At 39.3% G+C, this 60,948-nt stretch overlaps 2 protein-coding genes across 2 annotated transcripts; one reads left to right on the plus strand and one right to left on the minus strand.

Annotated features, from left to right (window-relative positions):
- Positions 1-13,757: 13,757 nt before the first annotated feature.
- Positions 13,758-23,960, plus strand: LOC137842013 (sulfotransferase 6B1-like). The gene is made up of 6 exons (XM_068655603.1): positions 13,758-14,015; positions 14,871-15,055; positions 16,020-16,146; positions 19,005-19,099; positions 20,152-20,338; positions 22,308-23,960. Exons 1-6 carry the CDS (start codon positions 13,871-13,873, stop codon positions 22,424-22,426), a joined length of 858 nt encoding a protein of 285 aa, XP_068511704.1. The 5' UTR covers positions 13,758-13,870; the 3' UTR covers positions 22,427-23,960.
- An 11,604-nt stretch (positions 23,961-35,564) lies between these two features.
- CMAS (cytidine monophosphate N-acetylneuraminic acid synthetase) lies at positions 35,565-47,485 on the minus strand. Its single transcript, XM_068655175.1, has 8 exons — positions 47,252-47,485; positions 45,037-45,179; positions 44,678-44,833; positions 42,007-42,140; positions 40,633-40,727; positions 39,683-39,854; positions 37,724-37,874; positions 35,565-37,002 (listed from the first exon to the last, which is right to left on the minus strand). Exons 1-8 carry the CDS (start codon positions 47,410-47,412, stop codon positions 36,770-36,772), a joined length of 1,245 nt encoding a protein of 414 aa, XP_068511276.1. The 5' UTR covers positions 47,413-47,485; the 3' UTR covers positions 35,565-36,769.
- Between the last annotated feature and the right edge of the window lie 13,463 nt (positions 47,486-60,948).

Below are 60,948 nucleotides of genomic sequence, written 5' to 3' on the forward strand. Positions count from 1 at the left end.
GCAGAAGTAGTCAGGCTAATTCCAGTGTAAATGTTCTCAGACTGTACAAGAGTACCTGATCTAATTTATGTACAGACCTGGACCACTTTGTATGTCATTGAAGGAAGTTCACTTTTCTTTTTCACTTTTCTATGTGAATATAATGCCTGCCCCAGATACTTGTTACCAACTGGAGTTGGCTTTTTTTTTTTTTTTTTTTTTTTTTTTTAGAAAAATCTGTAATGCTTTACTCTTTGGAAAAGATATTGAGAAAAAAAAAAAAAAGACCAAATGATTTTTTTTTGTCATATTCATTAAATATACTGTTTATTTTTCTCTGCAGCCTTAATTATTTATTTTAAATAAATTGCTAGACTCTTTTCTGAAAGACAGTTTAGAGGTGTTGAAATTCTAGGATACTTCTAGTGGAAATAAGATCACCTACAATCAATGTCTGGTCAGTAAACCATGCATTCCTTTATCACTGTCATGCATTTCAAAAGGAATGCCACACAGCAGAGTATTGCAGAGAATAGTTTGTAATGATGACATTTCAAGCTGCCTTAGTTGCACATCTAGGGAGCTTTGTGCTCTTTTCAATGGTTTCCAATGTAATATATGTTATTCTATGGAAAAAAAAATCTTAGCTCATTTAGGCTTAACACCCAAGGGACTGGACTGCCTGAATTGGCTAATTATATGGGATTGTCTCCAAATAAAAGAACAGATCTATATTTATGTTGGACCAGATGAATACATGAGGGCCTTTCTTTTGATTTTAATAGGCTTTGGGAAGATGTCTTTGCATTGGAAATCTGCCTGGTACAGTTGATCAGTAGGCTTTTGGAAACGTTTTATATTTCAGAGAAACAAGAAAACAAACTGTGCTACCATAAACAAACAAACAGCTCAAACACAAATTAATAGTAGAATAATTTCCCGGAGCCAAGAATCAGGATTTCCGAGTCTGATCTCACTGTGCTGCCTTTTGTTGTATTATGCCAGAACTCAGTAACTCAGATACTTGTATTTTTATTTTCCAACTTTAACATTATTTTCTTGATTTCTTTATTTTTTCTCTTCTCTTCTCTTCTCTTCTCTTCTCTTCTCTTCTCTTCTCTTCTCTTCTCTTCTCTTCTCTTCTCTTCTCTTCTCTTCTCTTCTCTTCTCTTCTCTTCTCTTCTCTTCTCTTCTCTTCTCTTCTCTTCTCTTCTCTTCTCTTCTCTTCTCTTCTCTTCTCTTCTCTTCTCTTCTCTTCTCTTCTCTTCTCTTCTCTTATTTTTTTCCAAACGCAGCCACTTATCCAAATAATAATAATAAAAATTCTCTTAGCCCTCTGTAAATCTTGACTGGGGCAATTATCCTAAGCTCACATTGATGTGTGATGTTTCACTTGTTAAGGAGACTAATCTAAGCCTGACAGACTCTGCATCAAGAAGCATTTATAGCTGTCAAATCTAATGAAAATCAAGTGATTGATCTTCTAGGTAGCAGCTGCAGCATCCTCCAGAAACTAATTTAATATGAGACCTGTGGCAAATACAAAGAAATAGTGTTGCTTGGATGCTCATTTTCCTTCCCATTTTTTTCTTTGGTTTGTTTAGACACAATGGGTGAAGAGAGGATAATAAGGTTGTTGAAGCAGACGTGAGAGGAGAATTTATCCCATTAGGTATAGTAGTATTCAGAAGAAGCTGTAATGGATTAGCCATTTACAGAATCTCATCTACTTCAGGGATTTTGTGTCCACACTACCCATAAGTTGCAAATATTTTCCTGACAGTGTTTTGGCTGTTTCTCTCTTGCATTTTTGATGCTGAAAACAATTATATTGTTAGCAGATGGTGGATTTGGTGCTCCTGTAAATCCTGAAGAGATTGCTAGCAAAAATATTCTGTTATTTGTCTTGCCACATGGCAGATTTGGTTTATTAATATATTCAATATAGCAAATAATTTGTCAGATTGCAGATGTTTTAAAGACTTTCTTGTGATTTGGTCTCCTGGGTATGTCAGGAAAGATGTGACACAATTCAAATAATCAACCTAGATCAACAGATTAGGTTCTGTATGAGAAAGAGATCCTAAAAGTATCTTGCTTCTTTCAAGGAAAAAATCATCTTGACTGTGACCCTGTATCACAGTGGAGCATTATTTTTTATCAGTATGTGATTTAAAGGTCAATTCTAAGTGATTTAATTCCTTCATTCTCTTGAAAATTGCTTACATAAATTAGGGGTTTAAATTATTCTTGCTGTTTTTTGTGTTTTTTGTTGTTGTTGTTTGTTTGTTTGTTTTGTTTTGTTTTCTTTTGTTTTCTTTTGTTTTTAGTAGTTCCCAAATCTTAGACATTCATAATTTTCATAGTTCCCATGTGGTTCTATGTACCAATACAGTAACATGCAAAAAGACTGAACCTGTCTGGATGTGCCTGTGTGCAATGCTCACATACCAAAGCACCATACTCCATATGTGTAACAAGACTTTTTAAGATGGTTTCTGGAAAGCTGTTTTCCATATTGGCTGACTAGTTCAAGGGGTTATGTCGGGTTATCAAATCCAAACTACACTTGGACAATATTAACCTGAGCATGATAGGTAGAAACAGAAAAGGAGACACAAGCAGTTTCTGTCAGTACTGTGAAAGAGAGTAAGAAATGCTGACACGTACAGATGCCTTCAAATGTGTAAAGTTTGAAGAACTTTTTAAAGAATAAAAATTGCACCTGTGCACATTAATTGGCAAAGGCTTTGGGTGAAGAATAGAAGAAGTTTATGAGGACTGCAGGTAACTAGAGACAGAAGGTAGAAGAGGTAGGAATGAGATTAATGTGGAGATGAGAGTGAGGGAAAGATACTGGTGGACATGGAAAGGGAGCTGCATGAGCTGGTGGGGTCTCAGGTGGAAGAAAGTGACTAGAAGCATCTTTCCAAGGCAGAGGCATGGCTGAATAATTCTTCTGTCCTCTTCTGCTATTCATAATTCTCTCATAGCTACTCATTCTGCTACTGTTCAACTCTGGACATCTCCTTGTTAGGAGGGGGAAAGACTGATCTTCTTTCATTGTTGACAGCATGCATGCTGATGTCAAGAGAAGCCCACAGCCTGCATGTGGGAAATTGGCCTTGAGTCTGGGAGTCTTCACCTACCTTGAACCTGTTTATAGATAAGAGTTTATAGATAGGAACACGGAGGACTTAGCCTCAGGGTTCTGAACACCTCTCCAAGACCTCCATCCAAGCTATCGTTGCCTTGTATAACTTTGTGTCTTGCACTTCTCATTACCTCCCTCACAAAAGAACACAGGCTCTTTTATCTTTCAGAGGTGTGGAGCGGAGTGAGAGAGATGAAGTCAGCAGGAGATGAAGTAGCAGTTATGGGTTTGATTTGATGTCCTGTGATAAACTGCCAGTAGTGATATGCCTACAGAGCAGTGAGAAGTGTCAGCCAGCAAGGATCAGCTTTTTCTCTGTCTTTATGTTACAACAGCACATAATCACAAGGGAGTGGTGGAAGTACTGGAAGGGGAATGAGGGGAAGTACATATTGAGGGGAAATTAGAGAAGAAGAGAGAAATGCCAGTTTCCCCCTGTTAGCTACCAGAATGCTAGCTGATGTGCTGTCAAGATCTGGGAGCATTGACCAAGGCTGTACCTGCAGCGATATATGAATCTAGACTCAAACTCAGCCTGTCCCTGCTGTAAGCTACACCAGTGCAGACCAGATCTGAGTCAGACGCACGTGCACTGCAGCGCTCAGGTCTCTGCACAGACTCTTTTCCTGAGAGTGGACAAGGTTTGAGAGAGGAGGACCTGAGATTCCCCACCCTGTCTGGGTGCTGCATGGATTGGGGCAAGCCAGTTTGCTGCTCCTTTTGCTCCTCCATGCATAATACTGAGACTGGGATGCAAAGCTCAGGTCTGCCTGTGTACTGCAATAGAATTGCCAGCATCAGGTGGCCATAATGAGTCTTCATATTGACAGCTAGCAAGAAGGTCATAGACTTAGGAAATGTTTCCGTTAAGAATAATAGGAAGTAAAAGAAACCATCTCAGAAGTTCACTAATGGAAAATCCCACCACTGTGGAGTCAGGGTTTCTCAGTACTGCCCAGCAACTTTCAAAATGTAAAATTCCAGCCTTCAGTAGCAGAAAATGACAAACTGTGATGAATAACACGAACTGTGCCCTCTTTGAGGAATGATAAGATAGGTGCACAACATACATATTTGCTTCCTGTTAATGTGCAGATTCATGTAATATTGCATCTTACTTCTGCAGTAAAGATAGAGCATGGAAATAAATTGCTATACCCATCCTAGTAGCACCTTCAGATTGAGGAAGGATTTTGCTCAGATTCGGGAAACATTAGCACACTTTACTATCATTCTATGAATCTGAGAATGAACAGATTTAATATTTATATTGTTATCTAAAATCAGGATCTTCAAATTGTAAAGGTCAAAACTGATTAGGAAGATTAGGAAATGCATTCAAGCACTACTGTTTACTACACCTTAATTTATGTATTTATAAATGAAGGAATATCTATTAGGCTGAGCTCTGTTTGTTGCTGGTCAGTAGAAATATGCCCTAATGGTAGAACTGACTGTTCACTAAGTGAATACATAAATGCCATAAATCTAATTTTGTGCTTAATTAGAAATTAATTCAAAACAATCAAAATATTATCTACTTGCTTAAAACTAACCACTGGCATACTGCCCAGCACAAAAAGTACACTTCTAGACTTAAGTCTTAAAAATAAATAAGCATTACATCTACATTACAGTGCTTGCTCTTGGCTGGCTGCATTGTTTTTCTGATGCATTTCTCTTTCACATTTTACCAAAAAAGCAGCAAAAGTAATGGAAAAATCACCTGAAGATTTGAATATATCTACATCAAATGAGAGTGATGCAGTCATTGCTTATTATGCTGTCTGACAACAAGGGCAGAAATCTGATAAAATTTCACTATAAGCAGGATAAATAGCTTTACAAGCCAAAAGAAAAGGAAAAGACCTAGTAACTTTGTAAGATGTTTGCACAAATCATAAATATGCATTTGAAGATCTATCTGATATTAAGAATAAAAGAAAATCGAGATTACACTTACATGTAGACATTTTATATATTCATATATTCATTTCCATATTCTAAAGCCATATCTTCCATACATATGCAACTTCTGCACACACATTTAATGAGGCCATACATATAACTATTTCATTTTTGTATTCAGCAATCAAGAACTGTTGCAGTGATATTCTGGCAGCTTGTAACATTTAGTATTTTTATTTCCACTCTGAAAAAAATATCTCATTAGTCAGACCTCATAATGAAAAATTCTTCATTCACGCATAAACATACTGTTCCCACTAAACTCAGTACTATTTCCCAGTTTCTGAATTTCCCATTTTTTTGAATAAGAAACAATGTACTATACACTTGCAATCATGTAGGATAGTAAGAAACATTTTTAAAATAAATATATGGGTTTGAGCCAAAGTGTGGGATATGCCTGAAATCTTGGCGAAATGTGAGTCTGGGTTGTGATATTTGTACATGCTCTCTTTAGTTTAGTTATGTAAAGGATCATTTTAGGAATTTCACTGCAATTGATTGTGCAGAAATGAGAAATGAACAATGAATTCCTTCTCTTCCAATAACTTTTCTTTTTATCCCTCACCCAGCTACTTTTTTTTTTTTTTTTTTTTTTTTTTTTTTTTAGTAATAATAACAGAATGGCACAAGTATAAGAAATAATGATCCGAAAATGCAGGAAATTGATGGCAATTCTGCAAAAAGTAGCTGGAATTCTAGATCTGTAGTGCTAGCACTAATTTGCTCAATTTTGCGTTTAACCTGTTGGCCTTCAGGAACACTTGCTTTTCTTTAGAGAAAAATAAAATATCTCATGATGTTATTACTAACCTGCCAGGAAGAGAGACTTTTGAAAAAGTTGACTGATTAAAGCTCACCTGAAGAAATAATGCACTTAGTTAATACAAATGCTGTTGTGAATGGAAGTTATTGAAGCTGGTTGTGCCTTGATGTGGTATGGAACCTAATGACTCAAACAATTTTTTTAAAAAATGAGCTAATAAATCACTCCACATTACACTTTAATCACAGTAAACTTTGTATCTTGGCAAGGTAACGCTGAAAACAGAGAGCCAGCCAATGAAAAATATTAAGCCTAGAGACCTAGAAGACATTAAGGAGCTCTTAATGCGGATACACAAATTTAAAATTTGATGTGGATATTGGCCTAACAATCTCTAAAGGTTATCCGTCTAGTTAGTCTAGATCAGATTCTGATTCTCTAGCCATTTAAAACAAGGGTAACTATTTCAGTTCTGTTAGACCATGGATTTTTTAATGTGGATACAAATAATATATGATCCTTCAACTATATTCCAGAAGGTACAAAGATCTTGGAGGTCTTACCCTGCATTTTCAAGGCAGAAAATTATCATTCATGAATGGTGAATGGAAGACACTATCACTGGTCATCAGTTAACTTTTGGGATTATCTGGTACCCTCATAAAAAGCAGTAGACAATGAAGAAAAAAGACTGATCTAGGTAGAACACTAGTTGGATTTTGCTGGCTGTTCTTTTATTACTTATTTAGGTAGAAATTTTGCATTTAAGATATGATTCAGAAAGATATGATCTTGCACTGGCAGTTACCTCATCACTATCTTAGCTCCATTCTTTTAAATGAAGTTTTGCATCTACTTTTTCTTGCTGTTTACAGGACACCACGTATATAAAGACATCATTCATCAGATGAAACTATCAGCTTCAGATTTGCACAGTGGCCCTACTGTTCAGTTCTGAAACACAGAACCCCAGAACACTTCAAGTAGGAGAGGAACTCAGGAGAGCATCTATTCGCAGCCCTGCTCAGGGCTGCAAAGTGCCAAGTTGGATCAATTTGCTCAGAGCCTTGTCCGCTCTAGTGTTGGATCCATTGAAGGATGGCAACTTCACAACTTCTCTGGATGACCTGTTCCAATGTTTGACCACCCCTATGGTGAAAAAGATTTCCAAATATCTAACCTGAATCTCCTTTGTCACAGCCTGTGTTTGTTGCCACATATCATTTTGCTGTGCACTGCTAGAGAAGAGTTTGGCCTCATCTTCTCTACAAACACCCACTAGTTGCGTAACAGAAATTACGTCCCTCTTCAGCCTTCCTTTCTCTAGCCTGAACAAACTCAGTTCTCTCAGCCTCTCCTTGTCCATCATATGCTCCATCCCTGGTCATCTGGGAGGCCCTCTGCTGGCCTTAACCCAGTCTGCCAATACTCCATAAGCAGATAAGAAGAGGGAATATTTCTATTTTCTTTATTTTTGAGGGAAAAAAGTTGCTGCAACTTGAATTTAAAAAATAGCTAGTGTAATTTGTGTTACCTGTATGCAGTTACTCTATAAATATGGATTAATGAATATATATAGAAACAGAATCTAGTAGTGGTCCACCTTGTGACTGATTTTACTCAGCTAATGTCCCAGTTTTGAATGCCTCTTAGAGAAAAGAGCTCTTACAACTGTGTTCATGTCAGCTTGCAGAGAAAACAAGACTGGTCAAATTCAGCTTGCTTTCCACATCAATTTTGGTGTAGTCCCAGCATAGACTGTGAACACCTAGGAGCAGAGGCAGAGACTGCTGAAGTCCTAGTCTGTGCACTGTGTGAGCCCACAGGGACTGATCACATCTGGTATATCTGAGCATGACAGAGATTTAGCCCTTGCACCTGGGCAATTGGTAGCTCACTACCCATTGCACACCTCAGCAGATATCTCCCCCTTTCTCCCTGCGTTGTACAAGTGTTAAGCTCATGGTTAGACTATAGGATCTATGGAGCCATTTGTACCTTTAAATCTGTAAAAAAAAAAAAAAAAAAAATCTTGCGTGATGGAAGGAGAGAATTATGAGTTCTGCTCAGTGTCAGGAAAAGATCTATGCAGCTGTAAAGCTTCTGTTTCAAAAGCTTCCTTTAGAACCACAAAAAAGTTTTTTTGTTGTTTACCCCACAGCCAATAGTAAGACTTAAATGCAATGTGGCAGAGAATGACCAGTTCTTCTGCCGTTGTTCTTAACCACGTCCTGACTCTAACAGAGAGGACTGTAGTGCAATATGGATACTCTGCTTAAAGAAAAATAAAAGTCTTTCCTGTTTAAAATGTCTATGCTTTGTATGTTCATATAACACATGGCCATGTATGAAAATCTCATATATGAAAAACTCCTAAGAACAGAGGAGAAATATAAAAGTTTGCAGATTACTACGCAGATGCATGAAAAGCAAGAACAAGCACCAAACATTTTCACTTATCTGGTCTGGATCTGGCATGCATTCTCATTTGTATTCCTATCACAAATGATATAAATCTGTTAGAAAAAGTGGAGAGGTAACTTCTCTTTATGTTTCAAATAATGTGCCTGCCCAAGCACAGCTAACAGCTCTGTGCACTACCAGGCTATACTGGGTCTGGCTGGGAAGCACCCATCTTTCTTCAGAGCAGCTCCTGTGGTGCTCACCTTCCTTTTTACCACCCCCTGTTTTTCCTGCAGCATTTTATAGCTCCTGTCTAATAACTTGCAACTGAGTGTGTGCTGAAAGTGATACTTTGGCCATAACCTTAAAATAAGCTAGGCTGGGGGCACTGCAGAAGGGCTGTGGGGCTCAGCTCAGTTCTGTGAGGAGTCTGAAGCTGTGCAAGGGAGTGAGGAGTATGCTTGTATCTGCGTATGGGTGCTGCCAATCAAGTGGACATGAGGAAACAGTCCCAATCCTCCACCATGTCAAAAAATAACAAGTCCTTGATAACCTGTCACGCCGTGTTTGCGTTTATCACAGGCTCCTCTCAGCCGCTAGAGAGGTGCCCCTTCTTGGAAACAGGTTGTTGTTTCCTGTTGTGACCTTTTGCCCACAGATAGGAGCCTTGCTGCAACATAAGGTCTGTACTGCTGATACAGGCCCAGCAGCCAGGCGGCTATCAGGTCTCCATGCTGTCGGCATGAATGATACCACCTAAATGATAGGGTGCAGCTCAAGGGCCCATGGAGCGGCCTCCTTAGGTCAGGGAGAGGTAACACTGTGGTTGATCACTGCCTGGCTTCTTCCTGGGACAAGACAGGTGCTTGCAGAGTTGCACAGTGGGCTGGATGAAGGGATAGCCAAGACAAGACTGACAGCCAGACTCACGCTGCTGTGCGGCAATGTTTCAGCTGGCCATTGGTTGCCAGGAGGACATGGACAAATGAGATGTGGTACAATGGGTCTGTCAGCTGTCCTGAGTAAGGCTCTCCGCAAACTCCTCATGCAACATGGGGACTTGGAGGCCTCCAGTCCATGGTGGCCAAGGTGGGCTTCTCTCTGGCATTTTATAAGCCTGAGGTTTCCAGTCCATGCCCTCAGATGTAAACTGCACTGCTTCTTACCTCAGTATCCCCAGATCATTTGGGTCAGACCCACCAGAGAGCTGGCACAGGGTGCAACAGGTTGCTTGTGGAGCGCTGTCTCACTGTAGGTATGGACACAAGGGTTCCTCTTCCCCTCAGTACACTCCCACCAGTTTTGGACCAAAAGCCTTCACCAAGGTAGATGTGGTTAGCTCAGCTGCTGGTTCTCTCAACTGCTGGATTTAATGACAGTGTGTGAGTTGACAGGGTAGCATTTGCCATCAGTCCTCCTAGCTCTGTTTTTTGTGTGTGCAGTGATGTTCCACAGGGTGTTGATCTCTGTCGGACATACCTCTCAAAGGCTTTTTTGCTGAAATTTTACTGTCTCCTTATAGAATACTTTAACCTACTATTGGAAGTGTACTTCAAATATCAGGCAAGTTTCTCTGTAGTTATGCTAACAAATGAAAACAGAAACAGTTGGCATCACATAATTGCGTGTACTACCAGTAAAAAGGTGACTCATCAGGTTCTGTTATTTAATCCTACCCCAGCAAGCCTGAATATTAGATATGACAATAAAGATAAACAGAAGATAAACAATGCCTCCAAGGCCTCTCCTGTCACCCTGTGGACATGGGAAATTCTCAAAGCCACCCTAACAGACAAGTACTTGCCAGGTAGACCAGTCACCTGGCTGAGCCTCCCTACACGTTACACAGCTTCATCTCTATTACCTCAATGAAAGAATGAAGGTTCAAATCTTCATTTGCTTTTTTTTGTTTGTTTGTTTTTGTTTTTTGTTGTCTTTGTTGTGTACGTGTTTACTCCTTGAAGGCAAACCATCACATGCCATTGCAGGACAGCAGCTGGTGCAGTAGCTGTCACCTTGCAGCCATGGCATTTGCCTGCAATCTCTCCATAAGATACAGCTCTGATGGCAGCCCTGTTATTATTAGCTGTATCAGTTGTGGCTGTGGCACAGAATATTGTTGGGCAATGACATGTTGTGAAAGGTTGAAAGGAGGACAGTCAACTTTATAATCTGACATGCTGTAAAAAAAAAAAAAAAAAAAAAAAAATGACTGCGCAAATGGTTGACCTTTTTCACAGTATACCTAAATGTGGGTGTAGCCACTACAGATAGCAAACTTCTGAAATCAGAGTTGTTAAATCATTGTACATGATTAGGATTGAACTATGGGACAATGAATGAGGGCTTCTCTGCCCACATACAAGAGTCCATGCACTTTGAGAAAGCATACCAGGCAGAGAATCTGCTACTGGAAATGAAAAGCTATGTAATGCCCATTTGTGTGTAATGGTTTTGGCTAAGCCATACCTCTTGACAGCTGGGATAAACACAGTTACAAAACAGTAAGTTTTGTAACACGAAACAGTGATAAACACAGTTACAAAACGCTCTTTTTTTGAGTTATTTAAGGCAACAGAAAGCAGTCATTCACCAGGGCAAGGATACAGATGGGAGAAGGTAAGAAGGAGGTAGAAGGAGCTGGAATGAAGCAGCCCAGAAATGCAGTGTCCACCTACCAAGCAGTATTTTCCTTAAACCAGAAAGGCAAAACTAAAAATTTAAGATTGCTCTTCTGTTAGCAAATCTCTGTGAAACCTGCTGGTAAAATGTGTGCTCCATCTGTACCCATAGCAGGGCCAGAGAACAGGACAACGTGCTATTGAAAGAAGTTCCTTAGAGCCTGTGGCAGAGATCTACGCAACAGACAGAAATTCTTCAGGATTAGCTTGCCATGCCTGTGTTTATCTGCTTCAAAACGTGTCAGTTGTAGTCCGCATTCTGTGTTGTAATACAGCAAAAGTGGAGGACTTGGTATGGCATTCTTTAAACCCTTTCTACTGTGCTAACTTTGAAAACAGAAGTTTGTGCCCAGTCCTGCAAGGAGCTGAGTACTCTTTTTCCTTAGCTCACTGCATTCAGGATACCGCACTCTTTCAGGGACAGGCCCTATTTTCTGAGCATAGACAGGATGTGAGAAGGAGCAGCAATTTCGGTTTACTTCCCCTGGATTTACATTATGGGTGCTGAAAACAGAAGCTAGTGTAAGAAGTAATTTAGATGAGGTAATAGAATCGGAATTTTCCTTGCTACTGTATTGCTTCTGTTTTACACCTTGGCCATTTCATTTGTGAATGATTAATTAGGCTCCAAGTGATTAGATTAGGGAAATGTGCTGACTCAGAAGATAATAGGAATGTATGAAGAAGTGAAAGGGCCAAGGCATAGTAAATATGCAATGTATTTTACAGTGAACTTTTTTGGCTACATCAGCGTAATAGTTCTCTTAACCTGCATTAAATGCATATGGCTGGAACCACAACTGTAAAACAAACCTCTGAAATCTCTCTGAATTTCAGACTAATCCACAGAAGCAGGATTCATTATGTCTCCAGATGTACCTAGTGCACCTGAAGTACCAGAAATGAAATCTGTTGACAGAGAATAGACTTTTAAGGAATTAGCCCATAAAATATGAAGCAATGGTAACTTCAGATCGGGAAGTAAAGAGAAAAATGTTGAGTTTGTCACTAAGAGATCCTCCAAATTCTGCCTGTGCATCAGTGTCCTCATGTTTCTTGTATCCTTTTTTTTTTTTTTTTTTCCTGAAGAAAGAGCTAGGGACATTATGCAGAGGCCCATCCAATGTTCCGTCTTCCTCAGAAATAAAAGTATATATTCAAAGCAGCTAGGTAGAGATGTCCCAAAGACTGACTCAATTACCTCCTGAATGATTCCTGTTTCCCCTCATTGCTAGTAATAGAAAACATGTCCCCAGAGTGTATTTGACATGATTCTGATCCCCACCTGGCCCTGCATAATTGACTTTTCTGAGGACAAAGGGCACATTTTTCAGGCTGTAGCTGTTTAAGGGCAGCTTTATAGACAAGACAGTTGAAAATATCAAGGCTTGCTGACTTCACATTTCTTTGACTAGTAGACTGGCAATACTGCCAAGAAAGAAAAACAAGTCACTCCTATTATACTAATTTTTCTGGAAATTGGATTAGAAACAAGCATGTACAGAAGCTGATAGCTGTCCTTCCTCCTTGTCTGTAATCTCAATAGGTCAAGTATTGGAAGGACATCTCCATCATTAACTTCTTACCCTGGATCATGGGAGGTACCTTTGGTAGTCAGCTTATGACTAAACCTGTATTATTATTTATGATAAAACAAAAACCATGACCTTGAGAAATTTCCAAAGGACTACTTCATTTTGAAACTAGATTTGCATGCAGATTTGAATACACTGAAGGACCTCAATGGAATATCTTGTAGGAGGTTTTCAGTAGGAATAATGAAGCCACTGGCTGCCTGGGGAAAAGAATGTAAAGAAGAGTGAAGCTCTGTTTACAAATGTTTGTCATATCCCATGAGATTTTGAGACCTAGATGAAAAAAAAAAATAATAAAAAATCCAGTGAAAAATCAAAGTCTGAAGGTTCTGGAATCACACCACCCTAAAAAAATAAATTAGTGACAGTGGAAATGAAAACTGAAATATTAAGCATTTGAAAATATTTTGATTCAAACCAGAGCTATTTATTTTAATATGATACGTTTATATTTCAGGTTGAAAAACATTAATGGTGATTTCTACAGATTGAAAATTTTTCAAAAAACACATTTCATAATGGGCAATGAATTGAGAACTATGTCTTTCCTGCAAGTGCCTTTTTTTAATTATTATTATGCTTATATTATGGTTATGCATTTTCCATGGAAAAAATTTGAAATCTTCAACCATTTCTAGTCATGCAACATGTAGGATAAAGCCCAATGTGAAATATCCGTTTAGAATTTGTGATTTTTTTTTTTCTGTACTCTTCTTATGGAGATAGATGACAGCTTAAAAAAATGATTGTGCTTTAGAAGTTCCTCTGTTTTTAAGAAGCCTCAGGCTGAAATTCTGAAATACTTTGAAAACTGGTTTCTTGACATCACATAATTGAAGCACTGGGAATCAGCTTGCACTTTTGAACATTCAGGCCACTGCATATTTCATAAAATGAAAATCCCAGTCACATAAAATAAGATACTGCTTCCATGGAAGTACAACTTGTTCAATAATCGCATTAAGCAAATTTTATGGCAACACAAAATGGTCAGTCTTGGCATTTTCCACAATTACTATACTTTAACTATCACCCCCTTTCTTTATCTGGAAAGCTAGTAAATGACAAATGATACACATTTTTGATGACTCTGCATTTCAGTTATTTATGAAATTACCTCTAACATTTCAGTTGCCTTTATCAGCTAACTAGAAAAATCAATATCTGATAGCGACTTCATCATGCATAACAAAGTATAAAAGCATGAGGTTTGTGTTGCTGGTTTCAGTTTGTTACTTCAAATCATCTGACTTAGAGGTGACTCTTAAATCCTCTTGTCATTTCACTGCTATCTGATTTGCAGGAATCGAAGACTTAAGCAAACATGTCCAACCCCAGTGAGACAGAACTAATTCATATGTTTAAGGGGATTCCCTTTACCACCAGGTCTTCTCTAGAACTCTTAAAATCCTTGGATACTTTTGATGCTAGGGAAGATGATGTCCTTTTGGGTTCCTATCCCAAGTCTGGTAAGTTCTACTTTTAGATGTTAATTGCAAGATGTTTCAATTGTTTGTTTTGTGTTCTCTGCTTAACTTACTTGTGAAATATCTGTGTGCAAGAAACAGGGAAGGGTGTTTGAATATGTGAGAATGTTATTCTATCAGGAAGTGTTAAAATTACCCCCAAAATACAAATCATTTGTCTAAATTTTGATTCTTTATTTGAAAATAATTTCACGTATTTTCATACTGGAAAGCAAATAGGTATTTCTTTCTTATAAGCAAAATTTATACCTGAAGGATGTGCCAGAGGATTTCCTACATTTAATTATAACAAGGCAAGAGTTGAATTAGGTTATTTGTACGGCCCTTGCCTGCACGTTTATTCATTTCTTCTTCCCTCTCACCCAGACTCTGTCTCATACACATACCAAAGAGGAAGCTCAGTCAGTTACTTTCCAAATATATAGACTCAATCTACTATAACAATATAGAACAAAACTAAAGAAATTATTCTAAAATAAATAATAAAAACAATATAACCACCTGCTGACAAGCAGTATGAATTTTATGTTAGCTAATGAGTTTGTTTCAATACAAATATTAACACTTTGCATAGAATTACTTTGTACTTCAGCAACAACACTTTTTTTCAGTATTTATACATCTAGAGCCAATGGGATTATACAGTTATGTAGTTTCTTGAATCTGGAGGTGTAGAAGTTTTGAGGTGTTTTTTAGAAGGTGGTTTTCTGCATGTGTTAGAAAGCTGTTCCCATATGCAATCTGCACATTTCATGTATCTTCTCAGTAACAAATATTCCTTCTTTTTCATTCTTCCTTTTTTTTTTTTTTCTTCTCCTTAAAAATAATTTTCTGAAGGCACACACTGGCTGGCAGGAGTTATAACAAAGCTTTACAACACTCCAATTACACTAACATCTCCCATTGAATTTGGAGATGTTTCCAAACTGGAGGAACTGAATAAACTCTCATCAAAGAGAATCATCCCAACGCACTTAGACTACAACATGTTGCCTTCTAATTTTAAGAATAAAAACTGCAAGGTAAGGCAAAAATTTATAAAAGCAGTAAGATATTTTGTGTCTGTTAGGAATCTAGTTTGTCTTGTTAATCCTTAAATGATATTAAATGACTTACAGTTTCCAGAAGTGGTTTGCTCTGATTTTTGGAGGCACAGCTAACCAGCAGTTGAAGGCAGCATGAGCAAAGGCTTAGGCTAAAAACTGAGTTCTGCTCCTGCCCTACTGTTCCCACTGGGTGATTTGTATGTCAGGCACCACAAAAAAATGCAACACTATTATCTTTCAATATTATTAGGGACTGGAGGGTGGTGTGTGTGTATCATGGCTCCATTTCCTAGTGACTGGAGCATTTGCTTAAAAAGCAGTTATCTGCGGTATTTATGGAATGTTCTGGGGGTGAAGGTACCCTGCCCCTCCTATGAAGCTTTGTCAAGACCCTATATTGAAATAGAGCCAAACAGAGGTGAATTCAAATGCAGGAAGAGGATTCAGATCAGTTTGGGAGTCAACCCATGCTGATGTGGGAGGTCTATAAATAATCAGCTCTGGGCCTCAGATTTTACGTTAAAAGTTCAAATTTTCAGGATTAGATAGATACAGACTTTTGGGACAACACTAATTTCAGTGAAAAGCCAAGATTAACATATGCAGCTGTCCTGTGAATGTTAAGGAAACAGTTTCATATATGAGGTAGTTTAACTCATAAGTTAAAATGAACCTGTCTCTTTCACAAAATGTAAACATTACCCATCTGTAGGAAACACACCTCTGCCCACAAGGTTTTGTTTGCTGACTACTGCTCTCTTCTGCCTAAAAAGGGACAAATGCATTTCTGTATTTATGACGTGGTGTCCAATGGAAGAATCCTAAAGGAAAGGGTTTTGACACTGCAAACTGCCTATGAAAATGCCACATTTATGCACACAGCTCCTCTAAAATAAAGGAATAACATTATCACTAATAACCATATCATCTTCATTTACAGATGATCTACATCAGCAGAAATCCAAAAGATACTGCAGTTTCCATGTATCATTACTACAAAGAGAATCCACACCTTCCCACTGTTGATACCTGGACTGCTTTCTTTGACTTGTTCTTAGAAGGAGACGGTAAGGATAAGTGCTATGTTTTTCCCTGCAGCTTGCATTATCTGATCATGCACAGAAGGTGTTAACAAATGCAAACTGTGTGAAAACTCCTTGTTGAACTCCTCATTTATATAGCCTTAGATTTTTTATTTTTTCAAGGTAAATTCTAATGCTATACCAAACAAGAACAAATAATTGGCTGTCTTCAGCCCTGTGAGGAGATATTTTGACAAGTGGTTGTATTCTTTCAGCACAACTGCAGGTTGCAGGTTGCTGTCCTCTGACACACCTGTTAAAGTCATACTCTCATTGCCAAGTTGCAGGTTTCATCTCTTCCCACACATACTCTGAAAACCCCAACAATTTGTTGGTTATGATGCAGATTTCCCTGTGTTAAAACATTTCCGACCTTGCCTCGTGAGCCATGCTAATAGTCTGCTTCACACCAAGAACTCGTGTTTAAGCCTTGATAGCAAAGGAATGTGCACACAGCTCCTTCCAAGCAGACAAAAAGGCAGCTGGGATCACTGCAGCCACCTTCTGTCCTTGGTAGGCTGTCTGGTGGGGTAGACACTATCTGAATGTGTCCAGAGAGCAGAGCTCCACTGCCCTGCTGAAAGGTGGGCAGCACACAGAAAGACCGTCCCCAGGCTGCACGGAGAGCCACACTTGCAGGCTTACTGCCTTTTCTGATCTTGAAAGTAGCCTTGTGTGGCCCTTCAAAGGAAGTCTAGGTGCTTTCACAAAGTGCCCCTGCACACACTAAGTGCCCTTGCACACACTCTGCCTGATTGTTGTCTTAGTTGTGGCGTCCAAAGACCAAGGACATGAGTGAGATTTGTGTGAATGACAGTGGTGGCCTGGAAGCTGACAGGAGGACTGTGTTCCAGGTATCCACTCCCATTTTTAGTGCTTTATTACTCCTTTGAGGACTTGTTCCTGCTATACAACCACAATGATGATAACAGCAACAATGATAGACGGCCTTGAAAAATTTGAAAGAAAAGTGCCAGTGCAGTCACCATGAGCTTACATCAAAGATCTAGAAGTCAGTTTGAATTTTCTTCTGCCTTGTAGATCTTGTGTTCCTCATTCAGAGAAGCCCTAAGGCACATGCATAAGTGATGTGCAGGATATTGGCTTGTTTAGTAACACCTCTGAACATTCAGCAGTGAAAACAGAAAAGAGGACTGTCTCAAATTTTAAAACATCTCCCATTTGTCTATAAATTAGTAGCCTTCTGCTGTTTCCTGCATGCTTATGCATGGCATAAGGAAATTATTTTGGTTACAGCAGAAATTTATCTGATAGGTGATACTGGGAGAGAGGTTGCCATTTTTGCTCTTAATAGAAATGTGTGATGCTCGTGCTGCTTGATTTAGATCCTTTAGTACTCTTGCGTAGTTATTTCAGTTGTGAACAAAGGCAAGGACACCCAGACACAACTTATGCTGTCACTAGAGTCTCCAAGACTGTTTGCTATACCCCAGAGCCAAAAGGGTCACTGACTTTCAGCTATTGGAAATAGGATTGCTCACTCATATAGCAAGAACCCACAGAGAGAAAAACTAAAGGACCTGGGGAGAGCTGAGACAATGATGATCTAACCTAAGAGCTTACAGGACCTAAAAGACGTCACTGTTATCACTGTCTTTTTTTTTTTTTGTCTTTTTTTTTTTTCCAATTTTTATTTTTCAATTTTAATTTTTATTTTAAATGAAAAAAAAAATAGGTTCTTTGGATACCTACCTTGATGAATATGTTCTTTCCCTGCTAGAAACAGGAAAGAAAAGCAGTGGAAACTCCAAATTTATGTGTAGACAGTGGAATTCTGGAGATCTGTCCATTTCTTGCACAGATGCGGGCTGGGGGAAAGCAGGTGCATTTGTTGGCCATGTCCCTGGTGTGGCTAAGCAGACTTTAGTTGGACACTGTGGTGCGTATGTGCCCTGCAGTTAGATAGCATTTTATGTGTAGGAGGTGGCTATGGGCTGGAGCATTCAGCAAAATACCTAAAATACATCCTGAGGTTTATAAACAAAATGATTCTCTTTACAACATTAAAATATTATACCTTTCTGGTAGCAGCATAAAGCAAGGTCAAAGTTATGGAGAAGGGTGGATGTGACTGCTCTGTCTATCCCTTTCTTAATGGCTTGTAGGACTCTTTCAACTCAGCTGTCAATCTTGTCTTTCAACCAGAAGGGCCAGAACTGTTTTTCTTCTAAAATAAAACTCAAGTTTATCTGTCCTCCTGTAGTTCAGCAGAAGGAGCATTTAGACAAAAGAAGTGCTATGAGTCAATTATACATGTAAAACTGTACATTATCCATGTAGTTGGCTGCATGATGTATTTCTATAGTAACTTATTCATTTAATCAACTCTTCCTTGACTTTTTAAAGTATATAAATTTCTCCTCTACTGAGCCAAAATAGAACTAGCAATAGTGTGCGCCATTTAACAGACTCCTTATTTTATTCCCTAGTGTGATATTTATATTTACGATACATTTATTTCCTAGTTTATTTTCCTAGTCTTTATGTCTGTGACCATGAACATGCAGATACTTGCTCAGATACTCAGATCTCATTGTGCCCATACATTTTCTTTCTTTACTGGCCTATTCCTAGATTTGGAGACTGTTTCCACTAGAGAATTATATCTCAGAAAAGTACCTGCATCTTTTTTACAAAAACAAAGTCCAACAGGAATGATAAAATTTTTGGATAGTAAACTTGAATCACTTCATGGAGAGAATTGAATCAGATTTAGAGGAAAGCGGGGTACATACCAAGAAGGGATCATTCCCCTAAATGTGTGAGATACAGAGTTATTTATGAACCGAATTTATATGAATTTATATGGGTTTTCTTTTCAGTTGTCTGTGGATCTTGGTTTGATCATTTCCTAAGTTGGGAAGAACATAAAAATGACAAAAATATCCTGTTTTTGTTCTATGAAGACATGAAGAAGGTAAATATGCTCTCTGTTCTTATTTCAGAATGCTTTACTTTTAAATTGACATAATTAAAATATCAAGTAGCAAATTCTAATGAAGAGGGACAAATAAGAAAATGTGAATGTGAATGGGCATATTTTATATTTGCATAGGACTTTTTGTCTTGAAACACGTTACTTAAATAATTCAGACTACACAAGTTATGCAAGTCTTAAATCGTGTGAGTATTGCATTTCATAGATGCAGGAGTGGGATATATATTACTTGATTTTCCCCAGCCACAGAAAGAATTTTAAATTCCTGGACCTTGGTCCTATAGAAAAATTAACCAAGAACATCTGTTGAGTTCCACACATTAACCTGTTATACCTGACATCTCAGGTGAAATTTTCAGAAAATGATATAAAGCAACAGCACTAGACATGGTCAGTGGGAACAATGTGCCCAGTAAAGAAGAAAATTAGAGACGGGTGTGGAGGTAGGAAAAAAAAATTTGACAAAGGAAAATTATTATGCAGAAACAGCTTTGCTATTCTTAGACAACAACAAAACCTCTAGTATCAAATATACTTTAGCTTTCAGAGAATTATTATTTTGTTATGAAGCAAACACTTTTTTTTTTTTTCCAGTGTTTCCATTAAAATAGTTCTGTTTATTTTTGGCAATTCCACTATGAGGAATTCCAAGCCCATTTTGAATCTGGAATCACTTGTGAGATCTCTAGATATGGCACCTCCAACAAAATAAGCTCCTTACACAGGGACTGAGCTTTGAGTATTTCTGTTCCCAGTGAAATCATTCTGAGAAACAGAACAAACTGGGAGTTTACCTTGCCATGTAATTCTATATGATTGCACATTTACTCATTTATGTGAGTATGAATAAGAGGGGAATCAGGTTTACTGTATCTGTCATGTATACAGTCCAAAGACTTGTTTAGCTTTGCTAGAAAGCAAATAAATGGGACAAACCTGTTAAGTAATAAAAATAATAATTTCCATATCAACTGAAAATCTGATAATCAGCTCAGAAATTAAATAAAAAATATATTATTCTTGTATCTCAGGATCTCCCCAAGACTGTGAAGGAAATCAGTGTGTTCCTGGACATAGACATCAGTGATGATGATATTCAAGACATCTGCAAGAAGTCATCCTTCTCAGAGATGAAAAACGACACTGAAAAAGAAAACAGTGACCCCAGTCACACCGTCTGTGCCCTGACATCCAACAGGAAGCTGATTTTCAGAAAAGGTAAATTCAGCGTTCCTAGCTTAATATGGTAGCACCAACCACAACCTTTTTAGAAGCAGCAGCCTGGGTCTCTCCCTGCCTCTGATGATGTTTTGGGTCCACCCTAGGAAGCAGTAACAGGATTTTCCAATCTGAAGCCCCCTTAAAAACCACTTTCCAAGTTCTCTGGTTGCAAATGCATGCATGTGCTAGAAAAACATGAGAGTCTTAAACAGTTTAACTGTTGTTCCATATGAGCTTTGCAGCTGCAAGGAAAGCTTCATGAAACATTGCTGTTTATCTGCCTATTTGTATCTAAAAGTTTACACTCAGTCTCTCACAAGCCCCAGAGTCTCCTCTCAAATCACTAGTGAAGGTCATTTAGTTTGCAAGAATGGAAAAGAGCTAGACACATTCCTTCTGAAGAAGTCTGCTGGTAGCCTTTATCCTCTGTACTCCCTGTTATCTTACTGAAATGTTCCCAAAAAGAAATATGCTGACCACAACAACAAAAGAATGGATGACTCAACCACCAGGTGACCTAAGAGGTCGCCTTAAGGCCTTGGCCAAACTGGAATCTGCACTAAAATCTTCAACAGGACTTAGCTTGAATGTGACTTAAAAATACCTCAAGGAGCTGCTTTCTTGTTACTGATGTTTCAGAAGCTTCTTCAGATTAGAATAATAACTAAATCAAAGCCAACATGTTTAGATGGATTTTCATTATTTTTAATTATTTTTTGAACAATCATTGACAATTCAAAAATTAGGGTCATTTCAATTAAGAAAAACTTGTTCTCAATTATAAATAGGGAAACTACATTTCACTAATTCAGCAGAATGTTTTTACCAATGAGCTGAAGTAAATGCCAGAATACAATGTCAGGAAAAACAAAACAAACAAACAAACAAAACCTGCAACAACAAAAACATATATAGCTTTCTAAGTCAGTGACTTTTGACAAATCTATGCTGAAAAACTTGAATAATTTCAACATTTTTATTTCCAAGTAGTTTCTATGCAAATCCAGAGGTTTTAGCAAATTTCAATCAGCTTGACTTTTGTGTATATGCATATACATATATATAATAATTATTATTATTATTCAGGCTTTCTTTTCTTTTCCTTGCTATCCTGAATACTATTTAGTCAACTGCCTTGAGATGATGCACACTTCTTTAGAGGGTGCACGTGAGGGGAAATTTTGAGCATTTCTCATTTAAATATACCAGTTTAAAAACAAACAAACAAACGAACAAACAAACAAAAATCATGTTTGTTCAAACTTCTGATGAGATGGAAAACTGTTGAAACACTTGTATAAACACATTCAACAGAACACAAATGTGCATGGTCACCAAGAAGTAGTTAATTGACCTCTTAAGTGGTGGGACATCTCATCTGTAGAAAGCCCTAAAAATTAGGAGCAGGTGTGAGGGTGCAATTCATGTGATCAAGTCACTCTCCTTTCCTTTTTTATGAGTCTTCTTTACTCGGTAGAGAGACGTAGCTGCCTTTTCGGCACAACTCATTTGATGAGTTTTAGATACTGACTATGATTAGATGAATTTCAGCCAGGAAGCAAACATTTCCTTCTACTGACTTTGAAAGAGCTTAAATGGAGACCTTTAACTGTAAACACCTAAGGTGAGGCAAGATGCCTCTCCGCCAAGATGACCAAGAGCTCTATTTCCATCTTGGAAACCTGCTACTCTTCATGTACCACTTAGTGTTGTTGGCATTGTCAGGTGACACACAATGAGAAACAGTCTGAGGCGTTAATAGCCTTTACGGATGATGATTCAGCTGTTTCCATCAGAGTCTCACCAGACTGGGAAAATGATTATGAGCTATTACTGAGACTATGGTTGATGACACAGTAATAATTTATGCCATCTGCAGCATTAATAAAACTAGTCTGCCTTTAAAATGTTTTCAGCACTATATATTGCTAGCCTCAATCTTATTTTTCTGCCCCTGCTCTTCTAGGTACTGTTGGTGATTGGAAGAACCATTTCACTCCAAAACAGAATTTAAAGTTTGAGGAAATATTTAATGAGAAAATGAAGCTCAGCAAAATGGCAAAAAGACTCACCTATGAATTCTGATTCCATGGGCAGAACAATACTCAATTATCAAATTACAAATACAGAGAGAGCAACTGGTGGGAAATTGTGGATGGGGCTAATAGACTGTAAAAGTTAAAAAAAGTTCAGCGCTGCTCTTGGAACTGATGCCTTGAAGATGGAAGCAGCACTGACTGATCACATTCATTTAGCATGTTTACATAAATTTACCTCAGTTATCAGCCTTACTTTTCACCTAGTCAAGCAGTAGAAGTGTGAAGAAGGATTGTAAGATGGAGATTTGAGGACAGGACTGAACTCCAATATCAGAGGGCAGATTTATGTTGTTTTACAATTAAGTGTCAGACTAATTTTTCTACAACCAAATCTACTTTATCATTTATTTATTTTTTATTTTATTTTGCTCTAGAGTGACATGAATGGAATTCTTAGATCTGGTTTAGGAATTTTACCTAAAATGTTCTTACCCGAGATGTTTTCTTCACTCAGAAGGTGGAGAGGCACAGACACAGGTTGCCCAGCTGTGAATGCCCCATCTCTGGAGGTGTTCAACATCAGGCTGGATGGGGCTTTGGGCAGCCTGGTCTAGTTGGTGGCATCCCTGCCCGTGGCAGGGGGGTTGGAACTGGATGATCTTTAAGGCCCCTTCCAACTCAAACCTTTCTATGATAACATGTTAAGAAAAAAAAATAAATCCAGTAATAAACTGTATATTTAAAAAATCTAAAAACACATCATAACAAAATGACCAAAGACTTGACTTTAGACTCAACCCATTCTCATCTACCATGATTTGGAAAGCACCTGTCTTATCAGACTTTATTATCGATACTGAAATTGAAAACTGTAGCAGTACATTTGAAGATTTGCAGTGAGGTTTGTTTGTAAAACTAGCTTTCTTTTCTTTCTTTCTTTCTTTCTTTCTTTCTTTCTTTCTTTCTTTCTTTCTTTCTTTCTTTCTTTCTTTCTTTCTTTCTTTCTTTCTTTCCCTTCTTTCTTTTCCTTTCCTTCTTTCACAATGCATAGGTTTTGTTTGTAATTTATTTCTGGGTTGTACTGTATAATACTTGTGTTTTAAATGTAAGTGATATATATTCTTTCAGATTTCTGTAGCATATGTTGGGAAACTATAGAAGTTTTTTTCATTCGACTTTCTCCCTGCAAAATTCCTATTTCCAGTGTTTTGAGTTTCCATTTAACTTCACAGTCCTTGTGCAATAGAATTCAACAGTTCCAGTGTAGCAAATAAACTAGTACTTGGAGACAGTTTAATCTGAGTAAGACATATTTACCCTGCTCTGATAAGACAGGTTTTCTAAGAACTAGCTGTCCGTGTTCACATCCTAGGGACTGTTCTAAGAATGCAGTGAAGATATTTCTTCTGATTTACTGCATGATGTGTTTTCTGTCCACACCTTCAAATTGCCTTGCAGGCTAGCATTAAGTACTCTTCTCTCAAACTTGTTTTTCCCAACCACATAATTACAACACATCAACAGGCAGAAAAAACAGCAAAAACTGACTGAAAATAAACTAATGTAGACAAGCACTGTTACTCTGCTGTGATTCCTGTGTGTTTTGCAGGCACATATCTGTGAGGCAAGCTCATCCTCTGGGTGAGCTGTTTCTGAAAAGTCATGATATGACCTTATTGGTAGTGAATATAGGTGCTCTCTCCAGCCATACTAGCTACACAGCCCTTTTGTTTAATATCTTACTGCTGCAAGCTGACATCAATGCCAACTGTTTGTGCATCTGCACAAATGATACAGGAAGTTACATGCTGAGTACATAAGTAAGAGAAAAGCCTATGCAACAGCAGTCTCTTGCCATTTAGCAATTCAGCCCAAATCAAGGGAGATGCTGCTTTGAGCACTGTTTTATGCAAATCACCCTTTTGGAAACCAGACGCTTGATTTTGTACCTTTGCTCCTCTGACACTAAAGTCTCTAGCACTCTAAAATGCCACGAATCATTGTTGTCCATGGATGCCTTTCAGGTGTCCTTCTTATAGCTGGCCTATGTCAGAGGTCTGGAATATTAGGCTGGGCACTTACTGAAGGATGGGGGCATGTCTTGGTAGCTACTGGCAACCAGGGTCTGCCAGCAGTTGCTATGCCTACCATTTCTTACATTCTCTTTCTTCTTGCTCTTCCGACTGTGTTGCTATTCCCACTCCTCTTCCTATGGCTGTAGCATCCCACCACCATCAAGAGAGATTCAAACTGAATTTTTCAAGGAATCATCAATCTGGTTCCACAGGGCATTTTTGCCAGCTGTGGAGATGTTCTAAAATCTTCAAAACTTCCATAGCAAGATGTTATAAAAATTTTCTCTTCCATTTCTTTTTCTTTCTTTCTTTCTTTCTTTCTTTCTTTCTTTCTTTCTTTCTTTCTTTCTTTCTTTCTTTCTTTCTTTCTTTCTTTCTTTCTTTCTTTTCTTTCTTTCTTTCTTTTTCTTTCTTTCTTTCTGCCTTCCTTCCTTCCTTCCTTCCTTCCTGTTTGCCTTCCTCTCCTCTCCTCTCCTCTCCTCTCCTCTCCTCTCCTCTCCTCTCCTCTCCTCTCCTCTCCTCTCCTCTCCTCTCCTCTCCTCTCCTCTCCTCTCCTCTCCTCTCCTCTCCTCTCCTCTCCTCTCCTCTCCTCTCCTCTCCTCTCCTCTCCTCTCCTCTCCTCTCCTCTCCTCTCCTCTCCTCTCCTCTCCTCTCCTCTCCTCTCCTCTCCTCTCCTCTCCTCTCCTCTCCTCTCCTCTCCTCTCCTCTCCTCTCCTCTCCTCTCCTCTCCTCTCCTCTCCTCTCCTCTCCTCTCCTCTCCTCTCCTCTCCTCCGTTCTTTCTTTCTTTTCCCCTATGTAATTTAAAACTTTTGGAAAAAGAGAGAAATAGGAAAATACTGGTCCAAAATGTACCTAGACTGCAGCAATACCGGATCTGGAAGAAACAAAACCCTGTGCAATCTCTGTTACAGTAAATGGGTACAACATTGCTTCCTATTCAGGTAATATATTTCACCAGAGAAGACTGATTCTCAAGACTGATTTAATTAGTGAGGACAGCATTAAAAATTTATGCCATCAGAGCCGGGTTGTGAGGATTCTACCTGCTCTTGTCAAAGTTAGCCTGCTTTGCTTGCTACCCAGACTTACATGGCCTTTGGGTCAGGTGAAAATGAGAGCAAGAGTATTTGAATGACTAAAATATTTAAGAAGGAAAAGAACACATGGATTCCATGCTTTGCTTCAAAGACATTTTCCCCAGAAACATCACACAATCAACTTTTAAGGTAGTTCTCAAAAAGAGATGTTTGTGCTGGAGAAGAAAAGGCAAATACCCTAGCAGCCTGACTTTCATTCACATTAGATCTGATACGAGGAGTTTGATGCCTAAAGCAGTTTCTTGGAGGAAAACTGTCTGGTGAGGAATCTCTTGGAATAGCTTCAGGAACATCCTGTACAAAAGGCAAGTTTGCCTGAGGAAAGGTGGGGGTTTGAATGGGAAGAGCGGCTGTGGAGAGAAGGGCTGGAGATCAGTTGGTGGGTTTGTGCACTTGGTCTAAATACAGCAGATGTACTCAGGAGATCAACATGAGGGCTTACATGTATTCATCTGTCACCTAGAATAGAAAACATTGAGGACCATGAGGAATTTCCATGGGGTTTTCTTCACTGCCAGCCGACCAGAGAGGAGAGAGTCACAAATTGCAAAGAGTCAGTGCTGCTCGTGCTGTAAAGACCCAGTGGGAACGGGAAGGGAGGAATTAAGCCTGACAGAAAGGCTTGTGGGGGTGAAGGTGATTGCTGCAAGATGATGTTCAGAGGGGGGAGAAAAGGACTGTAAGTGGCTGTGTCACTCCCACCAGTTCCAGCCTCACAGGTGACCACAATTGGCTTCATTTTTGAAGAGACCAGCAACCACGAGAGGTTATTCTGCGGTAACTTTTCTATTAACTTTGATAGAAGATAGAAAAAGTCCTCTTTTTCCCCTGAATCTGTTTGCCTGTCCTGCATGCCGCAGTGGACGAACTGTACTACAGGAGAGTGAAACATGGCGGGGCTGTGTGGTTCCCTAGGAAGCCGCTTCCACCAGGCCAAGCATAGAGGAGTGGCGGCACCTTGTGGCCCAGACAGAGAGCGAGCAAGAACCTCTGACAGCTGCTTAAGTGAGAAACAGCGGCGGAAAAGCATGAAGGCACAAATTGCATTGCCATGCCTCTTTTTGGATTCTGGCGAAATCGGTCCCACGGGCCAACGCTAAGTGGAGAAATGGTGGTCTTGGGAACCGACTGCAAACCCAGAGTGCCAGAGACCTGTCTGCTCTCTGCTGGTAAAGAGGGAAGCAGCAAGGAACATAAATGTTTGTTCCTCATATACGTACATGTACACTGATTGCAGTGTCTGAGCTGCGAAGCTCTGCACCAGAAATGGGCATTCATTTTCACAGGATGTTCTGAAGGTCAAAAGCAGAAATGGGCTGTGAAGAGAATCAGGCAGTGGCTTGAAGGGAAGAGGCCTGTTTTCCAGGTACCTAATGACAGTCCTTGTGCACAGCCTTTTAAAACGTCCTTCGTTTCTGATTGCCAGCATCTGCCAGGATCTGGGGATGACCAGACTGCACCACTGAGAATTTATGAGCAGACACAAAGAAGGAATGGTGGGGGGATGACACACTGCAGATGTGTAAGCAAATATTAATGGCCAGGAGCAATAAAAGTAGATTTTACTTTTCTGTCTGCAAGACCTTTCCTTACAAAAAAAGGACAACTGGGGTCTGTTGTCTGTCATTTATGACCTTGGTAAACTACTTAGACCTAATCCAAGAGCCAGCAGGTATCAGTATGCTGCTCAAACTACAGTTACTTGTCTACGTCTTTTTAGGAGGTGTGAGGAATTTAATCAGTCTACAGCATTGCCTACCAGCTAAATTAAGGATTTACCTACATTACAATAGGAAAAAATGCCATAGCAGGACTGTTGTGGTTTAACCCCAGCAGGCAGCTGAGCACAATCCAGCCTCTCGCTCATTCTCCCCAGGTGGGATGTAGAGAGAATTGGAGAGGTGAAAGTATGAGAATTCCTGGGCTGAGATAAAGACAGCTCACTGGGCAAAGAACAAGCCAGGCACACCAGCAAAGCAAAGCAAGGGATTCGGTTGCTGCTTCTCATGGGCAGGCGGGAGTTCAGCCTCCTCCAGGAGAGCAGGGCTCAGCATGCAGATCAGTCCCTGGGGAAGACAAGCCCCATCACCCTGAATGTCCCCCCTCCTTTCTCCTTCTTTATACCAGTTTTATTGCTGAGTGTGATGTCCCTCTGGCCAGTTGGGACACCTGTGGTGGCTGTGCCCCCTGCCAGCATCTTGTGCACCCCCAGCCTCCCCACCGGCAGGGCAGCACAAGGAGCTGAAATGGCCTTGGCTCTGTGTGAGCCCTGCTCTGTAGCAGCTGAAACATTCCCATTATCAGCACCATTTTCATCACAAATCCGAAACACAGCATTGTGTAAGCCTCTATGAAGAAAATTAACTCTGTCCCTGCCAAAACCATGACAAGGACTCATCAGCAGGTGAATGAAGTGCAGTATAAAGCTAGCTCACATATCACTGCTATCCAAGCTCAGACAGCAGTTTAGCTGAAGCAGTCTAGAGCAAGTTTCCCTGCTTCTTGGCAGATGCATCAGTAAACTGCAGTACAGATACACTTCAAAGCACAGATACAGCTAGCTTGTTGTTCTTTACAGTTCCTTCCAAGTTGACACTGTGTTGATGTGAACAAGATGTAATAAAGAAAAAAAGGTGGGAAATAAGAGTTATCAAACTTTTTAATGGTCTGTACAGTCAATGAAAAATGGTTGTGCAACAACAACCTTAGTTTCTCTGAGGACAAAACCTTTCACTATCTCCACATGTACCATCAGTGTAAGAGTAAGCACACTAGCTCAGATGTACATGTAGACCGGAATTTAGACCAAAAATTTGCCTGCAAGAGTGCGTGAATAAACAGGACAAGCACATGATACTCACCTGAATATTATTCAAACCTCCAATTGCATTTTGTTTGAAAATTCCATATGCAATTTACCATGAGTATCTGTGACTGATGGATCCCAATTTAGATGATGTCATTATGTTCTTACGTAGTTTCTGTGCTCTTTTTTGCCTTATTTTCAGTGAGTTGTTTTGCCGATTAAATGATGAATTTCTGATAGTAATAGCAATGCCATGTTTTGTTCTTTACTGTGTTGGAGATACACAGTTATTTTAGAATGAACCATGGATGCATATTGTGAATTAAGCATAAAAATGCACTTGGGAATCTTCCACACAAAGAAACAAGGTTCAGAACCAGAGGAAACATAACAGGTGTCAAACCCATGGAACACATGGACAAAGGCTGTTTTAAGTGTGCCAAGGCTTACTAAATCTCTGAAAGCCACATTCAGCCTCAGAAATCCATGAGTCATAGATGTTTGGCGGTCACAGGAAAACAGGAAAGAGTTGTCAAACACAACATGGCAAATTTATATTCCTTTGACATCTGCTTTTGGTCATTGCTCATTTCTTCAGTTGTCTTTTCCTAGCTCCCTGTTCCTCTTAATTTTATGGATATGTAACACAACTCTCTTCAGTCATCCTTCCAAAATGAAGAATTCTTACTTGGCTATTGCTCACACAAAAGCTGATTTATTCCTTTCACCACCTGTCTTATCCTCCTACAAGCCTTTAGAGTTTTACAGCTTTTTTAATATGTAAGAAACAAAACACCCAGTAGTCAAGATACATAAAAATCACTGATTAATACAGTGGAATAACGACTCTTGTCCTTTTTGTACTATGCCATTTTCCTAATCACTCCCAAAACCTGGTTGCTTTTTATCTGTTAGTAATACACTTCTAACCAATAGGTATTTTCTTTGATCATAACCCCTCCATATAAATGGATATTTTTATACATGAAATTAGGATTGTTTTTCTACCAGCTATTCCATTATATTTATCTATTCATTTTCATCATCCTGCTCTTTACTAACTTGAATAACTTGGTATCATCCCTCTTTATTGCTCACTCCTCATTCCTTTTAACACATTTTCATATAAACAAACCCAAAATCCTTCCTTCTGCAAAAATAAGATAGTGGCAACCTTATTTAGGTTGCCCACATATATAAATATACCTAGGATGACAAACGGGGATAGACAAACCCATCCAAGAGCAAGGAGAACCAAAACCACTGTTCAACAAATTTTCAGACAAGTGTGTTACTGACAAGTTGTTTTAGCTCATTTATGCAATGGGTTCATGCATAATAGAGTGATTTTATTCCACTGGACATATTTTATTATTGCTCTTGTAACATTGACGTTTAGGATAATTACTCCTGATGGGCATAATGCATTGTAACTAGACTAATTTGGAGTATTTCTGGAAATAAGAATTTATGTTTTTAGAGAATATTAATTGAAAATACAAATTTTTTGAAAAAGCCTTCTCAGCTGGACACTGAAAATGCAAGTTAACTAATATGTGCTTAAAAAGCATTAAGAACATAAAATCACCAAGCATTATAAAGTACCTCAGAACGCACAAGGCCAAGTTTTATGAGATTCATATCAACCTGAAATGAACTAAGGTCAGAACACATTGGATCACCATACAGGAAATGGCACAGAAACATATATTGAACAGATCAGGTAAAAATGACGTAATGGAGCCAGAAGTAGGTGAAGGTTTAACTCATACCCCTTCTGCAGAGATTAACAAACATAATGACAACATGTTACCGTCCAGCCTTTTCCCCTCTTCTCAATACTCTTGACAAGAGCCACCAAACAGTCAAGAACAGCAGAGTTCTTGAGACATACTTAAAACGGGAATTTTCTCTGAGAACATCCTGTCAGCAAATCCTCAGTACATTCTGCTCAATTTACAAGATGATCCTGACGTGGAAATACCAGGCTAACTCTGACAGATCAGAAAACTGGAAAGAATGAATCTAACCTTTCACAGACACAGGCACAAATCACACTGCAATGTCAAGATCTGACCTTGGACTACTTGAAAATAGGAAACACATGCAAGCGAAGGAGAAATTTATTTAACAGGGGATAACCACACACACACAAACACTGAAGATCTGTCTCCAACAGCAGATCAGGGCAAAGACATCGGGCAACTGATTGTGCACCTTAATGAGTAACTTAGGCATTTATTACATCTGTCTACGTTCATGGGAAATATTCCATTCACATGGCACAGGAACTTGGAAGCATACCATTTACCATATGCAAGTGCATGACAAATCACTCCATAACCATTCTCTACCTAAAAGGTTAAAGAAAAATGATTATTGCAAATTTCAGTTAACCAGCTATATTTTAAGATAGCTTAATGTAAATTATGTAGTTTTCCTTTTTCAGTCTCAGAAAATTATGATAAACAGCCCACATTAGCTTTTTGGGAAATATTTTCATAACAGGCTGTTAAAAAAAAAAAAAAAAAAAAAAGAAAGAAACACAAAAAAAAAACCTTGAGAAACAAATCTGCACATTTTTTCAAGTTCTATGAATGACCGAGCATCATTATTCCCAAGTTAGCCCACTATAACAAAAATGACAAATGACCACTGAAATTTGTCTGAGTGAACTACACACCTTTAGTGAAGGGCAATTGTGGTGCCAGATATGTAGTAAAACAATATTTGGCAAGATAGATACTACACTTGTCAACTTGCCCAGGATCCAGGATTTCACCTTTAACCTTTATGGTGACTGCTACATTCATCGTCATTGCCTCTGCCCCTCTGTGACCATTAAATCACAGAATCACAGAATCACAGAATTTCTAGGTTGGAAGAGACCTCAAGATCATCGAGTCCAACCTCTAACCTAACACTAACAGTCCCCACTAAACCATATCCCTAAGCTCTACATCTAAACGTCTTTTAAAGACTTCCAGGGATGGTGACTCCACCACTTCCCTGGGCAGCCTGTTCCAGTGCCTAACAACCCTTTCAGTAAAGAAGTTCTTCCTAACATCTAACCTAAACCTAACCCTGGCACAACTTAAGCCCATTCCCCCTTGTCCTGTCACCAGGCACGTGGGAGAACAGACCAACCCCCACCTCACTACAGCCTCCTTTAAGGTATCTGTAGAGAGCGATAAGGTCGCCCCTGAGCCTCCTCTTCTCCAGGCTGAACAAGCCCAGCTCCTTCAGCCGCTCCTCGTAGGACTTGCTCTCCAGGCCCCTCACCAGCTTCGTCGCCCTTCTCTGGACCCGCTCAAGCACCTCGATGTCCTTCTTGTAGCGAGGGGCCCAAAACTGAACACAGTACTCGAGGTGCGGCCTCACCAGAGCCGAGTACAGGGGGACGATCACCTCCCTAGCCCTGCTGGTCACACTGTTTCTGATACAAGCCAGGATGCCGTTGGCCTTCTTGGCCACCTGAGCACACTGCTGGCTCATATTCAGCCGACTGTCCACCATCACTCCCAGGTCCTTCTCTGCCTGGCAGCTCTCCAACCACTCATCTCCCAGCCTGTAGCTCTGCTTGGGGTTGTTGCGCCCCAGGTGCAGGACCCGGCACTTGGCCTTGTAGAACTTCATGCAGTTGACCTCAGCCCATTGGTGCAGCCTACCCAGATCCTCCTGCAGAGCTTTCCTACCCTTGAGCAGATCGACACGTGCATAGCTTGGTGTCATCTGCAAACTTACTGGGGGTGCACTCAATGCCCTCGTCCAGATCATCGATGAAGATATTAAAGAGGATCGGCCCCAGCACCGAGCCCTGGGGGACGCCACTAGAGACTGGCCTCCAACTGGACTTGACTCCATTTACCACGACTCTTTGGGCCCGGCTATCCAGCCAGTTTCTAACCCAACGAAGCATGCGCCAGTCCAAGCCAAGAGCAGCCAGTTTCTTGAGGAGAATGCTGTGGGAGACAGTGTCAAAAGCCTTGCTGAAGTCAAGGTAGACCACATCCACAGCCTTTCCCTCGTCCACCCAGCGCGTCACTTTGTCATAGAAGGAGATCAGGTTCGTCAAGCAGGATCTGCCTTCCATAAACCCATGCTGACTGGGCCTGATCTCCTGGTGGCCCTGCAAGTGCCGCATGATGACTCTCAAGAGGATCTGCTCCATGAGCTTCCCTGGCACTGAGGTCAAACTGACAGGCCTATAGTTCCCCGGGTCTGCCCTCCGGCCCTTCTTGTAGATGGGCATCACATTTGCTAGCCGCCAGTCAACTGGGACCTCCCCCGATAGCCAGGACTGCTGATAAATGATGGATAGGGGCTTGGACAGCTCCTCTGCCAGTTCTCTCAGTACCCTTGGGTGGATCCCATCCGGCCCCAACGACTTGTGCACATCCAAGTGCCGTAGCTGGTCACCAACCAGTTCTTCGTGGATGGTGAGGGCCACATCCTGCTCCCCATCCCCTTCCTCCAGCTCAGGGTACTGGGTATCCAGAGAACAACCGGTATTGCCGCTAAAGACTGAGGCAAAGAAGGCATTGAGCACCTCCGCCTTTTCCTCATCTCTTGTAACTAAGTTTCCCCCCACATCCAGTAAAGGATGGAGATTCTCCTTAGTCCTCCTTTTTGTGCTGATGTATTTAAAAAAACGTTTTTTGTTATCTTTAACGGCAGTAGCCAGATTGAGCTCCAGATGAGCTTTGGCCTTCCTAATTTTGTCCCTGCACAGCCTCGCTACATCCTTATAGTCCTCCTTAGTGGCCTGCCCACTTTTCCAAAGATTATAAACCCTCTTTTTTCTCCTAAGCTCAAGCCACAATTCTCTGTTGAGCCAGGCTGGTCTTCTTCCCCGCTGGCTCATCTTTGGGCACATGGGAACAGACCACTCCTGCGCCATTAGGATTTCCCTCTTGAAGAGCTCCCAGCCTTCTTGGACCCCTCTGCCCTTTAGAACCGCCTCCCAAGGAACTCCACCAACTAGTGTCCTGAGCAGCCCAAAGTCAACCCTCCGAAAGTCCAATACAGTGGTTTTACTGGTCCCCTTCCTGGCCTCGCCAAGAATAGTGAACTCCACCATTTCATGGTCACTCTGCCCAAGACTGTTCCCGACAATCACATCCTCCACCAGTCCTTCTCTGTTTGTGAAGAGAAGGTCTAGTGGGGCACCACCCCTGGTAGGTTCACTAATCAGCTGCGTCAGGAAGCTATCTTCCACTTTCTCCAGAAACCTCCTAGACTGCTTTCTCTGGGCTGTGTTGTGCTTCCAGGACACGTCAGGGAAGTTGAAGTCCCCCACAAGTACAAGCGCTGAAGATTTCGCAACTTCTGTCAGCTGCCTGTAGAACTCCTCATCCGTCTCCTCATCCTGTTTCGGCGGTCTATAGCAGACCCCGACCAGGACACTAGCCTTGTTGTCCCTGCCGATCCTAACGCAAAGGGACTCGACCTTGTCATTCCTAGCCTCGAGTTCTACAACATCAAAAGACTCTCTAATATAGAGAGCCACACCACCACCCCTTCTGTGCTGCCTGTCCCTTCTGAAGAGCTTATAGCCAGGCATCGCAGCACTCCAGTCATGAGAGTGGTCCCACCACGTCTCCGTGATGGCAACCAAGTCGTAGCCTGCCCGCTGCACGATGGCTTCCAGCTCCTCCTGTTTGTTAACCATGCTGCGTGCATTGGTGTAGATGCACTTCAGCTGGGCCTTTACCTTATCCTCCGGCCTTGCCATTGTTCCCCCTGGCACAGCCCCAACAATCCTTGCTTCAGCCCTATCCCCCTTCTTACCTAGTTTAAAGCCCTATCAGTGAGCCCCGCCAGCTCCTGGCCCAGGATCCTTTTTCCCCTAAAGGATAGGGATCCGTCTACTGCCATCAGGCCGGGTGCTGAGTAAATTGCCCCATGGTCAAAAAAACCAAGATTTCTTCGTTGGCACCAGCCCCAGAGTCACGTGTTTAACAGGTGTGCTTTCCGTGTCCTCTCCGTACCTCTCCCTGCCACCGTAGGGATGGATGAAAACACCACCTGTACTCCCGCTCCATCCACTAACCGTCCCAGTCCCCTAAAGTCTCTTTTGATAGCCTTCAGGCTTCTCTCTTCAATGGTGTCACTGCCTGCCTGGACTATCAAAAGAGGCTAATAATCAGAGGGGCGTACCAGGTTGGGAAGATCCTCCATATGATTGAAGAGCTTTTATAAAATCACGAGGAGCAATGGAGGCATCCCTCAAGATACTGTAGCTTTATAGTCAGGATTTCCCTTGCAGTGTGAGCAATACAAAAATGAATCTTTCAGGCAATAGATTGTGAATTTCCCATATCCTCAGACAGCCTATATTTTGCACTGTCTGCAGAGTTTATCATTCATTGTTGTTTGACACATCTGATGTAAGATTATACCAGATTTTTCTAACAAGAATTTGTCTAAGTGAAAACATGTATCAGCTACCCTTTCTTTCTGCCCCTTATGAACACTCACATTAAAGTTTCTGCATTTCTTTTTGATACATGTAGAGGTTTGGGGTATACCCACCGCATTTGCAATACATTCAGCAAGTAGCTGAACCATTAAGGAGTTCCTGATTCAAACAGTAACCCTGGCAATAGTATCGATAGCTCATATTTCTATTAGAGTTGCATTTACTCATATTTTTGCTTTTTCTAACGTAAAAAGAATAGAAATCAAGTTCATCACAATTTCTCTAAACCTGCCTATCCACAGGAAATTGTTCCTGAAACCAAAGTTTGCAAGTTACTTGACTGTGAGAAGGTGAAGTAACTAAAAACTTGGCTAATTTTAAATGACGTTATTAAAGCTGAATTGTTCAAACAATCTGGACTTCTGCAATTTATCACATAGTTTATATGACTAAAATGATTTATCTACCTATAACAAAGTTCATAGTTCTGTCCAAAATAGCTGTTGTTATCCACAGAATTTATCTCATGCAGAGCCCTAAAACCTCAATGAAAGAAATATTTGAACAATAATTTAAGAGGGGATTAGTGCAGCTAATTCACCTTCAACTGTTCACCTGTTAACCTTACTACTAAAGGCAGTAAAATAATTTCAAATTTGAAACTTTGCTTTGTAAAGGGAAGTCAACACAAAGTTAATCAGAGAGCAGTAAAACAGTAGATGTTATAATGGGAAGAGATTCAGAGAATTTCATGTTAAGAGTCATAAAATAAAATGACAAACCATTATCATTCATCTCTGTAATAACTGCCTGTGTGCCAGTGCCATTTTATTTTTATTTTATTTTTTAGTATAACTCAAGGCTGAGCCTGACTCACTGGTAAATACTAGGATTGAAAACAGACGCATATTTTTAGTGTCAGTTATACAAATGTTTACAGTTCTTCAAATCAAAACAGGAAAAATTGTATTTTACATAAATACAAATACACATATACACCAATTTTAAATTAACATGCTAAAAATAGTCTGAATACATATTTTATATAAATATTTGTGGAAATGTCAGCTATGATTTTTTCTTCCACGGCCATTCCTTTTCCATACAATAAACATTAAAGAACATTTTCTTTACTTTTTTTTTTTTTTTTTTTTTAACTCATTAGTGATTGTAATAAAGACTTCATAGAAAGAAACAGTTTCTGCAAAGGAAAGATTTCAAAGTAAATGGGAGATTTAGTTCTAAATTTGGCAAAGCATTTAGGTATGTTAATTTAAGCACTTAAATAAAACCCAATATAAACAGATTCAAAGGTTAAGATGGCATAATTCCAAATGCTGCTTAATTACTTAGCTCAAAATTGAACACATGCTTAAATGCTTTTGTTAGTTAGTGTTAGTATTAGCTGGCTTTACAGTAACTAAGCTTTTCAAAATATAGGAAAATGTTTGGTAGTTATTTTACACGCAACTTCTCCAGCATATACTAAAACTCTTCCTTCCTAAAGATGTGTCTCATGAAAAGCTAGCACACAACCACAATATCATATTGAAGATAGAGGAAATGTAAATAACTGCACAACTGGCAGAACAAATTTTTTGGAAGTCTGAATTACATATCCACAAATCATAAAAAATCATTATTCCCTGAAAATATTTGTATTATGAAATAAAGATACATCATTCCTTTAGGACAAGTGTAATGATTTCGAGTAGGTTTACAAGACACCACTTTTTCTAGTATTTTCAATTGCACTTAACTGGCTTTTAAAATAATCATGAATACAATCACGGATACTAGCACTTAATCAGAATGGGATCTTTAATTTGAGGGAAACATCTTTTTAACTCTACTACTGTGTAAAATTTGAAAGGCAGCCATCCGTTGGGATTCAGGCTTACTGAGGGGGAAATGGAGAAGATGAAAAGTGGGGTAGAACGACTGCAGTGTTATTTTTTAAGTAATTCCTTATTTCCACTTCTGCTGCTCTCATTTTCCCCCTGTATCCTCTCCTGCTGAATTCACGTCTTCCATTTGCTTTCTTGCAGAGTTCACTTTTTCTAACAACAGGAATATGTGTTCTGCAAACTCTCGGACAGCTCCACAACCACCACTGCTTTTACAAATGTAACCAGCAGCCTTCTGAGCAACTGCACAAGCATCAGCAGGCACACCACTCATGCCAGCTTTCTTCAGGCATTCCACATCAGACTCTTCATTTCCTGTTGAGAAAAAATGACAGATATAAAAATACCACAAAAGGAGAAAAATGAGCCAAACCATCATTTTTCAAAATACTTATTAATAGTTTTCAGAATTTCTATTCTTGCCACAATTTTCATCTGAGAAGCTCAACAGCACTTTGCATATGTATTCTTAGAAAATCCCAGTGATATGTAGACACTGATCATACTTTACACATAATATTCAGGCAAAAGAATGGTACTACTAAGATGAGTGAAATTATTTGAGCAGCTAAGTAAGCATTTGCAGCACTTAAGTTATCACTAAAATGTAATTTTGTACATTAGATAGCTTTCAGTTTTAATTCTGATTTTTGTTTATATTTCAGAATATAACTCTACAATATTAATCTGAAATGAACCAGAAGGAATTCAAAAGCGTGAACCACAACTGTTTACTTGTTCAATATCGAAAGATTTTCTAAATCACACTACAAAAAGAGGTAAAACATTACTTGCAAAAGTAGACACTGATTCATTATTGCATTTAATATTTAGATTGTACCCCAACAGGACTTCAAATAGGTATTTGCTTTTGGTGGTTTTGTATTGTAATTTGCACTCTAATCCCACTATGTTTAGTGTATTAGCAATGGGCAAAGTGATTTTGAAGATGAGCAGTGCTACGAAGTTTGCATGTGTACGCTACATGAAATTTTACTACCAAAGAAAAAAGAAAACAAGAAAAAAAGAAACTGACCTAAGTAAGCAACTTCTTTCCAGCTCAAGCCAATGTATTTTCGCCAGTCTTCCAGGACTTGTAATTTATCTGTTGCATTAACTTCTGCTACACATTCCAGCTGCATGGCTGGCAGGGTTTTTGAACAATCTCTTTCAGAGATGAGTCGAACCTATTAAATTAAGTTAGAATAAATTTTAATTCTATATACAAGGGAAAAAAGCCATTTATGTTGATTTACAAAAAGAGACTAGAATTTTCAGATGTAGGCTTTCTTAGATATCAGAAGAGTGTTGCATGACTGGTTTCTTCGTTCAGAACTCAGAGTGGAAGTGATTTGTGTCCAAAAAACACATTACAGTCTTGAAATACAAGTTGCTTTGGGAAAGCGAAACAAACTGTAGGCTTCCTTGAGCTTGAGCACAAAACAGAAGTTTACATTTATCTTTTTAAAAGCAACATGTACCAAATAAAAATACTGGAAATCATGGTACAGTGCCACGCTCACCGTCTAATGCAGTAACATCTAACCTAAGCCAAAGCAGGGAATCAAAGAATTTCCAAGGAAAGTTTCAGCAGTTTTTGTAGAAGTAGAATATTTTTAAGTGTTTTTCCTGATTCCTCTGCCTAATAATGTTACCACATTAGTTACAGTAGGACTTCAGAGTGTCAAGAGACCACTAAACAGACAGAAGTGGCATGGCACATTAATCTCTGGAAGTTCATTCCAAATTTTAAATTTAGAAATGATGTACAATGTAGGCTAAAACCAGATTACTGCATCAGGATTTTTAAGGATTTCAGACACAATTACTCCAAGCTTTTTGCCCAAGTTGTGGACAAGCTTATCTTTGTTGTTGTTTATTGCTGTTAAATGCTAACAAGGATTTGGCATTAAGCACAGAATGAATAGGAGCAGTGCACAAAGCAAGAGTACACCAGAACCATGCACTAGAAATACAGCAAGTGCAGCACAAAGCCCAAGAGGTTTGTAATAATAAATTCCAAGTCACATAAGTATGAGAAAGGGCACCCAGAGGCAACAAAACAAACATTACAAGCCTCCTCCCTTCTGCCTCACATAAAACAAAGCTGAAGAAGTTTTGAAAAAACACATGCTTCATTCCACTACCCCAAGGCAGCACCAGCTGCACCTAAATATATCAGGAACATCTTGCCTAACCTGTTACAACAACAGAAAACCAAAATGAATCTGCAACAAACTACTCAGGGTTTAACTATCTTTGTCTTATCCATGCCCATCTCTCTGAAGGAAGCCGAAATCTGTACTTAGTTCTTACCCCAAGATTTAGTTCTTACTCTAAGAAATTCTTCTAGCTATACCAAAAGCAGCAGCACAAAGAGAAAATAACAGGAAGGCTAATTTTACACAATGCAAGCAAATAATCTGTTCAGCAGAATTTAGTAATAATAATAATTCAGGAAAGCATTCATATTACAGTATGTGTTATTTTTTTCATTTGACTTACAACTTAGGAGCACATAAGTTATGGTTAAAGCAACTATGTGGACAAAAGCAATTGGGGTTTAATTTCCCCTCTGCCATAAAAATGGCTCATCTAGGATAAACCAAGTAATTTGCCTGGGTATCCTTCTTAGGTAGCTAAGAGATAACAACCTATTCCTGCTTCGTAAAGCTGTTGGAAAAACATACAATTTATACAGCAGAGACATGTCACAATAAACAAGAAACTGACTGCTAGCTAATGGGTACGTAGACTAAAGAGCACACAATATGACTGGTGCTAGCAAAACACCATACAAATTTCTTTCCACATTTTTCCAGGACAAAAAGAGAAAGATGCCATAGCTGATATGAATGAAATGGATCAGTTTATCAGAATACATTTATTTTACTCTACAGAATCTGAAAACAGTGTTTGCCCCAACCCTGAACCAGTGTATCATACTGCTTGATCACATCATAAATAAAGTGTCATGCTTTAGAACAACACTTACCTCGATTCCCCTTTTCTTTAGCAGATTGATACCAACAATATCTCTATAATCGTAGGATACCATTTCCTTCTGATCTTCTGTGACATAAATGCGACCATTTGTCAGGCATCCATCAATACTGCAAACCAATAGCTTCACTTCTTTTAATGGTTCCTTGCCAAAATACCCAAAGCTAGACAAAGAAGTTATCTTTTTAGATGGAAGTTTTTGCACACTCAGAAAACAAACATTTCAAATACAATTGTGACCTTCACACAGAAGAATTAGCTTTGAAATTCTATTTTTTTCCCCCTAATGCCTTTTCTCATTACCTTCACTCTGCAAGTAGATTCTCCTTCAATGAAAAAAATATAAAGCCATCTAAGACAGCTCAGTTATATTACCCACTTAAAAATTAGGCATTCATTTCCCTAGCATAAAAGCTTATGTTCTATTAACACTTATGGCAAGAAAAAATAAAACGGAGTAAAGGATGAAAAAGGTACAATAAACACATCCCATTCACAGCTGCTATTTCTTTGTAGAGATACACAGTATCTGCAAAGGCAGCAGGCAAAATGTAATCAACTCATGCCTTCTACCTGGAGCACTCTTAGTCATGTGAATTAGTAAGCATAATCTAGACTGTGGAAACCTAAGACAACTCAGCTAAAAAGGCCAGAAATGATACTAACACATTGCTATGGTATAGTGAGGCTCACAATCCCTTAAAGCAGGCTGAACTTACATGAACTAGCAAACAAAAAACACATACAAACAGTGCAAAGGTAATTCAAATGATTTCAAGAAAGAAAGGAAAAATGATGGATGGAATTAAATTATTCAATTATATTTGATTTTGATTAATTTCTGAAATCGCAATTAAAAAAACCTACTTTATGAATTCTCATGATCATTCTTTGAAACAATGACCAATATTAAAGAAATGAAGGAACGAGACTTGCTTTTACCTCAGTACTCTTTGCTCTGCAATAGGCCAGTCAATGTCTATATCAATATCCACACTATGCTCAGCACGCATTTCATAGTAGGCCATTTTACCACCCTAGATAAAATAGAACCTATTACAATTTTCTGCTTGGGTTAATAAAGCTACAAAACTCTACAATTTAGTATCATGTAATGAAAGTTGGTTACATGGAAGTCATGCTGACTAGCTTAGAAGCTAGAGAGCCATCAACAACAGTATTTTGTCAGCTACACAGAACCAAGCATTTGAAACTTTATATAAGCCACAGTTAATATCTTCCTTGCACAACTAGAGGAAGTGTGCAACTAGGCTAGTATTCATTAGGTCATACTGATTCAATAGGTCTTTTAATGCAGTAAAGCAGTAATACCTTAGCACTGAATCAATACAAGTATGTTTATTTTTTGCTTTCTGTCTATGCAAAGACTTCATCTCAACTGGAAAAACATCCACCAAAACCCAGTGTGATTTAAAAAAAAAACTAAAAGCCCTGATCCCCTGATCCTCAGAGAGTTAGTGTCCAACTTTCAAAAAATGTGTAATTCAGCACAACTGTACAACTTTGCATCAATGCCTGCAAGTCCACACAGCACTATCCAGCGCTGCATGTGTCTATCCAAAGCATAGAAAACTAAAGCTATTACCTCTAGATTAGTAATGTATCTGCAAAAGAGCCAAGAATCTAGTATTCTGACATAACTAGTAAGGTATTCATATCACAAAAGTGGAAATACCTACATTAGGCTTTTTTCCAGTTGTGATGACAAATATTGGAAATTATCTGTAAAGACGGCAAACTTATCTAGCATGAGAAAGTTAAGAGACTATTTTTATAGACAAACAAAATTAAAGCTGAAGTAAATATGCTCGCTCTGTATTACTACACAAGGACGCAAACATCAGGAAAGGGAAAAAGACTGTTTAAACTACAGCACAAAATAGGCATAAGGCAAAATGTCTAAACTTGACAAGAATGCAAGTTTATAGATTCTATGAGAAGCCTGTGGCACTGCAGTTTAGTTTTATACCCTCAGTAACGCTAAACTGAATTATAAGGTATGCACTTACATAGCAATAAATCTACGTGAAACTCAGGTTTTTAGGCTTATAAGTATATACGGTTCAATATTATTTGTACAAATTTGTTGTGAAGGAGGCTGTAACTGGTACAGCCCTAACTACAACCAGCCCTCTTAAATTACAAATAATATGCTGTCCTAAAGTCAAAGTGCAGTTAGTAGATACTGATGGCATCAGAAACTGAAACACATCATTGAATTCAAAACACTCCGTGACAAGAGTAGAAGATACATTTTTTCAAACAGCTGTAAAAAAAAAAAACAGAAGCACTAACCTGCAAATAGCCCTTCTCAATCAAATGCCTCTTTGCAAAATAAAATGATCCATTTTCATACAGCTCCCCAGGCCAATCTTGCCTCCGGTACCGTTTTGCTGGATTCAGGTTTTGGGGCTCTGTCATTTTATTTTCTGTTAACAGACAGAAATGCCAAAATAAGTTTTCCAGAATCCCTGTTCAAAATCACTTAATAACTTTCTGTAACACAGCTTTCTGTTGAAAAATTAAGGACACAGTTCAGTCACCATCTTCTTTCATTATTATCTCTAATTTTTTAGCTTTATAAAGAATCACTGAATTGCTTGCTCTTTTTTGGAACTGTGGGTAATGAAGTGGAGAACTGTCCTGCATTTCTAGCAGAGCAAAATAAAGTTCTACTTTCCAACATAAAAATAATAACAAAAAAAAATCCTGAGATGTTATCATCTCCTAAAACTGATTTCTGAAAGTAGTAGGGGGATATTCTTCTAGAGTGTTCCTGCTAGTGTGAAGGAAATACCATATCCCTTCCATAATCTACCTTCTAGTAGACAATAGGAAGGGGTTTAGAGGCTAAACACACAAAAAAAACATTCAGCTACATACACCTAAAAAACAAAACACCCTAAAAGAACGGAGAGCTGAGAGGACCATCTTGAAATCTGAAAGGTGAAAAAAGAGCATAGAAGAAATCTTGCCTGTGGAAATATCTCGGTACTTCCCCAAAATACTTCCTATTTAGAGATATACATAATATTAACCATTCTTATATGGTTTAATCAGTGTCCACACTGATTTTTTTCACAAAATGATTAGTTCAGATACTGTCACATTTTTATTTTCTAAAAATGAATATGTTCGAGCAGTGCCTTTGAACAAGCAAGATCCTGTAAGATCTCACACTGTTAGCAGAAACTGAACCAGCAACCAGAGACTTCTGTTTTTAAGCCACCCCAATTCACATGCACAAAGCAGCTAAAATTCATCGGGTCTCATTATCCCATGAAGAAGTTAGAGGGTATTCTCAAAAACCCAAAACATCCTGAAACTTCCATATATATGAACTTAGTGTTCAATAAATACAACTTCGTGCTTAATGAAGTTAACATTCCTAAGCAGGGGAAGACATCTGTGTCTTTCAGGGTACATGAATATTAAACCTCAATGCTGAAAGAACAACAGAAATACACAGGAAGAGGTACAATCAGTATTTTAAATTAGTCTGAGAAGAGCACAATACTAAACTAGATTCTACTCAGGCAAATTGGTGTTACCTGAAACACTGTGTTCCTGAAAGGCAAGCTGCTTTTACCCTTAAGCTATGAATGTTTTCAAAATTTTTAGCTTGTTCTCCGCATATGTATGCTTTGCAGTTGAGTAAATCTTTTGCTACATTAAAAGACTTCAGGTATCTTTTTGCACTAAAGAGCAATTTGCTCTTTTAGGTAGGCGTCCAGGCTTTTTTATTGTAACAATTTGAGGATAGATGTTATTTACAGAGGTTGATACAGGTTACCAAATACCTATGGAGAAGTGGTGGCACACCATCATTTCAAAGCCACATGGTACATCCAAATGAGATTTAGATTTTCAGATGTCCATCTAGCATCTCAAGACATGAAGTGGACTTTCACCTAGTCATCTAAAATACAAACCACCGAATCCTACACTTCTATCCATGATTTTGATATTCCTCTTACACATTTATCAATAAATTTTCCTCCTCTTATGAGGAAAAAGGAGTGTGTTCATGTTATCTGTTTATTCTAAACAAAGGCCAAATTTTTATTCCAACATACCTCCAGTATCAACATTCATCTACTTCGCATTTTCTTTTACAGCATGACACTTTGTGAACTCACAAAAAATTACATCTGAAACATTTTAGATATCAACAGAATAACATTAGTATCTGAGTAACATATTTATTTTTAGAAAATAAAAACGTGACAATATCTGAACTAATCATTTTGTGAAAAAAAAAAAAGGAAGCAAAAATTTCTACTTTAATCACAGAAACAGAAGCAATGTAGGGAATAGTTCTTAGTACAAGCACAGAAGATACTTATCTAGCTATGATAACATATAAGCTTTTTAAGTAAAGTTCAGTCCTGAGTCACCTTGGAAAGAAGAATATTTTGTCTAGGAAAAACAGTAATTTCTGTATAAGCTACTTGACTTCATTCCTTATGAATCAAAGGCAGTTTGCAATCTCACTTGAGTCAGCTGACAATTTAGCAGGCTGAAAACAACCCTAAGCCTCCAAGCTATGAGGTTGCCATCCGGTCTTGACTAAGATTTAGCTCACGTTATTTGCTACTTATTAGCTATTACACAGTAAGACTAAACAGTTCCCTAGTTAAGACAGGACGTCAGAGTCATGTCCACAAAAACATCAACACCCACCAAGCAGATGTTGACATGTAAAGTTTAGGGAAGTTATTTTTTGAGCCTAGACAGGATAATAGTATTTTCATTTTCAGCATCTTAAGATTGTCTGAGCAATGATCAGTAATATTAAAACAGCACTACTTAAGAGGAATCTTAAGTGATCTTAACCTTCCAAAGAAGACAGCCTATGTCTCTAAAGGCCCTTCCAGATATAAATGTCATCGGTACAAACATTAAACACTTCAATAAGTAAAACTTTGATTAATTTTAACTGTAACCAGAAACAGATAAATATTACCTCCTTTTTTTACCTCGCTCCATCTAAATTGATGCCGTCTCACAACAGAGAAGACAGAATCAAAGCCCTCTTTCTGGATCAGATCTGCCACTTTTATAAGATCACTGGGATGTAAACAGGGAGATGTTGCTTGAATATTTCCTACAATATCAACCTCTAAAGAAAAATAAAGAAACATTTATGAAACAATGAGTATTTTAATACATACAACCCCAAAATGTGGTATGAGTGGATGCCACAAAAGGAGAATCTTTCCAGCTTCAACTTACTACAGGATTTACTTATTTTTCTAAATACTAAGAGCATCATCCTTACAGGGCTACAACATAAAAGCTCCGCATGTTTCATTACTGATTTACCCTGATGATGATTAAGAAACTCTCTGATAGCTTCTAGAGAAGTAGAGGAGTCTTGAGATACTTCAGGGCTTCGACGATGAACTTGGGCGCCAAACTGCTTTGCAACCTTCTCGATTTCATCGTGGTCTGTAGAAACCCACACACTGTTGGCAGACAGTGACAGAAATGAATGATTACATAGAGAACAACACCCAGTACTGTCCACTTGTCTGCTGTAATCTGCTAACCTGAACAACTCTCTGTACTGTACCTGGCAATGAAAGCAACTAGTTCTTTTATTTGTGTGGTAAAACTACTTGTCAGTCCAACAAAGCACTTTTAACAACAGGGATAAAACACACACACATTCATCAGATTGTACAATCTAAAGCCTGGGTTGCATTTCAATTTAATTCTGTAGGGTGCCTGATCTACCACATCCATAGGTATCTTAAGCAACATAAAATTCAAAGTTGTAACTAGAAGAAAAATCTATTGCCAGCATGCCACAATGTTAGGCATGCTAAAAGATCATTGTATTATGACTGGTTTGAGTGATGTATTCAAAATCACTGCAGAGTTCAGAAACAAGGCTAACAGTAAGTAAAAATGCCACTCAGTTAGACAAATAGCTTATCCTGCAATCATTTTAAAATCTATCAGTTAGGCTCCATACAATCCCAGGGAAAGAACTGTTCAAGTTACAACTGTGTGTGTTGTGGCACTGAAAACCTTCAATACTAGCAAGGCAAGACTGTTGTGCGTCAGAGATAATAAACATTTACAAAAGGAAGGACAAAGTCTGAGTATCATGTGAAGGTAAACACTACCTGAATACTGCAAGGTGGCTGCTGCCATTATTATGACAAAAAAGCATAGGAGATGCAGAAACAAAAATGAAAAAAACTTTATTCTCTCAGCAATAACGGCATTCTCAGTGCACTGCACATAGCAAGTGGTGCTTTAGTTAAACTTTTCCATTCAAAAACATCATGAGATTATCAGAATCTGTGTATAACAGTGACAGCAATATCAAATCACACCCGCGTAAATGAATGCAGAAGATGTATTTTCTGTAACCTCTTTCAGGGTAGCTAGTTTAAACATACCCTACCCATTTGACTAACAGTGTTTTGCTGTGTAATGTGTACACTGTCAGCACAGCTGCTTCAAAAGGGACTTGAAAACCCATCACACTTTCATCTAACACACCTGTTATGACTCACTCCTATCAGGAAAATTCAAGTAGAAACATGGAGGTCACTCAAACCCTCATATTCATAACAGGTTGTTAAACAATATGGATTCACCTGCATGAAGTTATTATCAATGATCTAGGTCAGAAATGTTTTAACTGTTTCTTTATTAAAAATAAAGCCACAGATGCTTACTGTACTTTTCAGACTATGGTAAGGTTTTATGGGATAACAGTAGCTATGGGATATGGCAGATTTGTGCATACTTCCAGCTCTGCATCTGGTCAGGCTACATTTGTACACTTTACTATAAAACCTGAACTTCAAGTCCCTGCTCCTAACATAACACAGAAGGGTTGTACCAGGAAGTTGCACCTAAGCGTGCTACGTACCAAGAGTATCCTAACCACGCACTAGTTTTGATTACAGTTACTAGTACGTGTGAGGAAAATTCTCATGTTTCTTCTGGTAGAATGAAAGAAATTCGTAATGCCCACGTTCTTAGCACAACTGATGTATTTGCTTCTATGTGCCTAATGGTTGCTGCCAAAGTTTCACACACTTTGCCACAAAGTGAGCTCCTGCTTCTGAGCACACAATTATTTCCTTCTCTTTGGCAATTCTGGGACTTTCTCTGCCTCCACGACTCTGGGAACTTGGAGAGGCTGACAGAAGCACGCTCCCTCAGCCTTACACAGCGCAGGCAGGGGGATGATTTTACTGCTGTCTTCGCATACATAGCACGAAGGCACAAGGAAAACCGAGCAACATTTTTTGGGCACGCGCAGCACTAGGACACCCTGCAGGACCACAAACGCCACTTGAGATGTCGCAGCTCTGTCACAACGAGGGCAACCAGCCTCGGGCCACCACCCCTGACACCCTTCCTGCTCCCGGCTCCCCAACCCCCGCAGCCCCACGCTGGCTCCCGAGTGCACAGCACCCCCCCGGCACCGACCCTGCCTGGGGGTAACGGCCCCCGCCCACCCTCACACACCCGGGGGGGTTGGGGGGGGGGGATGCGGAGTGCGCATGCGCACCTGTGGAAGACGCCGGCGTCCAGCGCGGCGCGCAGCACCCAGCCGACGAGCGGCACGCCCGCCAGCAGTTTGATGTTCTTCAGCGGGATCCCCTTGCTGCCGCCGCGCGCCAGCACCAGCGCGGCCAGGTGGGCGCGCGGCCGCGCCTCGCCCGCCTCCATGCCGGGCGCCCTTCCCGCTACTGCGGCTGCATGATGGGAAGTGTAGTCCCGCTCCGCGCCTGCGTGTGCGCGAGAGGGCGGCCGTTGGGCGGGGACGTGAGGGAGGCTGGGAGGCGGCGTGGCGGCTGGGGCAGGGCGGGGCGTGGCGTGGCGGGGCGGGGCTGCCCTGGCAGCCTGGGGCTGAGCACGCCTGCAGGCCGTGTCAGGCGTGCTGCGTGGCCCTCAACTGACTGGATTCAGCAGCTTTCCGTCAGCTGCCAGCATAAATCTTCAAACTTTCACGTCCTTCCCGTGGGGAGAGCGCCGGCAGAGGGCAGAGTAATCACGCCGGAGCCTTTTGACATGAGAACATAAACCAGTCCTCGCTTGTTTTCCACCTGCTAATAACCGCGTTAAGCGTAAAACTACGCCCCAAGTTCTAAGAATTCACCTCTAGAAACCGGATGGATAAGATAAAGTGATGCACTACCAATGCTATACTGCCACAGAGGAAATTGCTTTTTAATACAATCTGGAAAACAGGAAGTAGAGGCTGTTGAGCAGCATTATGAAGTCAGTCCTGGAGACTCGCGTTCTCAGTCCATCACGGGAACGTGTCCCACATTTTGCTGAAGTTGTCCTCAGGTTATCTGAGATGTGTCACAGAGCAGATGGAGCTTGTCTACCGCTGCGAGGGGAAACACTCCCAGTTATATTCAGCTCTAGGCACACATTAAAAAGAATAATCGCTGAGGTTTTGTTCTTTCTGAAGAGGACATCTGTTCAATGAAACACAGCAAAGAGATCATATGCTCTATTAAATCTCTTTCTGAGCTTCTTAGATAGCTGCTACAATAATCAAAATGCCTACACAATAAGTAGGATACCTGCCAGAATAATCAAAATGCCTACAAGTTAAGTAGGAATGGGTTGAAAAGATTTGTCTTTTGGTTCATCACCTTGTGAAAATTGGATGATTTAATAGCAAAGATACTTGAACTTCATAATTCAGTTTGGTACTTTCTCATAATCCAGGGATATCCTAAACAAGGAGCCAATTCTGGTTCACCTTTTATTTACAAAGAAAAGAAATGACATTAGAAGATCTAGCATGCATCATAGCTTTTCTAGATGGGGTGCATCTAGTAAGAATTTTTATTACAGGTCTGTACATAATTAAAACCTGTTTGTATTTTTCCCTTCACACCAAAAGCACGTCTTTTACTCGTGGGGCTGGAATGGTCCTCAAGTTGATATCTTAAATACTGTTGCCTTTCTTCATAGACATGTACCTAACCCAGTCTTTTAGATTATCAGTACTCCAGGCAATCTTGAGAAACATATGATAGCAAAGCCTTTCCTAATCTTTACTGAATCTTCCTTTCTGCAATGTTAGCCCATTAATTCATGTCTTATCTAGAACAGATATTCAGAACAGTTTTATTTCCTATCTCTATAACAGGCATATGCATATTTGAAAATAGACACCATCTCAATTCTTAGACTTTTCCTTTTTAGGAGCAAGTTACCTTCATTTAGTTCAAATCTTCAGGCTTCTGATCATCCCCATTATTCTCAAGAATGCTGATAATGTAGGACTCAAAATTAAACAGAACATTGCAAGTGAGAGAAGCATAAGTACCAGTACCTCATGTACCTTGAAGGTTGTATTCTCATTTGTACATCTCTAGTTTTCCTTTTCTTGCACAATATTGACGTAATTCAGCCAGTGATTCACTTTGGCCTAAGATTTGCTCCTGCAAGAGCTGATACATAGCCAGATGCTTCCAAGCTGTGTCTTTGCATCTGGCAATACCTGCCCAAATGCAGTATCTTGCATTTGCTCCTACAGCAACCAGTTCTGTCCCCACCTTAAAATATTTTCATGTAAACCATGTTCCCCTAGTTTATATGAAAGACATGTGCGACATTGTCATGACTTTTAACTAAAGATATCCATCCTCTTGTAGCTGTAAGCCTAGTTTTTAAGATTGACTTTATAATTATTTGACTTGTTCGAATTAAGCTATTACTGACTGTTAGACTAATGGCCCAAATGCATCTATATCAACATTTTTGTTCAAAACAAGAGTACACTTCTGAATTGAATCTCAAAGCACATAAACTATTACTGTGTCACACTACTTGCTAAAGCACGTTTGGATAGTTTCCAGGCTATTCCCCCCACCCCCACCCATTTTTAACATATGTGGCATTTTATGCTTTATGGGCTTGATAACACTGAGATTTCAGCAGACAGCTGATTTAGTATCCAAAGATGAAACTCTGAGCTAGTCTGAGTATATATTACTAACCTAAACATATTTTGACTTGTTTCTTCTGTATTTGTACTGGCAGCTTGCTCCTGAAGGGACTGTGTGGGTTATAACACTCTGAGATAAGAACATTTGCTATTCTAATAATAGAGCAGTGGAAAACAAAACAAAGAATACAATGCTATGCTTTCTGTTTCTTTGGAGCATGTACTCTGTTTTATGTAATCATGAAATGGCCTGCAGGCACAGGTTTCCCAGAATGGAGGAAAGGGTTTCAGCTCTCCCATCACTGCTAGCTAATGCAGCACACATTCCCACATCACATAATGTGGTTGTGGTCTTGTGACTGTACAGCCTGCCCACCCCTACTCCTATCATGTCCAACTATCCTTGAACAATGAGCCCCAAACTGGCTCATTTCAAGGAAATACTGATAAGCTAGCAAAAGTAGGGGGAATAAATCTATTTTAAAAACATGTTCCATGTCATGCTATTCCACTGGGGATAATAAAATCTGCAAATTTCCTCTCTGGCCATAGTTCAGTTGCTATAAACTATCACACTGTAGTTTTGCTTTAGAAAGAAGTCCATTCATTCACATCTGTGCATAAGAGCAGGGAGACAAATGAACAAAATTGAAGGTATTAGGTAGATCTGTGCTGAGCTGTTACTGTGATCACTGTTCAAAGGTTATGATCTACTAACAGGCAGCACGCTGTGGACCTTAGCACAATGCCTATTAATCTCTTGGATGTTTAGAGCAATACTTTGTTACGCAGTATGTGACTATTAAATACAATGTGTTTCAAGCATGGCTGAACAAGAAACCTCATCCTAATGAGTGCCGGGGTATGCATTCAAACTAACATCCTCTGAACGGCCAGTTGTGACATCTACCCTGCCCTCCATCTTCTGAACTGCCAGTCAGTCATGAGTCTGTTCACAGTGATTGCAACACTGTTTTTAGTCTGTAAGATGGGAAAAGTGTCTAACAGTGGTTCTCTGAAGCTCACATTGGAGCTTCGTGAGTCAGAGCCTTTCTGGTATGTTGGTGAAAGCCTGACTCCTTAATAACAATGGTAAGACTGCCATTGACCTAACGGGCCAGGAGTAAATTTGTGTGCATGAAGTGTAGTTCCGTGTCAGTAGGGCCATGCAGGTGGCTCCAATTGCAGGCTCCTATTTTTTCTGGGACATACCTAACTTAATAAGTGCTACAGAAACAGATCAGAAAGACTGTGAAATGAAAAGCATGTGAAATGAAATGAAAGCATGTGTTGGAAATCTCTGACTCAGAATCTCCCTCAGATTTTGGGAGATTCTGCTACATCTGGGTCATATGGAAGTTACTCTTTCTTTGCCTTTCTCAGGTACAGGAAAGCTGAGAGGCTCAGATCTTGCCTTCCCTGCACTGAACTGTGGATACCTCCAGTGGAGTCTGTGGAGTCAATCACTAATGCTAGGGTCAAAACAATACAAAGGAAATAAGGAATTGGCCTCAGGATGACGAGCAAATCCCCTGTTCTTGCTATTGGAAGTTTCATGCAAATTTTGGGCTGTCCATACATAAGAGCTAGATAAATAAATATTAACATGGGTTTATAAAAAAAGCCAACTCTCAAGGGTCTAAGAATTCTCTAAGTCACCTCTGAAAAGCAGACTGAAAGGAATACAGTTGCTTGGAGCTTACACTTGACTTGGTGTATTACTTAGACTTTCTGAAGAGAAAATGGAGCAAACTGCTCTGCTGAAACATACTGAAATGCACTGTGTTTAATTAAATTCTGGCTAGATGGATTAGGTTCCCTATGGCCATCTGATGTACACAGAAGAAAGCAGAGAGACCTGAAATGTGGATAATTAACAGTAATTTCAAAATGTTTAAGTGAACTCTTCATTGTTATTGCTTTGACTTTTTCATTATTATTGCTATGACTATTAAATTATTTGACAAATGGTGTTGATACTACCTGCCTGCCTATGAATATTAATTATTGTAATAACAGCAGTAATTTATATTTATTTTTTACTTTAAGAGAATCCAAGCCATTTTGCAAATCAAATCATTTATGTTGCAGATGTTTGTACTTATACTTATTTTTCAGTTTTGTGGCTTAGATTCACCCTGCCTAAATCCGGGCCTCTAACTGAGGCAATAAACTAGCAATCTGCATACCTTAGATATATACCTTCCTTGTATGGCCAAAAAAAACCAACATCATAATTTCAAATATCCTTCAAAAGGTATCTTTAAAGAATGCTCTAAAACACCTAATCTTTGAATTTCTCTCTACACAGGGTACATCAGAAGGTTGCCTCAGCTGGAAAATGAGTTTTAGTGATGCTCATTATCCCATCATACTTAGCTTTTTCAGATGCCAGGTTAGTGTGTCCTGATTGTATAGGTGTACTGGGTCTGGCTGGGATGGAGTTAACTTTCCCCGCAGCAGCCCATACAGTGCTATGCTCTGCATGTGTAGCTAGAACAGCAGTGGTATCACACCAGTGTTGTGTCTGCTGCTGAGCAGTGCTGGCACAGCATCAGGGCTCTTTCTAACCTTCCTAGGGGGTGTGAGAAAAGAAACATCACCAGGGAAGCTGACCTAAACCAACCAAAGGGATATTCCATACCATGTGGTGTCACACTCAGCAATAAAAGGTGGAAGAAGGAAGAAGAGCAGAGGGGTGGGCTCTCGTGAAAACGTTGGTCCTCCTCCTGAGCACTGGCTATGTGCATTGAGGCCCTGCTTCAAGGACATGGTCAAGCATCGCTCATTTGTGCGAAGTAGAGAATAATTTCTTTCCTCTGCACTTCCACATAGCCTTTTTTGTTTTGTTTTGTTTTGCTTTGTTTTTCCCTTTCCTCCTCCCTTTTCCCCTTTCCCTTTTTTTTTCCCCTTTAGTTAAATTGTTCAGTTAATAATAATCTTTCCTTAATAATTATTTTTTTTATCCTTATCCTTTTATCCTCAACCCGTGAGTTGTTCTTTCCTTTACTTCTTCCCCTCCTCATCTAAGGAGGGGAAGTGAGTGAGCGGTTGTGGTGTTTAGCTGCCTAGTATGGTAAAACCACAACAACAGGTGAGATTAAGCTCATGGCCAGATGTGCAGGCAGGAAGAAATATTCCTCTAATTGAGACTTGTAAAGATCTTTGTTAAATTGGTTTGTTGATGTTGTTTTTATTTTATTTTATTTTATTTTATTTTATTTTATTTTATTTTATTTTATTTTATTTTATTTTATTTTATTTTATTTTATTTTATTTTATTTTATTTTATTTTATTTTATTTTATTATTTTATTCTGTAGTAGGGTTTAGTTATGGCCCTCCCTAAACTCTTCTTCAAATGTAAGGACTTGCTTTGTATCACAATGGATGACCTAAATATTCACTTAATGATCTAACAAATATTATATGTCAAATCATGGAATCATAGAACGGCTTGGGTTGGAGGTGACCTTAAAGATCAAGTTCCAGCCCCCCTTCCATGGGCAGGAATGCCACCCACTAGACCAGGTTGCTCAGGGCCCCATCTAACCTGGTCTTGAACACCTCCAGGGCATCCACAGCATCTCTGGGCAACCTATGCCAGTCCCTCACCACCCTCTGAATGAAAAATTTCCTCATAACCTCTAATCTAAATCTCCCCTCTTTCAGTTTAAAACCATTCCCCCTTGTCATATCATTATCTACCCAATTAGAGTCCTTCTTCATCCCTTTTATAAGACCCCTTTAAGTATTGAAAGGCTGCAATGAGGTCACCCCAGAGCCTTCTCTTCTGTAGGCAGCTCTCTCAGCCTTTCTTCATAGGAGAGGTGCTCCAACCTCTTGATCATCTTTGTGGCCCTTCTCTGGACTCACTCTAACAGCCCCACTCCTGCTGCTGCTGGGGGCCCCAGACCTGGACGCAGCACTCCAGGTGGGGCTTCATGAGGGCAAAGTAGAGGGGGACAATCTGCCCTCTTTGAATGATATCTTTAGCTCCCTTCCAGCCCCCTTTCTTTTTATTTTATAAAAATTATAACTTGCAGTGAAGGCAATCTGATCAAGAAAATGGGAAGAGAAGAACCCCACACCTTCTATTATGTAGAAGTCTCAGAGAAGATTGCCATAGAGGGGAACTGAAAGACATGAGGGAATCAAAGGACATGGGAATACAAGTAAAAGCTGTTGTAAGAAAATTCAGCATAACAAAATTCAATGCAAGCTCTTGGAAAAAAAAATGAACATTTTATATTTGTTTACAAAATCTCTATGTAAGTATTCTCTCTGGGGACAGCAACAGGACTCGAGGGAATGGGATGGAGCTGTGACAGGGGAGGGTCAGGCTGGGTGTTAGGAAAAGGTTCTGCACCCAGAGGGTGGTCGGGCACTGGGACGGGCTCCCCAGGGCAGTGGTCACGGCACCAAGCCTGCCGGAATTCAAAAAGCATTTGGATAATGCTCTCAGACATAAGGTCTAGTTTTGGGTGGTCCTCTGTGGAGCCAGAAGTTGGACTCCATGACCTTTGTGGGTCCCTACCAACTTGGGAGATTCTGTGCTTCTATATAAATTGATGTTATGCACTATCTTTCCCTCAGAGATTTCACTCACATGCACTCTTAAGGACCACTTGTGTGCAACACAGCCAACAAGGGACACTGGCTGTCAAATATTTGTCATTTCTCTGATTGCCAATAGTGAGCTTGTTTTTTGACAGATCTTTCATATCCTTTAGGAACCAGTGCTTGTCATAGGGTGGTCTTTTGTTTCAGGATTTTGCTTACTCTAGTCTCCATAAATCTAAGGCAAAGTTGCTGCTTTTGCACATTTTTTCTTGTTTGTTTGAAATGTACATCTGTTTTTCTGATGGGCCAACAGGAAAAGGAATGCTATATGTCATATCATGGAACCTTGTTGCCATGTTCCTGTTGTCAGAAGGCAGCATCTTCTCATGACAAGTTGTCTGTGCTGAGGCCTTATCAGAGTGCAGGCCTTTTGGGCTTGACCTAAACATCACATTACTCAATTTTACTGCTGAGAACACTGTTCTGGGAGCAGTGTCCAGGGAATGGTGTTCTTCATTATCAGTACAGTCTATTCCTTTACTCCTTCCTCTGCTGTCTCATCTGGTGCTCTCACAAACATATGTTTCCATTCATACTGTGTTCATAACACTCTTAATATTTATTTTTTTTGTTACAAATCTCTACAACTTTAGCACACCAATCACTCATTTTATCTGTGTGCTGGGTCATTAAACAGTTTATCTGCCTGAGTCCATAAACATCCTCAAACTACAGCCTCTGTTTGCCTACAATATATGTCAAAACTATTTATGAAATACATGTTTATTTTACACATTAACAAATTCTTCCACTTGAAACACAGGAATGTGTGTATATTTCCTCCTTCTTGTCTGACACTGACCATCCCTGACTGACGCTAATGTTTTTGGTCTGCCAAGTGCAGTGCTTTTGCATATTCCTTCTCAGCAGAGGAGAAATCCATTATTTGAAACCGTGATCTATAATCTGAACATAGCTTGCTTTATTTGCATCTAGTCTTGAGCAACTTATACTTTTCTCTATCTAACAGAGTAGATTTAATTATAGATTCTTATAGCTTATACTCTGCTATGTCTCCTGAAACTGCTCCTGTAACAGAGCCTGTCACGACCCTGTGTAACCCGATTGACAGCTCAAAGCAGCAGTGGCAGCTGGTGGGAACAGTGCCATCTAGTGACATTATTATAACAGCATTAACACCATGCCGTGTTGAAGCAAGTAAAACCAGCTGAGAAAATCATCGTCAGAGATGGAATAAGAACTCTGCTAGATTACCCTTCTTACTCTAACAATGATGCTGATACATGTCCATGGAGAATTTAATAAAATTACCAGCTGTTTTTACTGTAGATATATTTCCAGGCAGGCATCTATGATTATTACACAAGAAATAGCTTCTGCAGATGCCATTATTCTATTACAGTATTCAGTTCCTAATTACTGTATTTTATATTTGTTTTATGGTCGGGCTGAGTTGGATTTCCTATTTTTTACAGACTAAAACTTTCAGGTACAGACCAGATGGTGGTTTCCCTTTATTAAAATGAATCACTTGTACACGCATGTTGCTCTTCTTCCTTTCAATGTAAACACCCTCCCTGTATCTAGGCCTCAAGCTGGATGGGAAACAAGTACAGTAGAGTGTTGTTGTTTGGACCAGTTCCTATTTTCAACCTCATTGCTGGCAGATGACCCACGGAGCAAGCCCTAGATAGAAAGCACATGCGAAGTCCGAAAATCATTTTGCAGGGTCAGATAAATAGTCCTCTTAATAATTTTCTATGAGCATGTGAATCACAGAAGAGTGTACAAAAGATCAGGCAGAGATCAGGGTCTCCTGATACTACCTTTGTAATTCATGCTGTTAGGAAATCTACTTCCCACTCCCCATTGCTTACGCAACAGCTGATAGAGTCAGAAAGTTCTTATTTCTCTCGTGCCCCCGTGTTTAGCTAACCGTCTTCTCAGACCGAAAGATATTTTGTGTCATGTTTCTGTAGGGTCACTTGCCTCAGCGCAGCTGCTGAGAGTATTACAGTGCTCAGGTCTGCACGTACAATCTTCCCGTTTCACTACAATGGAAATTTTTGAAAGACGGTTCTCACACTCCAACTAATCAGTTAGTGAGTAGTCATTTTGGAATACCCACACCAGAGCATGAGACACATCTCATGCATAATTGCTGCTGGGAAGTCAAGTCATTGAGTATGTGTTTGCAGAAGCTAACATAAAGCCATATATCATTTGGGATAGTTTTTACTTTTTCACAAACCTCTCCTCTCCCCCAAAATGTACTGTGCTGATTATGGATTAAAGAATCATTTTAACTTGATAATAAAGACAGAGCACATTCAAACATATGCAATGTAGTATGATTTTATGGATTTTTTTTTTTTAAATAGTTTCAGTCATGCAATTTTAATTGATTTTACCCTGATTTTACAGATAGCTGAGGTGACTAGTATGGCCAAGAGGTGATTAGAATGACCAGGTACCTTAAGCGACTCATGTACTCTCCACTTTTTCCTTGTGTCTTGGAGAAGAGTTGGACACACAAATTTCTACTTTGTAGAAAGAGACATTATCTATTCATCTTATTGTCTCCCATCTTATGATGCAGTTTTCTTATACTTGTCTTTGCAAGGTTTTTGACATTTTTCAGTAAAATCTCTGAAAACATCTCAGGAGTTTTTGATAATGTAGAACTAAAAACTTTAGTCTGTTCTACCATGTAACCTTAAATTGTCTTTCAAACAACATTAAAAAGCCCGGTCTTTTAAAGTTTTCTACACTTCATTACAGTGGTCTGCTTTCAAATATTTGGGCTACAATTTGCACGTATCATGTGTTGTATACTATATCTTAGAGCAATTTTGGAGATTCACAATTGTTTGTTCTAAGTGATCCAAAACAAAGATCTCTGTTCAAGCACAGGAGTGAGCTTTCTTGGGAAGACTAAGGCAAATCAAACACCACTTCTATACAGTGTTTCTGAGGAAATGATTCCTGAAAAAATAGTAACTATTGACAATACTGCACCTACAGGGATCTATGTGGTGCATGGTGGTACTAATTTAGTGCTAATCTCTTGCCTGTTACAGTACTTGAAATGCATTACATCTTCTTTAATGTCAGAAATTGTTAAAACTACCTGAAAATTTATATTTGACATAGAAATAAGGATTATTCTAAGGTTGGATTAGCTGTGTCTCAGGGAGAAAGTGCACAGATGGCTGCAAGGGGATGCCATTCTGGAGCTGGAGCTCCTCCTGGTGCTGACCATAGCCACGCTGACCAGGACAATTAGCATCCAATTGCCCTGTCAACCATTTTGCTCTTCAGGCTAAATTGTCCATGTAAATAACACTGTAGGCTAATTTTCACCATGTCTTTCTTCCCATTTTCCTTAATGAGCTACTCTGTTAGCTCAGACCAATAATTTTTTGTATCCATTGAGGTGTTTCTTAGAGCTCAGAGGGAATGGCACCCATATGGTCTGACAGCAAACACTGTTCATAGAGAGAAGGAACCTGAATCATGTATTGAATGAACATGATGCTTTAGCTTCTGAAATTCCAGCAACCTCAATACTTGCTTCTAAAGGACTACAGGAGAATGTTGTAGATATCTGCATAAGATGGTTGCTCTATCAACATGTTTATTGGTGGTAGTTGATAATGAAATACAGAACATTTTTCATAAGGGGACTATTCTGCCATTGTTACAAGCTTTATAAATTTTCATGGTGAAAGCTGAAATGCGTATTTACAGGACAGAAAGCTTTCTGAACAAGAATCCTATTTTCTACTGGTTAACATGTATACAGAAACTGGGGTAAAAGCAGTGGGAATATAATCTATTATAAAACAGTATTTCAGTTTGTTTTATTTATCAGGATTGCACTTTATGGGCTTCCCCAGACATAATTCAATGTGTTAGTACATTAAGTAACTCATTCCTCATGTTCATATTCTTCAATTATTATATATGTCTCTTTATAGCTTTGTAAGTTCCTCAGAAAATGTGATTTTTGCAGATGCCAGGAATCAGCATCTCCTCCCAACTTCAGTGGAAATGTACTTAACAGAATTAGCATTTGTTGTTAAGGAGGGAAGGTAAGATTTTCAAAATACGGGGTTAGTATCCAGTATCCTGAAAATGTTGAAACAAATGTTGTAAGAATGAGAATAAGAATTTTTCATGTGTAAGTCTTCTCACAATTTTATCAGACTTTTCATCTCAATAAATATGAGATATCAAGGACCCACAAAATTCCAAATATTAGGTTTTCCAACTTTTTTCTTTGCATTTTGCTACTAAAAGAAGGAAGGAAATAAAAGTTGGGGGGGGAGGGGGGAGAAGAAGATAAGAAAAAACAGATATATTTTTCATTTGTAAAAAGGATACAAAAATAGTTTGATTTTTTTTTTTTCTTTTAAACTAGCAAGACAAAAGTTTTTCAAAGGACAATTTCAATCAACTCTTTTTGTCATGGATTTCCTACCAGCTAGTATAAACCAGCTTGATTAAACACTAGTTACCGGGGTGAATGTTAAAGAGCAGAACAAGGTATACTTTACCACCACAGGCAGCATATGAATTTAAGAAACTTCAGAACACAGTTGCCATGCAGTGGACCTCCCTGTCTTCATCATTATTCTGTTATTTTCTGAAACTGACCAAATTCCTTTCTCTTTCTTTCAGTCCAAATGAAGCCACCTTATCTTACAAGGGTGTCTGCTAAATACAGGTAAAAAGGGGATGAGCAAAACCATATTTTTCCTCAAAGACACAAATGCTCCTAGTCATTCTTTATAGTGTCTCCACTTTCTCTTCCCTTCACAGTGTAAATAAAAGACTGCACATATGCATCAGTTGCTCAGGACACAATACAATCTATGAAAAATGTATTGGACATGCCACATTCCAGTTTTGTGAACTCATATTTCTACCCAAGATTTTCTGAAAAGGGACAAGGGAGTTCTGCCTCATGACAATATCACTTCCTCTGTTCAGATATAACATCATATGTATATGATTCTTATATGTAATGGCTCTTGCTTTATGTTTCAAATGCAAAACTGCATTATACTGCTCTCAGACATCCCTCAGACACATCTAGCAGTTAGGTGCTGCAAGATGGCACACAGAATCTGTCTCATTGTAGATAATAAAACACCCTTCAATTTAAAACATCTGCTGGGTGATAACACATCTACAAACCAGATCTGGATCTGAGCTGTGCAAATGGGGTTAATTTCTAATTATGGCTGGAATGACAAGCAATACATGACTTAACATGTAGTGCAGACTCACATACATGTACTAGCTTGCTTCCTGAGATAGCTGGGAGGAGGAATAAATTAATTCATCAGAATAGCTGCATTCGGGATTGTGTGCAATCAACTTACAAACTGACTCACAAATGGAAAATTTGGCTAGAGTGATTCTGGTCATGGTTGTTCGATGATGTCCAGATTGCCTCAGCATGACAGCATTTTGTATGCAAAGTTACAAAAGAATCCGCTGGTCCACTTGAAATGAGGTAGTGCTCCCTATCAAGTCGATTACTGTTGCAGGGACAAGATGTAAAACAGAGAATGAACACTAGTGAAAGTCTGTTTAATTCCCTTTTACATTTCTCAGACCATTTGCTTTATTGCAGCAAATATGATGTAAATCTCCCTGAAGTCATACTAATAAATCTTATGGTGTCTGCTGAGAGTCTGCCTGGAAGCATTATATACCTCACAGTGTTCATTTTCTACTACTGTTCTACAGGAACTGTTATTTTCACCCCAAAGACTCTTTTATTTTCTACCATTTTGTGCCATATGTTATCATGTTATTGCTGTCTTGGAACTGGACTGAGTTGTGCTGTAATAATGTTTCCCACTTTTTCTGTATTTATACAATCCCTTTGACGATGCTGTCAGACTGCTGTCACAGGATCATGACGAAGTATTACAGAAGTACCTTAGATATACCCTAATGAGGAACTTTCAGAAAGTGTTTTTGGAGAGTCTATGGGGATACCATTCCTTATGATGTGGTGTTTCTACAGTGTGATGATTGCTGGATAGTTTAGGATATTTTGATTTATTTTGATTTGAGGTCTTCTGTGTCTTCTGATTAGATATTGTATTCCACTGCTGTGTCATTGGCATATCCTTCTGTACAGAAGTAGAATTATTTGAAATTAATCTTAATGCTTTTAGCTAAATTCTTTTACAGATTTTAATCTGTAACCATGGGATTCAATAATGTTCTCTGTGCTGTAAGATAGACTTTAAACTTGTTTTACCATTTTCAGCAAAGGTCATAGATGGCATCAGCAAGGAGAGAAGATGAAAAGGTCACAGATACAGGATACTAGTCTTTAGTACCCACTAGAAACAGAAGTAGTTGGTAAGTCAAAAAGCATTTTAAGACCTGAGATACTACACTCACACTGCAGCAGTTAAATTACCTAGATGACATATTATTAACTCAAACACAACATAAAGAGTGACCACAATTAATTTAAATATATTTCAAATTTGCATTTTTTTATAAAAGTGAATTTTAATAGAAGTCTTTTATTTTATTTTTATTTTTATTCCCCGAAATTTCAGAGACTGGACTACTGGACTATGAGGATAGTCCAGAATAGCATATGAGAATAGCAAGAGACTGCACTACATATCTTGCCTTGGAAAAAAAAAAAAAAGAGAGAGAGTGAGAAGGACCTTC

The sequence above is a fragment of the Anas acuta genome, chromosome 1, assembly GCF_963932015.1.
Source record: "Anas acuta chromosome 1, bAnaAcu1.1, whole genome shotgun sequence".
Taxonomy (NCBI): domain Eukaryota; kingdom Metazoa; phylum Chordata; class Aves; order Anseriformes; family Anatidae; genus Anas; species Anas acuta.

Excerpts from the sequence above, each read along its gene's own strand:
- CMAS (XM_068655175.1), bottom strand. The coding sequence starts at position 47,412 with ATGGAGGCGGGCGAGGCGCGGCCGCGCGCCCACCTGGCCGCGCTGGTG. Across the intron at positions 44,834-45,036 it reads GTTTCTTAATCATCATCAGG|AGGTTGATATTGTAGGAAAT; the intron begins GTAAATCAGTAA and ends ATTTTTCTTTAG. Across the intron at positions 37,875-39,682 it reads TAAAGAAAAGGGGAATCGAG|GTTCGACTCATCTCTGAAAG; the intron begins GTAAGTGTTGTT and ends TTAATTTAATAG.
- LOC137842013 (XM_068655603.1), top strand. The coding sequence starts at position 13,871 with ATGTCCAACCCCAGTGAGACAGAACTAATTCATATGTTTAAGGGGATT. Across the intron at positions 16,147-19,004 it reads CTTGTTCTTAGAAGGAGACG|TTGTCTGTGGATCTTGGTTT; the intron begins GTAAGGATAAGT and ends TTTTCTTTTCAG. Across the intron at positions 20,339-22,307 it reads GAAGCTGATTTTCAGAAAAG|GTACTGTTGGTGATTGGAAG; the intron begins GTAAATTCAGCG and ends CTGCTCTTCTAG.